General features: G+C 40.7%; 1 protein-coding gene and 1 pseudogene across 2 annotated transcripts; both read left to right on the forward strand.

The window, feature by feature from the left end:
- Positions 1-799: 799 nt before the first annotated feature.
- Positions 800-31,372, forward strand: LOC104666749 (sulfotransferase 1C2-like). The gene is made up of 7 exons (XM_010368880.2): positions 800-990; positions 6,125-6,247; positions 8,247-8,344; positions 11,027-11,153; positions 15,346-15,440; positions 29,436-29,610; positions 31,026-31,372. Exons 1-7 carry the CDS (start codon positions 801-803, stop codon positions 31,136-31,138), a joined length of 921 nt encoding a protein of 306 aa, XP_010367182.1. The 5' UTR covers position 800; the 3' UTR covers positions 31,139-31,372.
- Positions 31,373-67,305: 35,933 nt separating this feature from the next.
- Positions 67,306-67,826, forward strand: LOC104666554 (annotated as a pseudogene). The gene has a single exon (XR_004054467.1). The product of XR_004054467.1 is annotated as a peptidyl-prolyl cis-trans isomerase NIMA-interacting 1 pseudogene (transcript).
- Positions 67,827-72,089: the final 4,263 nt, after the last annotated feature.

Consider the following 72,089-nt stretch of genomic DNA (forward strand, 5'->3'; position numbering starts at 1 on the left):
GGTGGTTATGTGGGTGCATATAGAAGTATAAATTCATCAAGACATAAACTTACACTTTGTGGGTTTGTCTGTATGTAAACTGTGCCTCAATATAAAAAAACTCGTTGCAATAATGGTCCTCAAATATTGCAGTCTAACCTCTCACAGAACAGAAACAGACCTGAGATTTAGGTAACTCTCTAAGTCAGTCTTGGAAGCTTGGGATGGAATTCCCAGCTGGACTGTCCCAGCTGGCAACATGTGCACCTAACATGGGCACCTAGCATGTGATATGTCAATAGAAGCATAAGTCTCCTCGGGTCTGGGGAAGGTGTTTCTCCAAATCTCCATAGATAACCAAACCCAGAAGAGAGAATCACTTTCCTTTCTGTAGGGAGAGTAACTCCAGGTGAAGAGAAGGAAGAAGGAAAGGAATTCCTGGAGACTTGCTCTAGGCATTCCTTCAATATTTCCTCTCAATTCCCCATCTCCATGGGCATCCACAGGACCAGGAAGTGACCTCCTGGACTTGGGCAGACCCCTGGACTGGTGCCCCACTGCTGTTCTTCCTCCTGGCAGTACGGAGGTGCAACCCTGCCAGAAACTCACTGGTAGAAAGAGTAAGGCTTATTCTAGCACAATGCTGAAGATTTTGTTCCAGTTCTACCCAGGAGCCATGCAAATTGTCTCTTTGTTTGCCTGAGCATATTTTACCTGTAATGAATGACCACAGCTCTGTGCCTAAAACACTGAATACATAAAGCCCGAGTGAATCTCGACTTTCATTTACTTTTTACTTTCCCCTGCTGGTGCCCAAGACCATGGCAGAAGGAATAGCTAAGGATAAGGTGGAGGAGACAAGTGAGTTAGAATGGGGCTTGTTACCCCCAGAAGAATTTTCCCAAGTGAATGGAATCATTCTTCAAAAGAAAGCATGCGATTCCTGGGAAAAGATCTGGAACTTCCAAGCCAAGCCTGATGACCTGCTCATTGCTTCTTACCCCAAAGCAGGTATGTACATGGACATGAGAGGAGGGAAATAGAAGTTGGAGCATGTATCAGCACCTTATAGGGTCATGTAGTAAAGTCAAAGAGCAGAGGAAGGAAGTGTCCTTGTCTATAAATCAGACAGAATGGCAAAAGAGCTAAGATTTTTCTATAAAACCATAGGGATTTTTTAGAGATAGAGTAGTTGGTTTATCAAAAATATGTAACTAGTCAAAGCCGATTTTTCAGGTTAAAAAAACCATGTTATTCATTTTTTTCTTTCAGTTAACAATCACGTATCAAGAATCTTCTAAATGCCAGAGACTGGCACCGAGCATAGTGATGGGTAAATGTTCGTTATCTTTGCCTTGCAGGGATTTACAGTACAGTCGAGAGAAGAACATTAAATCATTAAACACATCATTTCACAGATCTGTGATTACCTGTGATAAGACCTTAGAAAGAAATGTAGAGGGTATAATGAGAGAACACTGCAGGTCCTCATTTGGATTAAGGAAGTAGTACTCTGAAATTCTGAGCCACTGTGATTATTACAAAGGGAATGTATTATCAGTTTGCTATGGCTATGAAACAAAGTACCACTCGCTCAGTGGCTTAAACAATGATATTTATTGTCTCACAGTTTGGGAGGCCAGAAGTCCAAAATCAAGATACCCGCAGGCTTGGTTTCTTTCGAGGGCTGTGAGGAAAGGCACTGTTCCAGGCCTCTATCTTTGGGAGGTATATGGCATCTTCACATTCACATTGCACTCTCCATGTGTGCACATCTACCTCCAAATTCTGCCTTTCTGTATAGACATCAGTCATAGTGGGTTAGAGCCATCCTAATAACATCATTTCTATTTGATTACCTCTATAAAGATTCTATCTCCATAAGGTCACATTCTGTGGTACTGTGGGTTAGAACTTCAACATATGAATTTGGGGAGCACACAAGTTAGCCGGTAACAGGGAGCATGGAGAGGAAGTGTTTGCATATGCAGACAGGAGCAGTAGGACTTACTGATAGATGATAAATGGGGGGTGAGGGAAAGAGAGGAGACAAGATTTGGGGCTAGAATGATGAGGTGGATGCCAGTGCCAAGCAGTGAGTCAGGAAAGTCCAGAGAGGAACAGTGCTGAGAGGGGCCAGGGCATCTATTAGGCAGTTGAATGGATTGGAGGGGGTCAAAAATGGACTGGGGAACACAATATGTGTGTGTTGCCATTTCCAGATGAGAAAGAAAGTAGCTTGGACTAAGGGGGCAAGAGTGCAAATGGAGAGTGAGAAAAAAAATTGAGATGTATTTTGGAGGTAAAATTACTTGAGATCCGAGAGGAAGGGATGACTCCTGGGTGACTCTCTTCTGGCTCTATCAATTGAGTGGCCCCTTGGGCTGGGATGGGAAAGCCTGGGGGAGGGAGAGGCATGGAGCCTGTGCAGGAGGTGGGCAGGTTAAACTACAGCTCAGTTTGGGACATGTTAAGTTTGAGATGACCTTTATACCACGAAGTGTTGATGTCAGGGGGGCTGTCAGATATAGAGCACAGAGGGAAGCCCACTCTGGCTGGAGATATAACTGGAGTTGCTGTAGATAGTGAAATCTCAGGTTAAATGCCCTAAGGCAGAGCCTGAGGCAAGGATTCAGGTACACATGATTTATTGGAAGGGTGCTCTTTAGGGGAAAGAAAAAAAAAAACCAGTAAGGGTATGTACAGGATAGGGAAGGAGAAGGGGCCAAGCAAAGATGTGGCATTGAGTAAAGCCTTGCCCTGATGTGGTTAGGGCAGGAGGGGAAGGAGTGGAAGGATGGTCACTTTCTCCATTAGGAGCCCCGCTTCAGAGGAGGACACTTCTCTAGCAAAGCAGGGAGCTGAGAGCCATGAGCGGCCAACGCTCACAGCAGTGGAGGAGATGGGGGTGCAAGAGGCTGGTACGGAAGATCCGATGAAGTCACCAAAAGTGTCTACTAAAGATGATGTTTAAAGCAGTGGGAATGAATGGAATCACATGGGAAGAAAGCATAGAGGAAAAAGAGGGCACAGGACCAAACCCCAAGAAGCTTCCTCACTTAGACATTGGACAGAGAAGAAGCCAGAAGTGAGTGGTGTCCTGGTGGCCAGTGGAGTGAATCTTCGAGCCAGAAAGATCTGAACGGAGTGCCTGTTGTGATCGAATTAATCACGTGGCTGTCAGATGGGCACTGCACTTGGTGCCTGTAAACAGCCCCAGCCACAGCCTGGAATGACTACTGGGTTTTCTTTCCTCAAGTTGTCAGTTCTATCAACACGGATTCTACTTGAATCTCCTAGTGGCAAGATTATGCCCTGAAAACTTAAACTGCCTTTTTTACAAAGCAAGTCAAGTTATCCAGGGTCACACTCTTAGTAACTTCCCTCTAGGATAACACTTATCAGTGTGGAACAAGAAATACTGTGCTACAAGTGGGAAATAATTATGAAAAGAGAACTTCATTTGAATGAGAATTTTATCTCCCTGGGACTCATGAGAACTGAGCATTTTCCCAGCTCAAATCTGGAAAATGAGAAAGAACATTTTTTCTGAGACTAGCTACAGGGCATGACAGATACTTGAGACATGCAGGAAACAGCTGACCTTATGCTGTAGTGACTTCATCATTTATCCTCCAAACTAAGTCATCTGAGATAGAAAGAGACACTGTTGATAATTAATCTGGGACAACAGAATCAACCTGTATAGACCTGGGCAAGTTGGAAGGTTACAGTAACCCTATAAATCACAACCCATCCCAGATGCTAGGTTCCAGGTCCCATCTACTACTCACCTAAGTCAGTGTGTCCTGACCTGAAATCATGATCCTCACTCCCAAACCAGCCCCTTTTCTTCCCAGGAAGCAGATACTGAGTTGAAGATAAGTATGTGAGATGTTTATTAGGGAGTGCTCCTGGGATCACTCCCCCTGGAAGTGAAGGGAAGAAAGTAGGATTGTCTAGAGGGAGAAGTTGAGCTTCAACTCAGTCCCAGCAAAAAGCCTCATATGGGACGATCTGAAGCTGGGATGGCCCTGCAAAGTTGGTTCCATCCCAGTTGAAGAGAGGGGAACAGAGTGTCAGTCAGTCCCTGGATGGAAGATGTCCCAGGAAAGGGACCTGGAGAGGGCTGAATAGCTGGGGGCCATCTGCCAGCAGCATCCCCAGCAGCTGGTGGAATAAACAATTCCATTCAGAAGCAAAATCTGGGCTGTGTATCCGGCACCTTTTACAATCTCCATGAATAGCTGTAGAGCACAGCCCTTGCCACAGCTTGCCTGAGCTATGCCATGGCTTGCTGAGTTGCCATTCAGGTCAACATCTGTGCCTGGAATTGCCACCTTGTAGGTGGAGTCCATGGAAAAGCAGACATCAGCACGTGCTGGAAACCAGGCCATAGTGGTGACTGAGAAGCACAATCTAGTGGAACTCAGCTCCCCAGGGGAAGAGGGGAACAGTTACTGGTGAGTACGAGTCATAATGCAAGGTGCCCTGTCTGCAGGCTGAGTTGGAAGCAAGTCTGGAATATGAGGCAAGGAGGTCTGACAGAAGCCCTTGCATAGTGTGGACCAACCACACAGGAATAGGGTCAGGGGCCACTGAGGGAGCCCAGGTTTCCTGAGATGCTCACAGCATCTACGACAGCTAAGTCAAGTACAAAGGTGGAGTCTGGAGGTAGAGGCACCCATGACTTCCTCTGAGAGGCTGCCGGCAACAAGGCCCAAATTCCATGCTCAGAGTTGAGGGGGAAAAGCAGAGCTAGCCTATGTGGAGAAGGGGGAGAAGGGCTCTCTGGAACTGTCAAAGTAGCCTGGATTCGGAATTAGGACAGCACATCATCAGGAGACAACAAGCTTTGAAGACGAAGCCAGTGCTGACCCCAGAAGGGCAGAAAGAGAAATTGGTTTTAGTGCAGAGTAGGAACTGGCAGGAGCTGAGCAGCTGGCACAAGGGCACAGTCTACAGGAGGAGCCAGAGCCATGGCACTGCACCCAGGTACCTCCATCAGACTACTAGGGAAAGGAGACCAAGATCACAGAAAATTGGCATGGGGGAGCCACAAGGAGAATGGCACCGTCTTCCCCAGGGCTTCCCCAAGCACGGTGGTCCCATCTACTCTAGCTCTGGCCCTCAGGATGTACACCAACACCATCGAAACATGAAGACACCTACTACTTCTTTAGTGCCTGCGACAAGCTGAATTCTGCCTATTTTCTCTTCCAACTTGTGAAACCACATGAGAATCATTAATGTGCATCAGGTTTACATAATTCATCCAAAACCACCCGGCTCATACATCATACATAGGAGTCGAGCCCATTTAATTCCACAGCCCCACACACATCAAATCCATGCTTCCCCCAGAAAAACAGGACCAGGTCAGCCAAGGGTCCCAGAAGCCAAACAAGGATGCACTTTCTGAGCACAGATACTGCAGAGACCAGCGCCCAGTCCAAGGAAGCCCCAGAATCAGGAAGGAGATCGCAGACAAGACCGTGAAGAAAAACAAATTTTACCCTCAAATGCAGCAAAGGTCATTTTTTCATTTATAAGGAGTTCACCTTTCTTGTAGAAGCCACTGTTTAACTTTTCTTTTTTTTTTTTGAAAGAGGAATTCATTCAATCTCATTTTTTCAGTTTGTGGATTATTTGAAATTCTTACTTTTCCTTCCTTTTCATATTATCGACATTGTGTCAGTTCATTGGTTCTAAAAAAAAAAAAAAAAATTTTTTTAAAGTAATCAAAGGAAGAGAAACTAGACTACTTATTAGCAGCCAGAACTTTTAATGGCAAAAGTTAGGGTTTGGGAATTTCTGTGATTTTCTTCAAATGGAAATATTTTAAATAATCCCTGTTGTTACAAACAATACAATAGTTATTTGTATTATCATTTTATAGAAATACCAATGCGTATTCAGATTTTTTAAGTACATCATTGGAGTACAAAAATAAAGAAGTCACATTTCTGTCCTTAACCTTTCTGGTGAGAAAAAGATAATCTTAATAGTTGGTTTTAAATCAATGTCATAGGCAACATAAGTGAGGTATTAACAGGCAAATTAATTTTTTATAGCATGTTTCTAAATTCTAAGTTGCAGAAAATCAATAATCAGTTCCTCAGATCTCTATTCTACTTTCTTTCAGGAACCACTTGGACACAGGAAATTGTAGATCTGATACAAAATGATGGAGATATTGAGAAAAGCAGGCGCGCTTCCATTCAACTTCGACACCCTTTCCTGGAATGGATACGAATGACACACTATGGTAAGTCTTCCATTTACAAACTCATAGTCCTCGTATAAAGATGAACAATTCAAGAGTAAACAGTCTGAAAGTTGAACATATTCTGGTGGGGAAAAACTCCCATTAATCCCTAATTCTAAGTACTGGATGAAAACCAACTTTTCTTGTGCATGTGCAAATCTAGATAGATCCTTTCGCCTAACGTAGTTCGCTTCAACACTTAACAATAGAGAGGTATGATCTCTCTATTAAACAAAGTGTTCAACCAGTTATAAGTGCCAAGCATTAGTTACACAGTTCTCACCCAACAGAGTCCCTGCTTGCTCCTGTAGCACCCCCGTGTCAGTGCCAAAGACATCTGGCACTAAGAACCACAGATTCAAATTTGGGATGCACCATACACTTCCCATGAAAAAATAGTAAGTGTCATAGTCATAGCTAAGACTTTCATAGTACACATCAGGTGCCAAGCATTATTCTTTTTATATATATATATACTTTAAGTTCTGGAGTACATGTGCAGAACGTGCAGGTTTGTTACATAGGTATACACGTGCCATGGTGATTTGCTGCACCCATCAACCCGTCATCTACATTAGGTATTTCTCCTAATGCTATCCCTCCCCTAGCCCCCCGACCCACTGACAGGCCCCAGTGTGTGATGTTCCCCTCCCTGTGTCTATATGTTCTCATTGTTCAACCCCCACTTATGAGAACATGCAGTGTTTTGTTTTCTGTTCTTGTGTTAGTTTGATGAGAATGATGGCTTCTAGCTTCATCCCTGTCCCTGCAAAGGACATAAAGTCATCCTTTTTATGGCTGCATGGTATTCCATGGTGTATATGTGCCACATTTTCTTTATGCAGTCTATCGTTGATGGGTATTTAAATGGCTGACATTATTCTAAAAACTTTTTGCATATTAACTCACTTATTCTTCACAACTTGTGAGGTAGCTGCTAGGTTATATGTGAAGAAATTGAGATACAGAGGGATTATGATTGCTCAAGGTCCACAATTAATAGGTAGTAGACCCAAGATTTGGACGTAGGAATTTTGTTTCCTAAGTCCATGCTCTCAACCACTAAGCTATGCAGTGTGCGTGAATGTGTGTGTGTCTCCTATGTGGACTCCAGGTATAGGTATCTGAGGGATAGAGTGGAATGAAATAGTCCATGTTGGACCAGCATTGGTACGTGGTCATCTTTAATTAGACTTTTTCTACAGAAATCTATTCTAGTTCCATCTGAACAACTGACTTGTGACCTCATCTTGGGAAATAAATGAACAAACTAATGGCCTAAAACCAAATCTTGCTCATTGTCTTCTCTCTCATTCCCTTTTTGTGGGAAGAGAGGTAGGGTGGGGGGAACTAGAAGAACATGTGCCAGTTTTCCCAAACCGCTCATTTGGTGTCATACCAGTGTGCTTGAGAAAAATCACCAAAATTAGGGTTAAACATAACGGGGAACAGGTTTTGAAAAGTGTTCTAGTCCATACTAAGTGATCTTGGTTTTACCCTGGAGGCCATCTGTGGACATATTTTTGAGAGTCCTCAAGACCTCTACAACAATTTCTTAATTACGATTTTATTTTCATGGTAATTAAAAAATAGAAAGTAAGCACATTCTAGGTCACCTGGATGATCACCATGTAACCAGAATTCCACCAATGTGGTCTCATTGTCCTCGTTTGCATTGATGCCAACAATCCCCTGTTGCCAAGTGGAACTGTGGTAATTTCTAAAGGCTAATGGGATGAGAAATGGAGAGGACACTTAACAGTAAATAATATACCAAATGAAGGCCAAGGTAGCAAAGAATCAGAGGTACAAAAGGACATACAAAGTGCTAAGCACTAAAAAAAAAATGGGGAGAAATGGTTTCTTATCATTTAGGAGTGAAGAAGGCAAAACATGGCACAAAACCCAGAAGCCATTAGGAAAAAAACTGATAAGCTCAACTGCATAAAAATTAAAACTTTTTAAAAAATTAAAGAATAAGCCAGGAAAATTTTTGCAGGGATTGACCACGCTAACGCAATGCCTTCTCCAAGGACCCTGAAAACTCATCTTCCTGTACAACTACTGCCTCCATCCTTCTGGAAGGAAAACTGTAAGGTAAGCTTAAAACAAAGTATTCAGAGACAAATTTTCCTCATGAGAACATAGGGAGCAGTTTATTGTGTCATAACCATTGTCCAGCCATCCCTACAGTGTGTCTGCCAGAAGCAGATTATAGAACCTACTATCATCTTCTATGTTCTTAATCTCTCATTGATAAGGATGTGCTTAGCATACACCTATATCAAGAAGAGGGAGAGGATAAACATATACTAGGCTCATTTCTTAGCATCTTAGCCCCTTAATAATGCTATAAGGTGGAGGTATCTGAGCCATTGTAGCTCAGAGGTGTTACATAACTTGTCCAATGACAAACACATGGAAGGTGGAAGAGATGGGCTGCAAATCCACCTCTTCATTACCCAACAGCCCATGCTCTTTCTGTTACTCTACACCACCTACTCTATGCCTCCTATAACCACAGAAGTCTTCCAAAGCTTCTATGTAGTTGGCCTCCCACCAGTCTTAAGGTAATGAGTATTTAAATGATCAGAAAGTGGCACTGAAGGAATCTTAAAAACTATATGCTCTACTGTCCTCTCACTTTATCTCACTTGTAGCTCAACGGTCTCTTGCAAACATCTAAAGGTGCCTACAAGCTGCAAGACCTAGTCATTCTGAGACCTGATGAAAGTCAAATTTTTGTAAACATCAAATTTATTTTCCATATTGAAGCCTACAGGGGTGCAGATGCATTTTCATGTATGTCTTAAATTGGTCACTAAGGAATTTTTTTAACTCTTTCAGAGCACCAAGAGACCATTTATTGCTTCCCTCTACAGGTAGGGTCTACAAATGGGCCTTGGCACTAAGCCAAAGCAGTCCCCACCTTCCCTTTCCATGTGGTGTTCTGTTCCGTCTGACAGCTTGTCAAGATCCACACCTTTACTGTCTCTGGTTCTCCAGAGTACATCCAGGGTCTTACTCTACCTTACTGACCCTATTGGATCTTCCTATGTAGATCTGGAGTTTGGGGGCAGGGGTGGCTGAATGACTGAAAGCAAATGGAAACATATTGTTAGCACAGATAGAGCCAGGTCTGGGCTAGGAATATCAGTAAAATAAAAATAACTATAACAGCAATCTAGCAAGTACCAAAAGCATGCTCAGGTACCTCCACCTTATCGCATTATTAAGAGGCTTAGAGGTTTAGAACTGAGCTTAGTAGATGTTGGTCCTCTTTTCTCAAAGTGGGTATATATTGAGCCCACCCTTATCAATGACAGCTTAAGAACCAGGAAAGGTGTCATGGGAGCAGTAAGTGGGGAGTACAAAACTTCTTGACAAGGAGGGTCAACAAAAGTGACAGAGGAGTCAGGGCATGAGGAACAGACATAAATTTGTTAAGTGATAAGAGAGGGAAGGACATTCCATGTTACTGAAAGAGCAGAAGCCAAGACTTAAGAAAATAGGTCCAAGGCCAGAAAAGAGGCATGAGAGGTGGAAAGGAGCCAGAGATGCCCTGTTGCACAGCTTTGCCTTCTAAGATGTTTGGACTTAACCTGTAGGCTACTTGGATCCCACTGAAGAATGTGAAGTGAACAAGAAGTGACATGATCTCATTTACATTTTAGAAAGCTCCCCTGGGGGATGTGGAGGGGTGAACAGAACTGAGGTAAGACTGAAAACAGGATATCAGTGAGGAGATGGTGGCAATAGTCCAGGAAAAGAATTTAAAAGGCTTGGGTTAAGGCAGAGGCAGTGAGAAAATGAATTCCAAATGTAACAACAGACAGAATTTACAACATCTCTCAAGGACTGGCTATAGAAGACATGGAAAAAGAAGCATCTCATATGATTTTGTCATTGTAACTGTTGATAGTGGTACCATTAATGGAAAGAGATCATAAAAGAGAAGCAGTTAGTTTGCGTGAAGATGGATTGAATTTTGAATTCATCGAGTCTAAAATGCATGCAGAACATTCAGGTAGGGATACAGATACATAAGTCTCTAGCTCAGGAGACAGACATGTACTAGAAACAAATTTGTGAGTCATAAACATATGAAATTTATCGCAATAGAAACAGATAGCAAAAAAAACGGAAAAAATAAATATAGTGAAAATAAAAGTATGCCCTAGGCAGAGCACTAAAGAAGGCCAACATTTAAAGATTTCAAACTTTTAGTGATCATAAGCTCCATCGAGAATCTACAGAAAGTTGTGACTCCACTCCTGACAAACTGCACATCTATAAAAAAAATTTTGCATACACTTTTAGAGAGAGGGACAGACCTCTTGAAGGTCATCATTTTAAGACACTCTGATTTAAGAGCAAAATGGCAGAGCAGGACACACTAAAGAAGGACAACCAGAAACACTGTAGGACAACCACGAAATCAGCACTACCACAGAAGAAGGGAAGGTAAGTGTGACTGGGGAAGAATGAGCAAAGGGAATCAGAGAGTGAGATTACACAGACCCTGACCACCAGGTTGAGAACTTTGAACTTAATCACAAGAACAATGTACAGAAATTGAGAAGTTTTGCACAAGGAAGCAACGTCCATCTGATTTGCATTTTTAAAAGATTATTCTGGCTGCTGGATGATGAGTGGAAGAGAACAAAGATGCATTCATGACCTTTAGGACATGGTTACCAGAACACATACGCTCTGCATACTGAATGCCCTATTTCTAACTTGTCCTATTGTTTATTTTGTTTCTTCTCATCACTTTAGATAATCTATGTGGCCAGAAATGCCAAGGATAATCTGGTGTCCTACTACCATTTTCAAAGGATGAACAAAGCACTCCCTGACCCCGGAAGCTGGGATGAGTACTTCGAAACATTCCTGGCAGGCAACGGTGAGCCAAGTGCATGAAACCAGCCTTCACCTATGTCTGCAGAGGATAAGCTTTCCCCATCAAATTCTCCTTCTTGGGAAACAAAATTCACCCATAGAAGAAGCTCAGATTTTCTTGGAGGGAAGGACTAGAGGCAACATCCTGAGAGATGTGGCATAGCCCTGGCTGTAATCTGTGGTCAGTGGATTTGCTTCCAATTGCAATATATCCTCTGAATGAAGTCAAACCAGTATTACAGGCAAGCCAGCTATAAGAGAAGGTCCCAACTCTAAGCCTATGTTAAATGTTTTACATGCATTAACTTGTTTAATCTTTAGAACAACCTCATAAGCTTGGTAAGAATATTCATCATTTGTAGGTGATGAAACTGAGGCTCAGTGAGTTTGAGTAACTTGCCTATGATTACCCTGTTAGCGAGAACAGTGGCTAGAATTTGAACATAGGCAGGTTTGGTTAAGCTCAAACCCTGTGTGCTTGGCAGTTGAAGTCTTGACTGGCTGGTAACCATGTCTAATTGCCTACATGTTCAACTGGAAAGAAAGAAAATGTTTAGTGTGCATGCAAGTTTTCCAATCACAACCATCATTTGAATTGGTGGTGCAGTGGTGGCCCCTGACACTGCAGGCTCACAAACTGTCACGTGCAAAAATGTATGATCTTTCAGTCATGCTTCCAGTGTCAAAACTGAGTCTTCACAAGTTTCTTGATGTTTTTCTAAGTCTCAAATGCTGCTATATCTTTTAATACATCAACTGTTCTCCGAAAGAAGCCTAAAGAGTACGAAAAGGTGATGAGATTATTGAAGCTGGATAATCGGTTCATGGAAATTCATTACACTATTTCCTCTACTCTTGCATATATTTGAATACTTTCATAATTAAAGGATTTCTCAAAAGTTTTCAAAAATGGTAATTTAAGGAAGCTTTACAAGGTTATACTTTTGGGGAAGTACAATATAAATATAACATCAAACTGGTTTGCACCATGAAGTTGAATTGACAGCTTTGCATGATTAAAACCTAAATATTTGCACCAAAGCACTTTTTATTATTCAAGTTCAAAATTTATAGCTGAAACACCTTTGCTAATTATTTATACAGTCCTATGGAGAAACAACTGCCTTGTCACCTACATTTTTTTCTCTAAAATAATTATAAATACATGTAATAAAGTAGTCCTTTCCATTAGTAACAAACCACCTGTAATGTAGGAAAATATGATACCTTTGATTGCCATTTGACTTTCATAATCTTAAATGACAAAAATTATTATTATTATTATTATTATAGTCTTCTCCTTATGAGATATACTTTGAAAATGATCCATTGTACCCCAGGGTAGTTTCACTGGTTGAATGTCTCCAGTAAATTTCCTTGTAGGTGTTCTAACAATGATGTCAGAATGTCTTTGGACAAAGAGTGATCCCTAAGAAAGTGACCTCATTGACAAGTTGAGACATTGGGCTTGTGCAGGGCCAGGACTGGGCTGATGTAGATGACTGTTCCTAAATCAGAGAGCTGAGAGGATAGTTCCAACTCCTTGCCCTGCATCAGGCAAGTTGCACACCAGAGAAGAGAAGCACTGACGTCAAGCACAGCCTTAGGGCTACTCCTCTACACACACACACACACACACACACACACACACACACACACACAGAGACAGAGAGACAGAGAGACAGAGAGAGACAGAGAGAGAGAAACTCCTGAAGAAGCATCTTCAGGGCCAATAGCATGGAACACGGGTAGAAGGAATCAAGAATAAGAAGTAGAACAATAGCAGCTCCCCCTATTTATGAGGGGCAGTGCCATGCTGAGGCATTTCACCCAGCTGGAGTAGCACAAGTGCTTTCTGCCAAAGTGCAGATATTCTGGCACTATGTCTCGGTCATCTACTCATACAGCTTGCCCTGACCTAAGCAGTTTCTTGCAGCTTAGGATTCTCAGTAATTAAACTGACATAGCCCTATACAGAATAGAATGTCTGGTCACCCTATGACTACATTGCATGCCAGAAGAGAGAAAGGGGTTGAACAGATACTCCCTAATGATTGGAAGCTATCACTGGGGGTGGGACCGAAGTGCTCCTAGACATCCTAGTATCAAAGAGACTTTTAGACACATCCTACCTAATCTTTACGCTGTGTGAATGAAACATAAGAAAGGCAAATTTTGGCAGAAGGGATAATATAATAGAAGAAAGGGGAAAATATTACTGAATTTTTTACTTAAATTTTCAAATGACTTTTGTTGAGTAGCTACTATGTGTCAGACACTTACTATTACACTGTGTCCTAGGCACTACCAGACTAACGCTTTTATATGTCTTAGCATTGGCCCATACTATTATTTCTCCCACCTTAAAATAAAATAACATTTAAAAACCACTCTGTTGACGCTACCTCCCCAATCCCAGTTACCTCCCCCATCTTTCCCTCCATTTACTGCAAACACCTTGTAGCACTGGCTTACACTATTATCCTCAGTTTCTCTCCCACCACCACCAAACCTGTCCTGCCAGGGTCACCATGACTTCCACATCACTAAACCCAATGATCAATATTCTGTCCTCATCTCATTTAATCCATCAACATCATCTAACACAATTGGTCACACTCTCTCTTCCTTGAAATGATTTCTTATTGGCTCCCAGGACCCCACCCTCCCCTAACATTCCTCCTACGTCTCTGTTCCTTCCCAGTCTCCTTTGCTGGTTTCTCTTTATCTCCCAGATGTCTACAGTTGGCTCCTTTCTCTCTTCTGCCTACATCATTCCTTGCTCAATATCACTCACTTTGCAGTTTCAGATGTCACCTATCTGCTGATGACTCCAAGATTTGCACTAGTTCTGGCCTTGGTCGTGGGCTCCAGGTGCATAGACCCAGCTGCCTTACCAACATCTCCACTGGGATGTTTACAGGGCATCTTAGACTTCATGTGTCCAAATCTTAACTCCTGCCTCTCCTCCAGAACCTGCTTTTCCTTCAGCCTCTCCTTCTTGTTAACTGTGACTCTGTCCCATAAATTACTCAGGCCCAAAATCTTGATCTTATCTTGAGCCTCTTTGTTTCTCATATACCCCATCCAGCCTCCGAAAGAAAAACCCCACGAGAAAATCTGTCAACGCTAAGTGTGATTAGATTGCACACTTCCAGAAGTGTGAGGATTGGTCAGATTCTGGACTTAGTTTGGGCCAAAGTATCATCAGATTTTCCCTGGATGAATGAAACAGCCTCTGCCCCCACTTTTGCCCTTGCCAACCTACACTCTACTCTCAACAGAGAAACCAGAGAGATTCTACTAAAAGGGAAGTCAGACCATGCAACTCCTCTATCGGAAGCCCACAACTGGCATCCCATCTCACTCAGGGTAAAGTCAGAGTACTCAGGGCACCACACAGGCCCACAGGGCCAGGCCTCACACTTCTTGCATCTCTCCCCACTCCACTGGCCTCACTCACTCTGTCCTGGTCCCCCAGGCACACCCAGAACCTCCTACCCAGTGCCTCCCCTGGCTGTACCCACTGCCCAGCAGGGATCCTCCTTTCCCTTTTTTTGGGGTTGTGCTCAATAATCCCTTCTTCTGACCAGCCTATCTGTCAGCCTCCTGGAATGTACTTTCAATGTTTTCCCTCTCCTTCCCTGGTTATTTGTTTTGTTATTTGGGTTATTTGTTTTGCTAAGCACACACTGTGTTCTAGCATTCTGCATATTTCACATCAATTTCATTTGTCTCCCCCATAAAATGTACTTCCAAAAGCAGGGCTTTCTGCCTATCTTGTGTGCACTGCTCTGTCTCTAATACCTAGGACAGTGCTGAGCACACAGTAGATGTTACAGAATATATTTATACAAACATTACCTTACAAGATAGTTACTATTACTAACCTCCTTTCAGAAGATTGTTTTTAAAAAGCACAGACTCGGAGAGGTTAAGTAACTTGCCCAGGGTCATGCAGCTCTAAGGGTCAAAGCTAAGATTCAAGCCTAACAGGTTCTGGAGACTAAGAGAGTAATCTTGCCAGCTTCCAAAAGGAGGAAAAGTTGTGCTGAAGCAGAGACAGGAAGTGTGATGAGAAAGTTCTCCTGATTACATCTTCCATTTGTATCTTATGGAAACAGCTTAGTTTTTTCCCCTGGGTTTTTCTACTCTCAGCTTCCCATGGCCCAAATATGTATGTGTCTTTCTTTCAGTGGTATGGGGGTCCTGGTTCGACCATGTGAAAGGCTGGTGGAAGAAGAAAGACAGCCACCCCATTCTTTATCTTTTCTATGAAGATATGATGAAAGTAAGAATAATATTTGAATTTTAATTTCACAGTATTTTGTCTCAGAGTTAGAGCTCCATGATAGAAGAGAAGGCAAGTCATACTTGGAAGTTTATCTATGCAAAATATTTTGCATGTCAACTCCAACTTCTCCAACCACCTTGCCATGTAGCATACAAAATTCCACACAAAATACCTTATATATGGTGTTCCATAGTAGGCAGCCTGCTTCCTCCTGCAGTCTCACTGCACTCTGGAGTCGATTCCTACCTCATCCAAAAGCATAGAAGACGTGTCCTTTCTGAGCCAGTTTTCTTCCTCTCTAGGTCTCTAGATTCCTCCTTCCAAAATCTCTACCTCCCACCATAACTTGCTCTGACTTCTGAGGAAAAGAATTAAGAACCCTAACAGGAAAGAACTAGTGAGGAAGAATATAGCGGATTTGATTTGTATGCTTTCTTAAAATACTAAAATTTTGTCATTTTAAACAAAAGATCCTCATCAGCAATATCTTTTGCATGTGCAATTCCTGATTCAAATCTATCTCATAAGTTTCTATGTAAAATAAATAATTATGGCACAGTGTTCCTGACTGGTCTCCAAGCCTTGATTTAGGACTGGGTTCAATAACCAACTTGTGTCCTTCACTGACCATGGCTTCTATTTCCTCTTTCCCCTCTGGTAGACAGAATCCTGGCTTCCTTCCTTCTATCTATTCAGGTATTTCTATTCAGGTAGTGTCAAAGTTCCTCCTTCTGTTTGTCCTTGCTCTATACAGCTTTGTAGGTGCTAGCACAGCCCTCACCTCCCCCAGCCCTGTGTCTGTGCCAGGAAGGAAAGGAGCAGCACGGGCTGGGCAAGCTAGGCAAGAAGGACAGACATGAGACAGAACTGCTAGTGAGGAGAGAGGAGGCCTGCAAGGCGAGCCTGGAGATCTCCAAACCAGGTGACTCTCACACCAAACTGAACCCCTCTTCTTCACTTCTGGATGAGGTGGGAACTTAGAGAGTAAGGGGCTTTTGTGAGGTCTATGTGCCAAGAGGTCTTCCCAGGAGGCCCACAGTCAGAAATAAGCTCAGATGTAGAGTCAGGAGACATCAAAAGCAGCAACAGAGACAAAAAGGCACCATGCTGCTTTTGTGCCATGCCAGAGCAGTGAGGATGCCATATATTTTTGTTTCCCCAATCAGAAGGAGGAAATACAGCTTGCTTATTTTGAAAGATATCCACCTCTTCTCCCAAGTACCTTCTTTTTTTATTTACTTATTACTATTATTATTTCAAAAGTTTTGGGGAAACATGTGTGTTCAGTTACATGGATAAGTTCTCTATGTGTGATTTGAGATTTTGGTGCACGCATCACCCAAGCAGGGTACACTGCACCCAATGTGTAATCTTCTATCCCTCACCTCCTCCCACACTTCTGCCCAACTCCCCATAGTCCTTTATATCATTCTTATGCCTTGGCATCCTCATAGTTTAGCTCCCACTTATAAGTGAGAACACACCATGCTTGGTTTTTCATTCCTGAGTTACTTCTAATGGTCTCCAGGCTGGGTGCAGTGGCTCACGCCTGTAATCCCAGCACTTTCAGAGGCTGAGGCGGGCAGATCACAAGGACAGGAGATTGAGACCATCCTGGCTAGCACTGTGAAACCTTGTCTCTATGAAAAACACCAAAAATTAGCTAGGCGTGGTGGTGGGCGCCTGTAGTCCCAGCTACTCAGGAAGCTGAGGCAGGAGAATGGTGTGAACCCCAGGAGGTGGAACTTGCAGCGAGCCAAAATTGCGCCACTGCACTCCAGCCTGGGCAACAGAGTGAGACTCTATCTCAAAAAACAAATAAATAAATAAATAAAAAGGAATAATGGTCTCCAACTACATCCAGGTTGCTGTGAATACCATTACTTCATTTCAGTTTATAGCTGAGTTGTATTCCATGATATATATATATATATCACATGTATCCACTCATTGGTTGATAAGCATTTAGGCCTTTTCCATATTTTTGCAGTTGCAAATTGTGCTGTTATAAACATGCATGTGCAAGTGTCTTTTTCATATAATGACTTCATTTCCTCTGGGTAGATATCCAGTAGAGTTTTACTAGTTTGCTGGATCAAGTGGTAGTTCTACTTTTAGTTCTTTAAGGACTCTCCATACTGTCTTCCATAGTGGTTGTACTAGTTTACATTCACACCAGCATTGTAAAACTATTTCCTTTTTGCCATATCCATGCCAACATCTATCATTTTTTAATTTTTTAATCATGGTCATTCTTGCAGGAATAAGCTGGTATCACATTGTGATTTTGATTTGCATTTCCCTGATAATTAGTGATGTGCATTTTCATATGTTGGCTGGCCATGTGTATATCTTATTTTGAGAATTGTCTATTGATGTCCTTAGACCACTTTTTGATGGGTTTGTTTCTTCTTGTTGATTTCTTTGAGTTCCTTGTAAATTCTGGATATTACTCCTGTATCAGATGCATAGTTTGTTAATATTTTCTCCCATGCTGTGGGTTGTCTGTTAACTCTGCTGATTATTTCTTTTGCTGTGCAGAAGCTTTTCAGTTTAATTAATTCCCATCTATTTATCTTTGTTTTTGTTGTGTTTGCTTCTGGGGTGTCTTGGCCATAAACTCTTTGCCTAGGCCAATGTCTAGAAGAGTTTTTCCAATGTTATCTTCTAGAATTTTTATGGTTTCAGGTCTTACATTTAAGTCTTTGATCCATCTTGAGTTGATTGTTGTGTAAGGTTAAAAATGAGAATTCAGTTTCATTCTTCTATATGTGGCTTGCCAATTATCCCAGCACCATTTGTTGAATAGGATGTCCTTTCCCCACTTTATATTTTTGTTTGCCTTGTCAAAGGCCAGTTGGCTGTAAGTATTTCAGTTTATTTCTGGGTTTTCTATTCTGTTCCATTGGTCTATGTGCCTGTTTTTATACAAGTACCATGCTGTTTTGGTAACTATAGCTTTGTAGTATAGTTTAAAGTTGGGTAATGAGATGCCTCCAGATATGTTCTTTTTGCTTAGGCTTGCTTTGGCTATGCAAGCTCCTTTTTTGTTCCATAAAAGTTTTACAATTGTTTTTTCTAGTTCTGTATAAAATAATGACAGTTGGGCACAGACACTCATGCCTATAATCCCAACACTTTGGGAGGCCGAGGCGGGTCAGGAGTTCAAGACCAACCTGGTCAACATGGTGAAACCCCATCTCTACTAAAAATACAAAATTAGCTGGCCATGGTGGCACATGCCTGTAATCCCAGCTACTTGAGAGGCTGAGGCAGGAGAATCACTTGAACCCGGGAGGTGGAGGTTGCAGTGAGCCAAGATCACGCCATTGCACTCCAGCCTAGACAAGAGAGAGACTCTGTCTCAAAAAAAAAAAAAAAAAAAAAAAAAAAAAAAAAAAAAAAAAAAAGATGGTATTTTGATGGGAATTGCATTGAATTTATAGATTGCTTTTGGCAGTATGATCATTTTCACAATATTGATCCTACCCATCCATCAGCATGGGGTGTGCTTCTATTTGTTTGTGTCATCTATGATGTCTTTCAGAAGTTTTTTGTAGTTTTCCTTGTAGAGGTATTTCACCTCTTTGATTAGGCATATTACTAAGTATTTTATTTTTTGCAGCTATTGTAAAGGGGGTTGAGTTCTTGATTTGATTCTCAGCTTGGTCACTGTTGGTGTATAGCAGTGCTACTAATTTGTGTACATTGATTTTGTATCCTGAAACTTTACTGAATTCATTTGTCAGATCTAGGAGCTTTTTGGATGAGTCTTTAGGGTTTTCTAGGTATGCAGTCATGTTACTGGAAAACAGCAACGTTTTGACTTCCTCTTTACCAACTTGGATGCCCTTTATTTCTTTCTCTTGTCTGGCTAGGACTTCCAGTACGATGTTGAATAGAAGTGGTGAAAGTGGGCAACCTTATCTTCTTCCAGTTCTCAGTAAAAATACTCTCATCTTTTCCTCTATTCAGTATAACGTTGGCTGTGGGCTTGTCCTAGATGGCTTTTACTATCTTAAGGTATGTCCCTTCAATGCCGATTTTGCTGAGGGTTTTGATCATAAAGGGGTACTGGATTTTGTCAAAGGCTTTTCCTGCATCTATTGAGATGATCGTATGATTTTTGTTTTTACTTCTGTTTATGTGGTGTATCACATTTATTCACTTGCATGTGCTAAACCAGCTCTGCCTCCCTGGTATGAACCCCACTTGATCATGGTGTATTATCTTTTGGATATGCTGTGGGATTCAGTTAGCTAGTATTTTGTTGAATATTTTTGCATCTATGTTCACCAGGGATATTAGTCTGTAATTTTTTTTGTTATGTCCTTTCCTGGTTTTTATATTAGGATAATACTGGCTTCACAGAATCATTTAGGGAGGACTGCCTCTATCTTTCGAATAGTTTCAATAAGATTGGTGCCAATTCTTCCTTAAATGTCTCATAGAATTCAGCTCTTAATTCATCTGTTCCTGGACTTTTTTGTTGGCAATTTTTTTATACTGTTTCAATGTCACTACTTGCTATTGGTCTGCTCAGAGTTTCCATTTCTTCCTGGTTTAATCTAGGAGAGTTATATACTTCCAGGAACTTATCCATCTCTTCTAGGTTTGCTAGTTTGTGTGCTTAAAGGTGTTCATAGTAGTCTTAAATGATCTTTTGTATTTTTGTGATATTGGTTGTAATATCTCCCATTTTCTAATTGAGCTTATTTTGATCTTCTCCCTTTTCTTGATTAATCTCACTAATGGTCTATTGATTTTATCTTTTCAAAGAATGAGCTTTTTGTTTCATTTATCTTTTTTGTTTTAATTTCATTTAGTTCTGCCCTGACCTTGGTCATTTCTTTTCTTCTCCTGGGTTTGGATTTGGTTTGTTCTGTTTTCTCTAGTTCCTTGAAGTGTGAGTTTACATTTTCTATTTGTGCTCTTTCAGACATTTTCATGTAGGCATTTAATACTATGAACTTTCCTCTTAGCTCCACTTTTGCTGTATCCCAGAGGTTTTGGTTGGTCGTGTCACTATTACCATTTTATTCAAATAATTTTTAAATTTCCATCTTGATTTCATTGTTGACCCAAGGATCATTCAAGAAAAGAGTATTTAATTTCCATGTATTCGTATAGCTTTGTGGATTCCTTTTGAAGTTAATTTCCAGTTTTATTCCACTATGGTCTGAGAGATTGATATGATTTCAGTTTTCTTAAATTTATTGAGGCTTATTTTGTGGCCTATTACAAGGTCTGTCTTGGAGAATGTTCGATGTGCTGATAAAAAGAATTTATATTCTGCAGTTGTTGCATAGAATGTCCTGTAAATGTCTGTTAAGTCCAGTTGTTCTAGGATATAGTTTAAATCCATTGTTTGTTTGTTGATTTTCTGTCTTGATGACCTGTCTAGTGCTGTCAGTGGAGTATTGAAGTGCCCCGCTACTATTGTGTTGCCATTTATCTCATTTCTCAGGTCCAGTAGTGATTGTTTTATAAAATTGGGAGCTCCAGTGTTAGGTGCATATATATTTAAGTTTGTGATATTTTCCTATTTGGCTAGTCCTTTTATGATTGTATACTGTCCCTTATGTCTTTTTTTATTATTATCATACTTTAACTTCTGGGTTACATATGCAGAACATGCAGTTTTGTTACATAGAAATACATGTGCCATGGTGGTTTGCTGCACCCATCAACCCATCACCTACATTAGGTATTTCTCCTGATGTTATCCCTTCCCAGCCCCCCACACCCACAGGCCCTGGTGTGTGATGATACCCTCCCTGTGTCTCATGTGTTCTCATTGTTCAACTCCCACTTATGACTGAGAACATGCAGTGTTTGGTTTTTTGATCTTGTGATAGTTTGTTGCGAATGATGGTTTCCAGCTTTATCCATGTCCCTGCAAAGGACATGAACTCATTCTTTTTTATGGCTGCATAGGATTCCATGGTGTATATGTGCCACATTTTCTTAATCCAGTCTGTCACTGATGGACATTTGGGTTGGTTCCATGTCTTTGCTATTGGAATAGTGCCACAATAAACGCATGTATGCATGTGTATTTATCATAGAATGATTTATAATCCTTTGGGTATATTCCCAGTAATGTGATTGCTAGTTCTAGATCCTTGAGGAATCGCCACACTGTTTTCCACAGTAGTTGAACTAATTTACATTTCCACCAACAGTGTAAAAGTGTTCTGTTTTTCCACAACCTCTCCAGCACCTGTTGTTTCCTGACTTTGTAATGATTGCCATTCTAACTGGCACGAGATGGTATCTCATTGTGGTTTTGATTTGCATTTCTCTAATGACCAGTGATGATGAGCACTTTTTCATATGTCTGTTGCCTGCATAAATGTCTTCTTTTGAGAAGTGTCTGTTCATATCCTTTGACCATTTTTTGATGGGGTTGTTTGCTTTTTTCTTATAAATTTTTTTTAAGTTATTTGTAGATTCTGGGTATTAGCCCTTTGTCAGATCAATAGATTGCAAAAATTTTCTCCCATTCTGTAGGTTGCCTGCTCACTCTGATGATAGTTTCTTTTGCTGTGCAGAAGCTCTTTAGTTTAATTAGATCCCACGTGCCAATTTTGGCTTTTGTTGTCATTGCTTTTGGTGTTTTAGATATGAAGGCTTTGTCCATGCCTATATTCTGAATGGTATTGGCCTGATTTTCTTCTAGGATTTTTATGGTCCTAGGTCTTATGTTTAAGTCTTTGATCCATCTTGAGTTGATTTTTGTATAAGGTGTAAGGAAGGGGTCTAGCTTCAGTTTTCTACATATGGCTAGCCAGTTTTCCCAACAGCATTTATTAAATAGGGAATCTTTTCCCCATTGCTTGTGTGTGTCAAGTTTGTCAAAGATCAGATGGTGGTAGATGTGTGATGTTATTTCTGAGCCCTCCGTTAGGTTCCATTGGTCTATATATCTATTTTGGTACCAGTACCATGATGTATTGGTTACTGTAGCCTTGTAGTATAGTTTGAAGTCAGGTAGCGTGATGCCTCCAGCTTTGTTCTTCTTGTGAAGGATTGTCTTGGCTATACAGACTCTTTTTTGGTTCCATATGAAGTTTAAAGTAGTTTTTTTCCAATCCTGTGAAGAAAGTCAGTGGTAGATTGATGGGGATAGCATTGAATCTATAAATTACTTTGGGCAGTAAGGCCATTTTCACGAGATTGGTTCTTCCTATCCATCAGCATGGAATGTTCTTCCATTTGTTTGTGTCCTCTTTTATTTCGTTGAGCAGTGGTTTGTAGTTTTCTTTGAAGAGGTCCTTCACATTCCTTGTAAGTTGTATTCCTAGGTATTTTATTCTCTTTGAAGCAATTGTGAATGGGAGTTCACTCATGATTTGGCTCTCTGTTTGTCTGTTATTGGTGTATAGGAATGCTTGTGATTTTTGCACATTGATTTTGTATCCTGAGACTTTGCTGAAGTTGCCTATCAGCCTGAAGAGATTTGGGGCTGAGATGATGGGGTCTTCTAAATATACAATCATGTCATCTGCAAATAGAGACAATTTAACTTCCTTTCTTCCTATTTGAATGCCATTTATTGCTTTCTCTTGCCCGATTGCCCTGGGCAGAACTTCCAACACTATGTTGAATAGGAGTGGTGAGAGAGGGCATCCCTGTCTTGTGCCAGTTTTCAAAGGCAATTTTTCCAGTTTTTGCCCATTCAGTATGATATTGGCTGTGGGTTTTTCATAAACAGCTCTTATTATGTTGATATGCATTCCATCAATACCTAGTTTATTGAGAGATTTTAGCACGAAAGGCTATTAAATTTTGCCAAAGGCCTTTTCTGCATCTATTGAGATAATCATGTGGTTTTTGTCTTTGGTTCTGTTTATGTGATGGATTACATTTATTGATTTGCGTATGTGGAACCAGCCTTGCATCCCAGGGATGAAGCCCACTTGATCATGGTGGATTAGCTTTTTGATGTGCTGTTGGATTTGGTTTGCCAGTATTTTATTGAGGATTTTTGCATCAATGTTCATCAGGGATATTGGCCTAAAATTCTCTTTTTTTGTTGTGTCTCTGCCAGGCTTTGGTATCAGGATGATGTTGGCCTCATAAAATGAGTTAGGGAGGATTCCCTCTTTTTCCATTGGTTGAATAGTTTCAGAAGGAATAGTGCCAGCTCCTCTTTGTACCTCTGGTAGAATTCAGCAGTGAATCCATCTGGTCCTGGACTTTTTTTGGTTGGTAGACTATTAATTATTGCCTCAATTTCAGAACCTGTTACTGGTGTATTCAGAGATTCACCTTCTTCCCGGTTTAGTCTTGGAAGAGTGTATGTATCCGGGAATTTGTCTATTTCTTCTAGATTTTCTAGTTTATTTGCGTAGTGGTGTTTATAGTATTCTCTGACGGTAGTTTGTATTTCTGTGGGATTGGTGGTGATATCCCCTTTATCATTTTTTATTGCGTCTATTTGATTCTTCTCTTTTTTCTTCTTTATTACTCTTGCAATTGGTCTTTCTGTTTTGTTGATCTTTTCAAAAAACCAGCTCCTGGATTCATTGATTTTTTTGAAGGGTTTTTTGTGCCTCTATCTCCTTCAGTTCCACTCTGATCTTAGTTATTTCTTGTCTTCTGTTAGCTTTTGAATTTGTTTGCTCTTGCTTCTCTAGTTCTTTTAATTGTGATGTTAGGGTGTCGAATTTATATCTCTCCAGCTTTATCTTATGGGCATTTAATGTACTATAAATTTCCCTCTACGCACTGCTTTAAATGTGTCCAAGATTCTGGTACATTGTGTTTTTGTTCTCATTGGTTTCAAAGAACATCTTTATTTTTACCTTTATTTTGTTATTTACCCAGTAGTCATTCAGGAGCAGGTTGTTCAGTTTCCATGTAGTTGTGCAGTTTTGAGTGAGTTTCTTAATCCTGAGTTCTAATTTGATTGCACTGTGGTCTAAGAGACAGTTTGTTGTGATTTCTGTTCTTTTACATTTGCTGAGGAATGTTTTACTTCCAATTATGTGCTCAAATTTAGAATAAGTGTGATATGATGCTGAGAAGAATGTATATTCTGCTGATTTGGGGTGGAGAGTTCTGTAGATGTCTCTTAGGTCTGCTTGGTCCAGAGCTGCGTTCAAGTCCTGGATATCCTTGTTAATTTTCTTTCTCGTTGATCTGTCCAATATTGACAGTGGGGTGTTAAAGTTTCCCATTATTATTGTGTGGGAGTGTAAGTCTCTTTGTAGGTCTGTAAGAACTTGCTTTATGAATCTGGGTGCTCCTGTATTGGGTGCATATATGTTTAGGATAGTTAGCTCTTCTTGTTGAATTGATCCATTTACCATTAGGTAATGGCCTTCTTTGTCTCTTTTGATCTTTGATGGCTTAAAGTCTGTTTTATCAGAGACCAGGATTGCAATGCCCTGTATTTTTTTTTGCTTTCCATTTGCTTGGTAAATATTCCTCCATCCCTTTATTTTGAGCCTATGTGTGTCTTTGCACATGAGATGGGTCTCCTGAATACAGCACACCAATGAGTCTTGACTCTTTATCCAATTTGCCAGTCTATGTCTTTTAACTGGGGCATTTAGCCCATTTACATTTAAGGTTCATATTTTTATGTGTGAATTTGATGCTGTCATTATAATGCTAGCTGATTATTTTGCCTGTTAATTGACGCAGTTTCTTCATAGCATCAATGATCTTTATAATGTGGCATGTTTTTTCAGTGGCTGGTACCGGCTGTTCCTATCCATGTTTAGTGCTTACTTCAGGAGCTCTTGTAAGGCCGGCCTAGTGGTGACAAAATCTCTCAGCATTTCCTTCTCTGTAAAGGATTTTATTTCTCCTTCACTGGGGAAGTTCTCCTGGATAATATCCCGAGGAGTGTTTTCTAACTTGGTTCCATTCTCCTGGTCACTTTCAGGTACACCAAGCAAACGTAGACTTGGTCTTTTCACATAGTCCCATATTTCTTGGAGGCTTTGTTCATTTCTTTTCACTCTTTTTTCTCTAATCTTGTCTTCTCACTTTATTTCATTTGATCTTCAATCACTGATATCCTTTCTTCCATTTGATCAAATTGGCTACTGAAGCTTGTGTATGCTTCACCAAGTTCTTGTACTGTGGTTTTCAGCTCTGTCAGGTCACTTAAGCTCTTTTCTGCACTGTTTATTCTAGTTAGCCATTCATCTAATCTTTTTTCAAGGTTTTTAGCTTCCTTGCAATGGGTTAGAACATGCTCCCTTAGCTTGGAGAAGTTTGTTATTGCCCACCTTCTGAAGCCTACTTCTGTCAACTCATCAAACTCATTCTCTGTCCAGTTTTCTTCCCTTGCTAGTGAGGAGCTGTGATACTTTGGAGGAGAAGAGGCCTTCTGGTTTTTGGAATTTTCTAACAGGCCTCTCAGCTGCAGGTCTGTTGAAGTTTGCTGGAGGTCTGCTCCAGACCCTGTTTGCCTAGCTATCACCAGTGGAGGCTGAAGGACAGCAAATATTGCTGCCTGATCCTTCTTCTGGAAGCTTCATCCCAGAGGGGCACCTGCCTATATAAGGTGTCTGTCAGCCCCTACTTGGAGGTTTCTCCCAGTCAGGCTACATGGGACTCAGGGACCCACTTGAGGAGGCAGTCTGTCCATTATTGGAGCTCGAACACCATGCTGGGAGAACTACTCCTCCTTCAGAGCTGTTAGACAGGATTGTTTAAGTCTGGAGAAGCTGTCTGCTGCCTTTTGTTCAGATATGCCCTACCCCCAGAGGTGGAATCTAGAGAGGTATTAGGCCTTGTTGAGCTGTGGTGGGCTCCACCCAGTTTGAGCTTCCCTGACACTTTGTTTACACTGTGAGCATGGAATTGCCTACTCAAGCCTCAGCAATGGTGGATGCCCCTCCCCCTACCAAGCTACCACGTCCCAGGTCAATCTCAGACTGCTGCGCTAGCAGCAAACACAGCTCCATGAGTGTGGGAGCTGCCAAGCCAGGCACAGGAGGGGATCTCCTGGTCTGCAGGTTGCAAATACAGTGGGAAAAGTGCAGTATTTGGGCAGGAGTGTACCGCTCCTCCAGGTACAGTCACTCATGGCTTCCCATGGCTAGGAAAGGGAAATTCCCTGACCCCTTGCACTTCCTGGGTGAGGTGACACCCTGCCCTGCTTCAGCTCACCCTCCGTGAGCTGCACCCACTGTCCAACCAGTCCCCATGAGATGAACCAGGTACCTCAGTTGGAAATGCAGAAATCACCCATCTTCTGCATTGATCTCAATGGGAGCTGTAGACCAGAGCTGTTCCTATTTGACCATCTTCCCTTTTGTCTTTTTTAACTGTTGTTGCTTTAAAGTCTGTTTTGTCCAATATAAGAATAGCTACTCCTGCTCACTTTTGGTTTCCATTTTCATGGATTATCTTTCACCACCCCCTTACCTTAAGTTTATGTGAGTCTTTATGTGTTAGGTGAGTCTCTTGAAGACAGGAGATACGTGGTTGGTGGATTTTTATCCATTCTGCCATTCTGTATCTTTCAAGTGGAGCCTGTAGGTCATTTACATTCAATGTCTGTAATGAGATTTGAGGTGCCGTTCTATTCATGATGCTAGTTGTTGCCCTGAATACTTTGTGCTTTTTTCATTGTGTTATTGTTTTATAGGTCCTGTGAGGTTTATGCCTTAAGGAGGTTCTATTTTGGTGTATTTTAAGGTTTTGTATCAAGATTTAGAACTCCTTTTGGCATGTCTTGCAGAACTTGCCAGGGCTCTGCAAGCGCTGAATTCCCTGAGCATTTGTTTGTCTGAAAAAGAGTTTATCTCTCCTTCATTACAAAGCTAGTTTTGTTAGATACAAAGTTCTTGGCTGTTAATTATATTGTTTAAGGAGGTTAAAGGTAGGACCCCAATCCCTTCTGGCTTGCAAGGTTTCTGCTGAGAAATCTGCATTAATCCAATAGTTTTTTCTATATAGGTTAACTGATGTTTTTGATTCACAGCTCTTAAGATTCTAGCCAAGCATGGTGGCTCATGCCTGTAATCCCAGCACTTTGGGAGGCCAAGGCAGGTGGATCACCTGAGGTTGGGAGTTCAAGATTAGCCTGACCAACATGGAGTAACCCCATCTCTACTAAAAATGCAAAAGTAGTGGGGCATGGTGGTGCATGCCTGTAATCCCAGCTACTTGGAAGGCTGAGGCAGGAAGGAGAATCGCTTGAACCTGGGAGGTGGAGGTTGCGATGACCCAAGATCATGCCATTCATTGCACTCTAGCCTGAGCGACAAGAGCAAAACACTGTATCAAAAAAGAAAGAAAAAAAAATTCGTTACTTTGTCTGGACTTTGAATAACCTGATGACTATGTACCTGGGTGAAGATCTTTTTTACGATGAATTTCCTGGGTATTCTTTGAGCTTCTTGTATTTAGATGTCCAGATCTCTAGCAAGACCAGGGAAATTTTTCTTGATTATTCTCTTAAATAACTTCCCCAAACTGTTAGATTTCTCTTCTTCCGGAACACCAATTATTCTTATTTTTGTTTAATATAATCCCAAATTTCTTGAAGGCTTTGTTCATTTTTTGGTTCTTTTTCGTCTCTGTTGAATTGGGTTAATTCAAAAGCCTTGCCTTCAAGTTCTGAATTACTTTTTTCTACTTGTTCAATTCTATTGTTGAAATTTGCCAGTGTATTTTCCATTTCTCTAAGTATGTCTTTCATTTCCAAAAGTTCTGATTGTCTTTTCCCTAAGATATCTACTTCTCTGGAGACTTTTTCATTCATATCCTCTAATATTTCAAATATCTTTAAATTGGTTTTTATCTTTCTCTGGTATCTTCTTGAGTAGCTTAATAATCAACCTTCTGAATTCTTTTTCTGGCAATTCAGAGATTTCTTCTTGGTTTGGATTCATTGCTGGAGAGCTAGTGTGATCTTTTAGGGGTGTTACAGAACCTTGTTTTGTCATACTACCAGAATTACTTTTCTGGTTCCTTCTCATTTGGGTAGACTCTTTCAGTGGAAAGATCTGGAATCCAAGGGCTGTTGTTCAGATTCTTTTGTCCCACAGGGTAACTCCTTGATGTGGTGCTCTCCCTGTTTTCCTCTAAGATTAGGGCTTTCTGAGAGCTATACTGCAGTGATTGTTATTGCCCTTCTGGGCCTAACCACTGAGTAGAGCTACCAGGCTATGGGCTGGCACTGGGGAGTGTCTACAGAGAGTCCTGTGATGTGATCCATCTTCAGGTGTCTCAGCCATGGATACCAGCACCTATTCTGATGGAGGTGGCAAGGGGGTGAAATGAACTCTGTGGGAGTCCTTGTTCGTAGTTTTGTTTAGTGCACTGGTTTTCTTGAATGCTGGTTATGCTAGCAATGAAGTTGTCACATGGACAGACTCAAGACCTCTGGTTAGCCAGGGTGATGCAGGCAGTGGAATTAGCTGTTGCTTTTTCTCCTTCTTTGGAGCAGGGTTGTTCTGTTATGAGTTGCTACAATGACTTGAGTTGCATGGCCTCCAGCCAGGAGGTAGAACTTTCAAGAGACCACCAGCTGCAGCAGTAGAAAGGCAATATAATTTTGTCCTACATCTTCCAGGATGAGTACTTGGGTTTCTCAGGTGATAGAGCTCCCAAGAGTTTGTGTCTTTTGTCTTCAGAGTTTTTCAACTGTCTTGTGATGTTTTTTCCCAAATAACTTCTTATCTGCTAACAATGAAAGTGAGTAAAATATTAAACTTCCCAGTAAAATATTAAACTTCCCAGATGAAACCATTCTCAGCATGTCCTCTTAACATCAGCTACAGCACAGGCACAAACACACTTGTTTGCATATCACTGCACTTTAAGATTGCCATATTTGTTGAATTGACATTTACAGATCTGCATATGTTAATAAGCAAAGCATTTCAAAATTACTTTTAAACATAAACTGACATTGTTTAAAAGATTTTAACCATTATTCCCATAATTTTTTAAGGTTTGACTGTTGTTATATTTTTTCCTTTGTTAGAGAACTCTCTTTTCTTCTATTCTCCCCAACAGGATCCAAAACGTGAAATCAGAAAGATAATGGAATTCCTTGGGAAGAACCTAAAAGAAGAGATTTTAGACAAAATTGTCTATAATACTTCATTTGATGTAATGAAAAAGAACCCCATGACCAACTACATAAATGAAATTAAAATGAATCATCATCTCTCTCCATTCTTGAGAAAAGGTGATGTATAGTTGCTTTCTCTTTCTTCTGACAACAGAATAAACAATATCAATTTATCAATGTCTTCTCACGTTCAAGCTAGTTGAAACCACTGTTTACAGTGTTTCCTGAAGTGAGTTGTTTAAAGCTTTATTCTGAGAGCATGTGCTTCACCATCAGAGAAGTGTGGGACACTACACACCTTGCCCTACACCCTTTGAAGCATATTATAGTTTCTGCAAGGAAACTGGTTTAACTCTGCATAACTCAGAGCTTCAAAAATGTATGTGACCAAAAACTCTTTCTCCAGTAAAGCCTATTAATCTCCATGAAACAAGTGTTCCTCTCAATACATTCTGGGAGACGGTGGCAAATATGGTTGGCCGTAGGAGTCAGAGGGTGGTGCTTCGAGTGTGACTCAGTCTGTGTCATCTCACAGAATGGCCAAGGTAGGACTATGAGTCATCATTGTCAGAGTCTAGCCAGACCAGGATTCAGCCTCCAGCCCATTGAGCACCCTTCACTATCCAATGGTTGGCTCCTTAAATGAAGAAAAATTTTGTTTCATTCTCTTTATTTTGGTAACTTTTTAAACAATTATCTAATACCTTTTTTAAAAAAAGTAAGCAAAAATCCAAGGCTTATTGGAGAAGTATCCACTCTAATTTAATCAATTAGCCTAGTTTTCTTTTAAACCAACTGGTAAGGGATATGATGGTATTACTCATAGACAATTAAGCAAATTTACATGGCACACATGAAAATTATGTTATACAGCTCAAAGTGCCTAAATAGATTCAATACTATGGGGCAAATAGAAGAAAAATAGCTTGCTGTCAGCTGTCTGAAAATTTTTGGCTATTGAAGCCAAAAAAAATTTGAATACTCTATTGCATAAGTATAAAACAAAGTTAGCCAATCCTACCATTCCTTCATATTCTATTACTTTAATTTAATGATATGTTTACAGCAATGAGAATTTAGATAGGAAAGGAGAATTCTCAGTTGTGTTCAACTGAGAATGTTGCCTGAACTAGAGGCACAGATGGAAGGAGCATATGATACTCTAAGAATGTGGTCATTCGGTGACCTCTGAAGACAGGGTAAGAAAATTAGGTCTCACTAACTTGAATAGAATGTTAGATGTATTGAGGTTTAAGAAAGTGCTGGTACAGTAGAGAAGTGCAGAAAATTAGGGAACCTGTGATCTAGAGTTCAGGCTTTACTGAAACACAAAACTTGCTATTTACAAATACCTCACCTATAAAATGGAGTAATCATACCTGTGACTTCTTTTCTCACTTCAATGTCAGCAGGACAATGTGTTAATATCTATATAAGCAATCTAAGTATTGAGAGGCATGAGATTATCTAAATCCAAAATGGTAAACGTTTATGAAAATATCATTGAATATGCTCTATATTACTCTTCACAGGAGTTGTGGGAGATTGGAAAAATCAGTTCACTGAAGCTCAGAACAAGCAATTTAATGAATACCATGAGAAAAATATGGCTGACACTTCACTGTCATTTTGCATGGGACTCTAATAAACACAGCAAGAGGATAAAACTTATTCTCTCCCTAGCCTCTGTAAAGTGAAAAGGAAATCTGTTTCCAAATACCACCAATGGTTTGTCTGACTCAGCGTAAGAGTTTTTAAACAAAGGCATGAACATTCTTTATCCTTGAATTTCTGATCTGCTTTTTGGATTACCACAATCTGACTTGTTATATAATTATTATGCTTTGTGTTTTTCTCCCTTCTCCACAGATTTTTAGGGTTTAGGTGAATTTCAATATCTCAACATGTAATATATATACAACATATTTAATCATTTCTGTTCCATTTATATATCCTCCTTCTGTATTTTATAATTTTATTTGAATTAAAACAATTATTTCATTACTTGCAAAAGTTCTATGCAATATAATCTTACTTAGCAAAAATTCCAGCCCCATTCATTTGAAAGCAGACATATTTTGAGCACCTTATTCATGCCAGGCAATGGGCAGCACCAAAAGATGATAAGAATAAGATCCTTACCCCTAAGAAAGGTACAGCCTAATAAAAGATCACAGCATGAGCACAGCCATTATTACCAGGTAAGCACTACACTAGACTGTTGGTGCAGAGGGATCAAAGAGGAGAATAAACAAAGTTGTATGGCATGGAGACCCAGGAAAGCAACAGTGGAAATTAAGATATGCAGCCTCAGATATTTTTCAACAGTCCATGCTCCAGCCTCAAAGCACACATTCCACATTCAGCACAGTCAACATTCATGTCTCCTCTTCCTCAAGAGTTCAGGTTTGCCCTACTTAATAGTTTACTTTTAAAAACCTTAGGGATACCCATTTCAGAGGTCTCTCCTGAGACCCAGAAATCCTTTAAGGCCCAATGAAGTAAGTCTCCAGTGACAAAACCCAAAGGCAGCAAGAAGCAGAGCAATATTTAGGAAAAATAGAATGAAGCTCTATCATCTCCCCCAACCCCTGTGTCAGAGGCGTGTAAACCAGGGCAACTGCATCTTGAATAGGGGCTGGGTAAAATGAGGCAGAGACCTGCTGAGGCATTCTGAGTCACAGGATGAGATAGGAGATTGGCACAAGATACAGGTCATAAAGTCCTTACTGATAAAACAGCTTGCAGTAAAGAAGCCGGCTGAAACCCACTGAAAGCAAGATGACCACGAGAGTGACCTCTGGTCGTCCTCACTACACTCCCACCAGCGCCTTAATACACTCCCACCAGCACCATGACAGTTTACAAATGCCATGGCAACATCAAGAAGTTACCCTATTGGTCTAAAAAGGGGAGGCATGAATAATCCACCCATTGTTTAGCATGTAATCAAGAAATAACCATAAAAATGGGCAACCAGCAGTTGTTGGCCCTGCTCTATGGAGTAGCCATTCTTTATTCCTTTGCTTTCTTAATAAACTTACTTTCATTTTATTCTATGGACTCGCCCTGAATTCTTTCTTGTGCAAGATCCAAGAACCCTCTCTGGGGATCTGGATCAATACCCCTTTCCTGTAACATCTTTCTGGCAACCATGGAAGCGACAATAGTGCCGAAACCACCAACTCAATGACTTAACTTTTGGTAAGTGATGGGCTCCAGTAAAATCTTTCTGGCTAACCTTAAAGGGATGATACTGTGAAGACCCCTCATATCTAAAGGAAATAGACTGCAGCACTGATTGGCCAACTTTGGATAAGTGGTGCGGTAGCTAGGTAAAGGATGGGATTGGGTTAGAGGCCCAACTTAGGGGAGTTACAGTCTCTCCTAAGACAGAGCGGGTTAGAGACTCTTCTTAATAAAAGACATGGACAATTGACTGACCTTGGGTTAGAGGTCCAACTTAGGGGTTTAGAGGGCCCTCTTGGTAAAGTCCCTTTCAGCTAAGAACAGGTTTGGCACTATGGGATGTTAACTGCTATTCTCATCGGATTAATCTGCCTTGCACTGCTTGCTAATGGTTATAGGTGACAGGATTAGGCGTGGACAGGACCATGGGACATGGAGAGCTTTTTCCTCCCTAAAAGACGAAACTTGAGAGCTAATGGGTGTCGCAGGAAGTCAGGGACCCCAAACGGAGGGACCGGCTGAAGCCACAGCAGAAGAACATGAATTGTTAAGATTTCATGGACATTTATTAGTTCCCCAAATTAATACTTTTATAATTGATTATGCCTGTATTTACTGCAATCTCTGAACATAAATTGTGAAGATTTCACGGACACTTAAGCTGAGGAGGATGAATGTCATTTCAGGACCCTGTGATGATTGTGTTAACTGCACAAATTTTTTGTAGAGCATGTGTGTTTGAACAACATGAAATCTGGGCATCTTGCAAAAAGAACAGGATAACAGCGATGTTCAGGAAACAAGAGAGGTAACTTTGAACTGGCCACCAGTGAGCCTGACTGGAACAGAGCTATATTTCTCCTCTTTCAAAAGCAAATAGGAGAAATACCACAGAATTCTTTTTCTCAGCAAAGAACATCCCTGAGAAAGAGAATGTGCCCTGAGGGTAGGCCTATGAACAGCCCCCTCAAGGTGTGCCATCTTTTATGGTCGAAGCTGAAGGGATGAAATAAGCCCCGGTCTCCTGTAGTGCTCCCAGGCTTATTAGGAAGAGGAAAATTCCCACCTAATAAATTTTGGTCAGACAGGTTGTCTGCTCTCAAACCCTGTTTCCTGATAAGATGTAATCAACAACAATGCATGCCCAAAACTTCATTAGCAATTTTAATTTCGCCCCATCCGGTGGTCCTGTGATCTTGGTCCTGTGATCTCGCCCTGCCTCCATTTGTTTTGTGATATTTTATTACTTTGTGAAGTATGTGATCTCTGTGACCCACACCCTATTCATGTACTCCCTCCCCTTTTGGAAATCGCTAATAAAAACTTGCTGGTTTTACAGCTAAGGGAGCTTCATGGATCCTGCCGATATGTAATGTCTCCCCCTGGACACCCAGCTTTAAATTTCTCTCTCTTATGCTCTTTCCCTTTATTTCTCAAACCAGCCAAGACACCTAGGAAATAGAAAAGAACCCACGTTAAACATTGGGAGCGGGATCTCCCAATAAATGGGACTGCTGGAAAAGATCCCTTTGCTACCGTACTGACAAGCAGCTGCCTGAACTTTTCAGCGTCAGCTGTAATGGATGGGTCTTTTCTCTGGCCTTCCTGAGTGCCTTGCCTTCCCCACTCTGCCTCAGGCAATGCTTTCCTCTTTCTCAGTATCTCTCTCTCTCTCTCTCTCTCTCTCTCTCTCTCTCTCTCTCTCTTTCTCTGTGCAAACTGGTTGAATAAATGGAAAAAAAAATCACTGGATATTTCCTGTAATGTTTTAATTAATGGGAAAAAGGACTTATGAAGCTAGTCTTAAGCTGCAGTGAATTTGGTGTGCTTTTTGTGTCTTTTTGTGTTCTGTAATGGAGAGGAGTACCTTGTGATAGAATGTGGGCTTAGGACACCTGTAAGCCCACTTTTCAAGATGGCCCAGCAAACTGATCAGTTACAAACTTTGCTGCAGATCCCTGAAAAAACTGTACGAGGTTTCCCTCTTGTCTTGTATGTCCTTGGGAGCTTGCCCTTGTAACCATGGGGCCATGCTTTCTCTTTTTACAATGGTAGCCCAGGTTCAGGGTACAATTCTTGGCTTAGAGGATGATCCTTTATCTTTTGTCTGTGTATTTATATGTATTATCTGTGTGATGTTTATATATGAAAGAGTTTTAATTAATTGCTTTATATAATAATAAGATTTTAAATGAAATATTTTGTCAGAAAAGTAAAAAGTGTAATGCCTTTTGGTCCATGTGACTTAAGTAATCTTTGGGAAATAAAGACAGTTTTAAAAATTATTGGTAAAATATAAATATCCTCAAAAATGTAAACATTTGGTCTAATTTTTTCAGGTCAAATATTAAGTTTATTAAATGCTTTCAGGTCATAAACTGCTTATTTGACTTTTTTTAAATTTTATTTATTTATTATTATTATTATACTTTAAGTTCTAGGGTACATGTGCATAACGTGCAGGTTTGTTACATATGTATACTTGTGCCACGTTGGTGTGCTGCACCCATCAACTCGTCAGCACCCATCAACTCGTCATTTACATCAGGTATAACTCCCAATGCAATCCCTCCCCCCTCCCCCCTCCCCATGATAGGCCCCGGTGTGTGATGTTCCCCTTCCTGAGTCCAAGTGATCTCACTTTTCAGTTCCCACCTATGAGTGAGAACATGCGGTGTTGGTTTTCTGTTCTTGTGATAGTTTGCTGAGAATGATGGTTTCCAGCTGCATCCATGTCCCTACAAAGGACACAAACTCATCCTTTTTTATGGCTGCATAGTATTCCATGGTGTATATGTGCCACATTTTCTTAATCCAGTCTGTCACTGATGGACATTTGGGTTGATTCCAAGTCTTTGCTATTGTGAATAGTGCTGCAATAAACATACGTGTGCATGTGTCTTTATAGCAGCAGGATTACTTGGTATATACCCAAAGGATTATAAATTATTTGACTTTTAAAACTTGTTCAATTTATTTGGGAGAATTGAAGTCTAGATAAGACCTTGGAACATGTGGATTATCCATGGCCCCTAGCTATGCAAAGAAAGTTATAAAGAAAAGAAATTTATTATTGGGGGAACCCACCCCCAATATTTCAACATAGGTTCTTTCTATTTTCCATAAGTGTTGGCCAGCTGAGAAAGACAGTACAAAGAAAGGAATTTTACAGCTGGGCCACCAGGGGTGACATCACATATTGGTAGGACTGTGATGCCCACCTGAGTCTCAGAACAGGATGTTTTTATTAAGGGTTTCGAAAGGGGAGGGGGTGTAAGAACAGGGAGTAGGTACAAAGATCACATGCTACAAAGGGCAAAAAGCAGAACCACTAATAAGGGTGTAACAAAGATCACATGCTTCTGAGGTAACAGGACAAAGGGAAAAAGCAGAACCACTGATAAGGGTCTATGTTCAGCAGTGCACGTATTGTCTTGATAAACATCTTAAACAACAGAAAACAGGGTTCGAGAGCAGAGAACTGGTCTGACCACAAATTTACCAGGGCAGAGTTTTTCCCCTCCCTAGTAAGCCTGAGAGTACTGGAGGAGACCAGGGCATATCTCAGTCCTTATCCCAACAGACTTTCCCAGAGCAGCCATTGATGGACCTCCCTCCAGGAATGCATTCCTTTTCCAGGGTATTAATATTAATATTCCTTGCTAGGAAAATAATTTAGTGATATCTCTCCTACTTGCACATCTGTTTATAGGCTCTCTGCAACAAGAAAAATATGGCTTTTTTTGCCCAACCCCTCAGGCAGTCAGACCTTATGGTTGTCTTCCCTTGTTCCCTAAAAATTGCTGTTATTCTGTTCTTTTTCAAGGTGCACTGATTTCATATTGTTCAAACACACATATTTTACAATCATTTGTACAGTTAACACAATTATCACAATGGTCCTGAGGTGACGTACATCCTCAGCTTCCGAAGATAACAGGATTAAGAGATTAAAGTAAAGACAGGCATAAGAAATTATAAAAGTATTATTTAGTACAAAAAATGAGCTGGGCGAGGTGGCAGGCGCCTGTAGTCCCAGCTACTCGGGAGGCTGAGGCTGGAGAATGGCATAAACCCAGGGGGCGGAGCTTGCAGTGAGCTGAGATCCGGCCACTGCACTCTAGCCCAGGTGACAGAGCTAGACTCCATCTCAAAAAAAAAAAAAAAAAAAAAAGTATTATTTGGGAACTGTTAAATGTCCATGAAATCTTCACAATTTATGTTCCTCTGCCACAGCTCCAGCCAGTCCCTCTGTTCAGGGTCCCTGACTTCCTGCAACAATTTATATAAGAAAAGATCTTGTATGGTAAATTCTTGTCCTAAAGTAAAATGACTGGTTGTTTAAAAAGAGGGATGTTTACACAAGTCAGAAAGTCTAAATATATCTTACATGGCCTGTGTAAGTCATAAAAGAATTTATGAAAGCGAATTTATGCAAAAATGCCCAATTTAATGATTAGGCTTCCTAAATGCTTCAAAAATGCCACTATGACTCTTAACAGTACAACTTGCATGCTTTACAGCTAGGTAAGGGACACGTGGAGTTAGATGCTGGAAAGAGAAGGCTTTGTCTGCACTTTTGCCTGGTGTGTCCTAGGCTAGACTCCACAGCCAGTACATGATTAAAATCCCAAACTTACCAAGGTTTCCACCAAAAGTAAAAGTTGCTAAGAGTTAATGTTGTAACATGTAACTCAGACTACTGAAGAAACAATCTATATGCAAGGCGTGTAAGGAAAGTAGAATATATTAATACTTTTGGTAGAAGATTATAAGAAGGCATAGGAATGTGGATTTTTTTTTTTTTTTTTTTTTTTTTTTGCCTAAAGGGTTAAAGGATTGTTTTAAGTCAAGATATAGCTAAAGGTTTAACGAAGTTGTGGAAGGTTTGTGAAAAATTAATCTTGTAAAACAAATTCTGTGTGTGAACATATTGGCTAAAGTTAAAGGGGTATTCTTCAGTTTTTCTGTAATTCAACATTGGAATAAAAGCATAACAGGTTTTTCTTAGAGCAAAAACCTAATTATGATATAGTCTTTAACAAAAAATTGTAAAAGATTATAAAGGATTATAAAAATCTTACCTTATGGTCAAATTAATTAAAATTGGATACTTTGGCTCTAAGGTTTTATTAAGAATTGAGTTAGACATCAATAATGCACTAATGTAACCATGACATTTAGCTTATTTTGTATAAAAATCATACAGGAAACACTGTCAAATATGAAATGGTGTTTGGCTTTCTTTGGGCTATATTTGCATAAATATGTTATTGGTATGTGCTCCAAAATTATAAGAAACACGTATAATTCTAATATGACAGCATAAGTTATAAATAATTGATGCATTAAATCATTGTATGCCACAGAGATAACCAAATTTCTTTGTCAATCGTGTTTTTGACTGTGGTTATTCTAAGATGTTTTGTCATCCACAGACAATTGTCTTGTTTCGATCATCTTTAAAAGGTGGTTTATAATCAGCTATGGGACTCTAACAAGTGTTCTTGAATGCAGGTGTCTGATAACTTTGAAGATTGTGACATTAGAATAGAGGAAAAACTTTCAAGACTCATGGAAAGCTCAAATGTTCATGAATATCAAGCAGAATAGGAGTTAACTGCATAAACTAAAGAAGTCTGAAATAATCTGTTTAACTTTGTTTAAAACTTTGCTAATCTCTTGTTTTGTTTTTCAGAGTCAATAAAACTTTTCTTTTGAGCTATTTATAGCTCATAGCAATTGAATAAAGTATATACCTGTGAAAAAAATTTGGAGCATATTTCTTTCTCTCCAACTAATTTCTCTAGAATTTGAAAACAATTTGTGAGTATTCTTAATTTATGGTAATATAGTTATTTACATAAGTGCAATAAGAATATGCTTTCATTTGTAACAGTACACAGTTAGTGAAATTGGTTATTTTACAAGGCTTTGACTAGAATTGTGTGCTTTCCATTAAGGAATCAAACTTGACTTGTAAAGCCAATAAAAGGTTTTTGAGAAACTGGCCTCATACCTTGCCTACACAGTACCTGTACAGGTTTTCTGACTGATAGTAAGTAAAGAATGTCACTTTCTAACAGGTCCAGAATGCCTAGGTTATCCTGAGACCTCAGAAGGAGAGGAATTTATTCAATTCATAGGTATTTGAGGGTACAAACCCATGGCAGGGCTCAGCTTTAAAGTATTATCTGAGATTCCGTCCATGGAACAGAGTTCCATCAAAGCCAATTTACAAAAAGCTTATGTAGAAAATAATTATTCTTGCTGCACTGTATGCAAATAATCAGGCCAAGTATAATAAATCAAATTGCTCTTGCTATGTCTTTGTAAAAATGGGAAACTAGAGAAAGAAATTATATTTCAAGAATTATGGAACACTTGTTATTAGATTCTAGTCTGATCAGTTGTTTTTAAAGTTGTTTCTGCAATTTAGGCTAACCCTGCCTATTCTTGTGAACCAACCATTGGTCTCTGACTGCTGCTCAGAAGAAACAAGAAGGATAGGTAATGCAAAAATCCAGATCAGTATTCTAATTCTGGGCACATTGCAATCAGCTAGCAATCCTGTATCAGTTTAGTCCCAACAGTTGCCCATTTCATTGAAAGCCTTCTAATTTAGTTTACTTGGGATAGTTTTGCTTATTTTGCTTTACTCCTGTGGAATATATTGCTGTTGTGCTCTTTGTATAGGAATGCAGGATAAGCTTCCTGAATGTTTTCTTTAATTGAATATTTCTTAATATTCCAGATATCACCTCTTGTCAGAACTCAAAGAGTCATGAATGGTACCTGCCATACTGATACTTTCTGACTGAGTTCCTCTCTACCCCGAATACAACAGACCCTAATGGTTAGGTAGGAAAATCATCACCTCTACTTAATCTGAAAAAGTTACAGAAGACTGCATCTTCATCCCTCTACAACCCTTAGGATTAAGGGTTCTCTTATAAAAGGGACAGGGAAAATATGTCAGAGGTATGTAAATCAGGACAACTCCATACTGAATAGGGGCTAGGTAAAATGAGGCAGACATCTGCTGGGCTTCATTCCCAGACAGCTAAGGCATTCTAAGTCACAGGATGAGATAGGAGGTCAGCAAAAGATAGGTCATAAACACCTTATTGATAAAACAGTTTGCGGTAAAGAAGCTGGCTAAAACTCACCAAACCCAAAATGGTGATGAGAGTGACCTCTGGTCATCCTCACTGCTGCACTCCCACCATCACCATGACAGTTTATAAATGTTATGGCAACATCAAGAAGTTATCCTATATGGTCTAAAAAGGGGAGGCGAAGATGGCCGAATAGGAACAGCTCCAGTCTCCATCTCCCAGTGCGAGCGACACAGAAGAGAGGTGATTTCTGCATTTTCAACTGAGGTACTGGGTACATCTCACTAGGGACTGCCAGACAATCGGTGCTGGTCAGCTGCTGCAGCCCGACCAGCAAGAGCTGAAGCGGGGCGAGGCATCGCCTCACATGGGAAGCCAAAGGGGGAAGGGAATCCCTTTTCCTAGACATGGGAACTGAGACACACAACACCTGGAAAATTGGGTAACTCCCACCCCAATACTGCGCTTTACCACGGGTCTTAGCAAACAGGCACACCAGGAGATTATATCCCAAACCTGGCCAGGAGGGTCCCACGCCCACGGAGCCTCCCTCATTGCTAGCACAGCAGTCTGCGATCTAACAGCAAGACAGCAGCGAGGCTGGGGGAGGGGCGCCCGCCATTGCTGAGGCTTAAGTAAGTAAACAAAGCCACTGGAAAGCTCGAACTGGGTGGAGGTCACAGCAGCTCAAACAGGCCTGCCTGTCTCTGTAGAGTCCACCTCTGGGGACAGGGCACAGCTAAACAACAACAACAAAAAAAGCAGCAGAAACCTCTGCAGATGCAAAAGACTCTGTCTGACAGCTTTGAAGAGAGCAGTGGATCTCCCAACATGGAGGTTGAGATCTGAGAACTGACAGACTGCCTGCTCAAGTGGGTCCCTGACCCCTGAGTAGCCTAACTGGGAGACATCCCCCTCTAGGGGCAGATCGACACCCCACACCTCACACGTGGAGTACACCCCTGAGAGGAAGCTTCCAAAGCAAGAATCAGACAGATATACTCGCTGTTCAGCAATATTCTATCTTCGGCAGCCTCTGCTGCTGACACCCAGGCAAACAGGGTCTGGAGTGGACCTCAAGCAATCTCCAACAGACCTACAGCTGAGGGTCCTGACTGTTAGAAGGAAAACTAATAAACAGGAAGGACACCCACACCGAAACCCCATCAGTACGTCACCATCATCAAAGACCAGAGGCAGATAAAACCACAAAGATGGGGAAGAAGCAGTGCAGAAAAGCTGGAAATTCAAAAAATAAGAGCACATCTCCCCCTGCAAAGGAGCGCAGCTCATCGCCAGCAACGGATCAAAGCTGGACGGAGAATGACTTTGATGAGATGAGAGAAGAAGGCTTCAGTCCATCAAACTTCTCAGAGCTAAAGGAGGAATTACGTACCCAGCGCAAAGAAACTAAAAATCTTGAAAAAAGAGTGGAAGAAATGATAACTAGAATAATTAATGCAGAGAAGGCCATAAACGAAATGACAGAGATGAAAACCATGACACGAGAAAGACGTGACAAATGCACAAGCTTCAGTAACCGACTCGATCAACTGGAAGAAAGAGTATCAGCGATTGAGGATCAAATGAATGAAATGAAGCAAGAAGAGAAACCTAAAGAAAAAAGAAGAAAAAGAAATGAACAAAGCCTGCAAGAAGTATGGGATTATGTAAAAAGACCAAATCTACGTCTGATTGGGGTGCCTGAAAGTGAGGGGGAAAATGGAACCAACTTGGAAAACACTCTTCAGGATATCATCCAGGAGAACTTCCCCAACCTAGTAGGGCAGGCCAACATTCAAATTCAGGAAATACAGAGAACACCACAAAGATACTCCTCCAGAAGAGCAACTCCAAGACACATAATTGCTAGATTCACCAAAGTTGAAATGAAGGAAAAAATGTTAAGGGCAGCCAGAGAGAAAGGTCAGGTTACCCACAAAGGGAAGCCCATCAGGCTAACAGCAGTTCTCTCGGCAGAAACTCTACAAGCCAGAAGAGAGTGGGGACCAATATTCAACATTCTTAAAGAAAAGAATTTTCAACCCAGAATTTCATATCCAGCCAAATTAAGGTTCATAAGTGAAGGAGAGATAAAATCCTTTACAGATAAGCATATGCTTAGAGATTTTGTCACCACCAGGCCTGCCTTACAGGAGACCCTGAAGGAAGCACTAAACATGGAAAGGAACAACCAGTACCAGTCATTGCAAAAACATGCCAAAAGGTAAAGACCATCGAGGCTAGGAAGAAACTGCATCAACTAACGAGCAAAATAACCAGTTAATATCATAATGGCAGGATCAAGTTCACACATAACAATATTAACCTTAAATGTTAATGGACTAAATGCTCCAATTAAAAGACACAGACTGGCAAACTGGATAAAGAGTCAAGACCCATCAGTCTGCTGTATTCAGGAGACCCATCTCACATGCAGAGACATACATAGGCTCAAAATAAAGGGATGGAGGAAGATCTACCAAGCAAATGGAGAACAAAAAAAAGCAGGGGTTGCAATACTAGTGTCTGATAAAACAGACATTAAACCATCAAAGATCAAAAGAGACAAAGAAGGCCATTACATAATGGTAAAGGGATCAATTCAACAGGAAGAGCTAACTCTCCTAAATATATATGCCTCCAATACAGGAGCACCCAGATTCATAAAGCAAGTCCTTAGAGACTCACAATAAGACTTAGACTCCCATACAATAATAATGGGAGACTTCAACACTCCACTGTCAACATTAGACAGATCAACGAGACAGAAAGTTAACAAGGATATCCAGGAATTGAACTCATCTCTGCAGCAAGTAGACCTAATAGACATCTACAGAACTCTCCACCCCAAATCAATAGAATATACATTCTTCTCAGCACCACATCTCACTTATTCCAAAATTGACCACATAATTGGAAATAAAGCACTCCTCAGCAAATGTACAAGAACAGAAATTATAACAAACTGTCTCTCAGACCACAGTGCAATCAAACTAGAACTCAGGACTAAGAAACTCAATCAAAACCGCTCAACTACATGGAAACTGAACAACTTGCTCCTGAATGACTACTGGGTACATAACAAAATGAAGGCAGAAATAAAGATGTTCTTTGAAACCAATGAGAACAAAGATACAACATACCAGAATCTCTGGGACACATTGAAAGCAGTGTGTAGAGGGAAATTTATAGCACTAAATGCCCAAAAGAGAAAGCAGGAAAGATCTAAAATTGACACTCTAACATCACAATTAAAAGAACTAGAGAAGCAAGAGCAAACACATTCAAAAGGTAGCAGAAGGCAAGAAATAACTAAGATCAGAGCAGAACTGAAGGAGATAGAGATACAAAAAACCCTGCAAAAAATCAATGAATCCAGGAGTTGGTTTTTTGAAAAGATCAACAAAATTGATCAACCGCTAGCAAGACTAATAAAGAAGAAAAGAGAGAAGAATCAAATAGACGCAATAAAAAATGATAAAGGGGATAAAAATGATAAAGACGCAATAAAAAATGATAAAAGGTGCTGATGAGTTGATGGGTGCTGATGAGTTGATGGTTGCTGACGAGTAGATGGGTGCAGCACACCAACATGGCACAAGTATACATATGTAACAAACCTGCACGTTATGCACATGTACCCTAGAACTTAAAAGTATAATAATAATAAAATAAAATAAAATAAAATAAAAAATTATCAATGTCAACTTAAAAAAAAAAAAGCGGGTGGAGGCATGAATAATCCACCCCTAGTTTAGCATATAACTAAGAAATAACCATAAAAATGGGCAACCAGCAGCCCTTGGGGCTGCTCTATGGAGTAGGCACTCTTCATTCCTTTACTTTCTTATTAAATTTGCTTTCACTTTCCCTGAATTCTTTCCTGCATGAAATCTAAGAACCCTCTCTGGAAGTCTGAATCAAGACCCCTTTCCTGCAACACCTGCACCTACTCTGTGGCCAAAATGTCAGAGACTCTTTCCACAACAGATACTAGTTAATTCTGAATGAATAAAACTGAGACATTGATCCCTAATACTATTAAAATTGGGGATTCAAAGACTTGTTGACAAAAGAGTCAAACTCCGTAAAATATTTTGAAGAGATTTATTCTGAACTAGAATAAATCAGCCCCCAGGAGGTCCTCTGAACGTGTTCTCAAGGCCGCCGGGGTGTAGCTTGGTTTTATACATTTCAGGGAAGAATGAGATATCAATCAAATACATTTAAGAAATACATTGGTTTGGTTCAGAAAGGTGGGACAAGTCAAAAGGCAGGGGATCTTCAAGGATGTGGGTAAATTTAAACATTCTCTGGTGAACAACTGGTTGAGTTTAAGACCTGAGATCAATAGAAAGGAAATGTTCAGGTTAAAAGACTGTGAAAACCAAGGTTCTTTTGAAGTCTTATATGGCTGCCCTTAGAGAGAATAGATGACAAGTGTTTCCCATTCATACCTTTAAAAGGTGTCAGACTCTTAGTTAATCTCTTCAGGACTGGGAGAGCCTGAAAGAAAAGCTATAGCTATGTTAATAGAGATTCTTTACAGATGCAAATTTTCCCCCACAAAGGATAGCTTTGCAGGCCATTTCAAAATATGGCAAAGAAACATGTTTTGGGGTAAAATATTTTGACCTTCTTCTTTGTCACATAATGTTATGTCAGAGTCAGATTGGAAAGTAAGTCACAATATATAGGATTAAATAAAACCCATCGATGAGCATTTATGGTTTGTATGGCATGACTCTCCAGATCTCTTAGATAGGAATTTGGGCAAGAAAAAAAAAAAAAAAAAAAATCCGAGCTTAGTCCTCAGGCTCTTGCTAATACTTTGACTTAGAAGGAAAGACATAAATAGGAGGAACAATATAGTTTCCTCTGAAGTATCCATTTTTTCTTTCAAGAGGTAGTCACACCAGTGTCTCCAGTAGGTGCCCAAGAAGCAGAACCTGAGACAGAGATTCATAGGCACTGTGGTTAACTGAGGCAATCCAGGACAGGGAAGAGAAAGGAACGGCAAGAATAGGATTTCAGAGAAAATGGGGGTCGGGGGCTGCAGAAGCTGTCATGATTTGAGGCAAGAAGACTTCTGTACAACCAACGCAAGGAGGGAGGATTTCCTACTTTAACTTCCAGGCATCTTGAGGCAAAGTAGCAAAAGGGTGAGATCTGAACCAGGAGCTGAAGCACCTGAAGCAGCTGCAAAAGGGGCACAGCACCCGAACCCAGAAGCAGGAGCCTAGGGGATCTTGCAGGGCAGCCTCTGCTATGATCAGATATTCCTAAAGAAAATAAAGTATAAGGAAGAATTGTGATCAGAAAGGGAAAAGTACATCAGCAAAAAGGAAAATAAAGTGAACCCTGAAAGCTTTCTGAATAGGTACACAATGAACCCCATGCAGAGAAATGGAAACAGACTCTGAATGAGCCATGTGTGAGAGTGTATAAGCTTGATGGTTCAAATGCTGCCAGCCCTAGATTGCAAAGGTGGGCCATAAATAGTCATTAGCAGCTTTCAACTATGGGCATGTCTGCCTTAGCTGACCTTAACCACAATGAATTACAGGAGGAATGCTCTCTAGTGTATCAAGAAAACTTTCTGTTATTACTGTCATATTTCTTCATCTCTCCCACTAAAGCCATCCCTTTGGCAAGTCCTGCCAGCTTCCTGTGGGTACATTTTCCTCATCAACCCCATAACCCCATAACCCACACTCTTCCCTAATGCATATGCCTATGTGATGTCCAAAACCCACATAGGAGTAATTGTTTGCACAATATTATTGTGTGTTTCAATAAAAGCTCAAAATTCATATTGTGAAGCAGGAAATATAATCACACAAAGCAAAGGCTAAGAATAGTTCATGTGATTGGTCAAATCTAGCTCTGGGCTTATGGAAATCAAGGCAAAAAGGGAAATAAGTGTCCAGGGACTTTTGAACAAATAGGAACTCTAGGTCACTAAGGGAGACAAGGCTTTTTGATCCATTTTGTCCTGTTTCACTTTCTGGTTGTTGTTTTGGCATAGAACACTCATAGGAGTCTAATATGCACACATTACAGACTTTGGCCAATTTCATAGGCATGTGAACTGGTGAACATAACCCACTTCCATTTTCTCTGGCCACCTATGGGCTTAGGATTGGGATGAGGATAAAGGGAGTTAGAGTCGGATCCCAGGAGAAATCAGGCACCCCTTTACGGCAGTGGACTCACCCTGCCATGCATTAGAATCATCTGAGATGGGGCCTGGATATAGATGCACTTCTAAAGCTCGCCAGATGAGTTTTGTTTTGTTTTTTTTTTAAGTTCCAGGATACATGTGCAGAATGTGCAGGTTTGTTACATAGGTAAACACATGCTATGGTGGTTTGCTGTACCTGTCAACCCATCACCTAGGTATTAAGCCCAGCATGCATTAGCTGTTATTCCCGATGCTCTCCCTCCATGCCCTGCCAACAGGCCCCAGTGTGTGTTGTTCTCATTCCTGTGTCCATGTGTTCTCATCAATCAGCTCCCACTTATAAGTGAGAACATGCAGTGTTTGGTTTTCTTTCCCACATTAGTTTGCTGAGGATAACGGCTTCCAGCTCCATCCATGAGCCTGCAAAGCACATGATCTTGTTCCGTTTTATGGCTGCAAAGTATTCCATTGTGTATATGTACCACATTTTCTTTCTCCAGTCTATCATTGATGTGCATTTGGGTTGATTCCCTGTCTTTGTTATTGTGAATAGTGTTGCAATGAACATATGCAAGAATGTATCTTTATAATAGAATGATTTATATTCCTTTGGGCATATAACCAGTAATAGAATTGCTGGGTCAAATAATATTTCTGATTCTAGGTCTTTAAGGAATCACCACACTGTCGTTCACAATGGTTGAACTAATTTATATTCTCACCAGTGGTGTAAAAGTGTTCCTATTTCTCCACAGCCTTGCACCTTCTGTTGTTTCTTGACTTTTTAACAATTGCCATTCTGACACGAGATGGCATCTAATTGTGGTTTTGATTTGCTTTTTTGTAATGATCAGTGATGTTGAGCTTTCTCGCATGTTTGTTGGCTGCATAAATGTCTTCTTTTGAGAAATGTCTGTTCTTGTTCTTTGCCCACTTTTTAATGGGGTTGTTTTTTTCCTGCAAATTTGTTTCAGTTCCTTGTAAATTCTGGATATTAGGCCACTGTCAGATGGATATATTGCAAAAATTCTCCCCCATTCTGTAGGTAGTCTGTTCACTCTGATGATAGTTTCTTGATCCCATATGTCAATTTTTGCTTTTGTTGCAATTGCTTTTGATGTTTTTATCACGGTATCTTTGCCTGTGCCTATGTCCTCAATGGCATTGCCTAGATTTTCTTCTTTGTACCAGTATCATGCTGTTCTGGTTAAGATAGACTTAAAGTATAGTTTGAAGTCAGGTAGCACTATGCCTTCAGCTTTGTTCTCTTTGCTTAGGATTGCCTTGGCTATTAGGGCTCTTTTTTGGTTCCATGTGAATTTTTAAACACTTTTTTTTTTTCAAATTCTGTGAAGAATGTCAATGGTAGTTTAATGGGAATAACATTGAATGTATAAATTGCTTTGGGCAGTATGGCCATTTTCACAATATTGATTCTTCCTAGTCATGAACATGGAAAGTTTTTCCATTTGTTTGTGTCCTCTCTGATTTCCTTGAGAAGTGGTTTGCAGGTCTCCTTGAAGAGGTCATTCACTTCCCTTGTTAGTTGTATTTCTAGGTATTTTACTCTCTTTGTAGCAATTGTGAACAGGGTTTCGATCGTGATTTGGCTATCTGCTTGTCTATTGTTGGTATATAGGAATGTTAGTAATTTTTGCACATTGATTTTGTATCCTGACACTTTGCTCAGTTGCTTATCAGCTTAAGAAGCTTTTGGGTTGAGACAATGGGGTTTTCTAGATAAAGGATCATGTCCTCTGCAAATAGAGACAGTTTGACTCCCTTTCCTCCTATTTGAATACCTTTTATTTCTTTATCTTGCCTGATCGCCCTGACCAGAACTCCAGAACTTCCAATACTCTGTTAAATGGGAGTGGTGAGAGAGGGCCTCCTCGTCTTGTGCCAGTTTTCAACTGGAATGGTTCCAGCTTTTGCCCATTTAGTATGATATTGGCTGTGGGTTAGTCATAAATGGTTGTTTTTATTTTGAGGTATGTTTTATCAATACCTAGTTTATTGAGAGTTTTTGACATGAAGGGATATTGAATTTTATCAAAGGTCTTTTCTGTGTCTATTCAGAAAATCATGTAGTTTTTGTCTTTAGTTCTGTTTATGTGATGAATTATGTTTATTGATTTGCATATGTTGAGCCAGCTTTGCATCTCAAGGATGAAGTAGATTTGATCGTGGTGGATACACTTTTTGACATGCTGCTGGGTTTGGTTTGCCAGTATTTTATTGAGGATTTGTGCATCAATGTTCATCATGAATGTTGGCCTGAAGTTTTCTTTTTTTCTTGTATCTCTTCCAGGTTTTTGTATCAGGATGATGCAGGCCTCATAAAATGAGTTAGGGAGGAGTCCCTCCTTTTCAACTGTTTGGAATAGTTTCAGAAGAAATAGTATCAGCTCCTCTTTGTACCTCTAGTAGAATTCACCTGTAAATCCATCTGGTCCTCGGCTTTTTTTGGTTTGCAGGCTATTAATTACTGCCTCAAATTCAGAACCTATTTTTTTTTTTTAACTTGTGAAATCTTTATTTTTTAATCTCATACTGAAAATGCAGCCAGGCGCAGTGGCTCAAGCCTGTAATTCCAGCACTTTGGGAGGCCAAGACGGGCAGATCACGAGGTCAGGAGATAGAGACCATCCTGGCTAACATGGTGAAACCCCGTCTCTACTAAAAAATATACAAAAAGCTAGCCAGGCGAGGTGGCAGGCACCTATAGTCCCAGCTACTCGGGAGGCTGAGGCAGGAGAATGGCGTAAACCCGGGAGGTGGAGCTTGCAGTGAGCTGAGATCCGGCCACGGCGTTCCAGCCCTGGGCGACAGAGCGAGACTCCGTCTCAAAAAAAAAAAAAAAGAAAAGAAAATGCAGCTTTTTTTTTTTTTTTTTTTTTTTTTTTTTTTTTTGCTGTCTCTGGTTTTGCAGGTATTTTATTTTATTTACTTATTTATTTATTTTTATTATACTTTTAAGTTCTAGGGTACATGTGTACAACGTGTAGGTTTGTTACGTATGCATAAATGTGCCATGTTGGTGTGCTGCACACATTTAACTCGTCATTTATATTAGGTATATCTCCTAATGCTATCCCTCCCCCCTACCCCCTCCCCACAATAGGACCCAGTGTGTGATGTTCCCCTTCCTGTGTCCAAGTGATCTCATTGTTCAATTCAGACCTATGAGTGAGAACATGCAGTGTTTGGTTTTCTGTTCTTGCGATAGTTTGCTGAGAATGATGGTTTCCAGCTGCATCCATGTCCCTACAAAGGACACGAACTCATCCTTTTTTATGGCTACATAATATTCCATGGCGTATATGTGCCATATTTTCTTAACCCAGTCTGTCACTGATGGACATTTGGGTTGATTCCAAGTCTTTGCTATTGTGAATAGTGCCACAGTAAACATACGTGTCCATGTTTCTTTATAGCAGCATGACTTATAATCCTTTGGGTATATACCCAGTAATTATTATTCTATTCAGGAATGAATTACTGCCCCAAATTCAGAACTTGTTATTATTTTATTCAGAGATTCAACTTCTTCCTGGTTCAGTCTTGGAAGGGTGTATGTGTCCAGGAATTTATCCATTTCTTCTAGATTTTCTAGTTTATTTGCATAGAGGTGTTTACAGTATTCTGATGGTTGTGTGTATTTCTGGATATTTCTTTATCTTTTTTTATTGTGTCTATTTGATTCTTCTCTCTTTTCTTCTTTATAAGTCTAGCTAGCAGTCTATCTATTTAATTAATTTTTTCAAAAAAACAGCTCTTGGATTTATTGATTTTAATAGTTTTTCATATCTCTTATCTCCTTCAGTTCTGCTCTGATCTTGATTGTTTATCTTCTGCCAGCTTTGGGATTTGTTTGCTCTTGGTTCTCTAGTTCTTTCAGTTGTGATGTTATGGTGTCGATTTGAGATATTTCTAGCTGTTTGATGTGGGCATTTACTGCTACAAATTTCCCTCTTAACACTGCTTAGCTGTGACCCAGAGATTCTGGTACATTGTCTCTTTGTTCTCATTGGTTTCAAAGAACTTCTTGATATCTGCCTTAATTTCATTATTTACCCAGGAGTCATTCAGGAGCAGGTTGTTCAATTTCCATGTAGTTGGGTGGTTTTGAGTGAGTTTCTTAATCTTGAGTTCTAATTTTATTGCACTGTGGTCTGAGAGACTGTTATGATTCATCCTAATTTTGCATTTGCTGAGGAATGGTTTACTTCTGATTATGTGAAGTATTATTGATTTTAGAGTAAGTGACAGGTCGTGCTGAGAAGAATGTGTTATATATTCTGTTGTTTTGGGGTGGAGAGTTCTGTAGATATTTATTAGGTCCACTTGAACCAGAGCTGATTTCAAGTCTGGAATATCTTTGTTAATTTTCCATCTCAATGACCTGTCTAATATTGACAGTGGGGTGTTAAAATCTCCCACTACTGTTGTGTTGGAGTCTAAGTCTCTTTGTAGGTCTCTAAGAACTTGCTTTATGAATTTGGGTGCTCCTTTACTGGGTGCACATTTTTTGGATAGTTAGTTCTTCTTAAATTGAACCCTTTACCATTGTGTAATGCCCTTCTTTGTCTTTTTTGATCTTTGTTGGTTTAAAGTCTGTTTTGTCAGAAACTAGGATCACAATCCCTGTTTGTTTTCTGCTTTCCATTTGCTTAGTAAATTTTCCTCTGTCCCTTTATTTTGAGCCTATGTGTGCCTTTGCATGTGAGATGGGTCTCTTGAGTACAGCACATCTATGGGTCTTGATTCTTTATCCAGAGTCCCATTCTGTGTCTTTTAATTGGGGGCATTTAGTGCATTTACATTTAAGGTTAATTTTATTATGTGTGAATTTGATTCTGTCATCATGATGCTAACTAGTTATTTTGGAGGCTTGTGATGTAGTTGTTTTATAGTGTCATGGGTCTTTGTATTTCAGTGTGTTTCTGTAGTGGCTGGTAATGGTTTTTCCTTTCTATATTTAGTGCTTCCTTTAGGAGCTCTTTCAAGGCAGGCCTGGTGGTGAATTCCCTCAGCATTTTATTGTCTGAAAAGGATTTTATTTCTCCTTTGCTTATGAAGTTTAGTTTAACCAGATATGAAATTCCGGGTTGGAAATTCTTTTCTTTCAGAATGTTGAATATTGGGCCCCAATCTCTTCTGGCTTATAGGGTGTTTCTGCTGAGGGGTGTGCTGCTAAGTCTGATGGGCTTTCCTTTGTAGGTGTCCTGGACTTTCTCTCTGGCTGCCCTTAACAATTTTTTCTTCATTTCAACCTCAGAGAATCTGATGATTATGTGTCTTGAGGTTGATCTTCTCATGGAGTACTTCCTGGGGTTCTCTGAATTTCCTGAATTTGAATGTTGGCCTATTTCACCAGATTGGGGAAGTTCTCCTGGAGAATATCCTAAAATATGTTTTCCAACTTGGTTCCATTCTCCCTGTCTCCTTCAGGTACCCCAATCAGTCATATGTTTGGCCTTTTTACTTTATCCCATCATTCTCAGAAGTTTTGTTCAATCCTTTTCATTCTCTTTTCTCTAATCTTGTCTGCCTGTCTTATTCAAGTAAGATAGTCTTCAGGCTCTGAAATTCTTCCCTCCACTTGGTCTATTCTGCTATTTATACTTATGGTTGCATTGTGAAGTTCTCATGTTGTGTTTCTCAGCTCCATTAAGTCATTTATGTCCCTCTCTAAACTGGTTATTCTGGTTAACAGCTCTTCTAATGTTTTATCATGAATCTTAGTTTCTTTGCATTGGGTTAGATCATGCTCTTTTAGCTCAGTGACTTTCATTACTACCCACCTTCTGAAGCCTACTTCTGTCAGTTCATCCATCTCAGCCTCAGTCCACTCTGTGCCCTACCTGGAGAGGTGTTGCAATCATTAGGAGAAGAAAAGAAAGACACTCTGGCTTTTTGAGTTTTCAATGTTTTTTTCATTGATTCTTTCTCATCTTCATGAGTTTATCTAACTTTGATCTCTGAGGTTGCTGATCTTTGGATGGGGTTTTTGTGGGAACTTTTTTGTTGATGCTGTTGTTTTTATTGCTTTCTATTTGTTTTTCATATAACAGTCAGATTCCTCTTCCATAGGGCTGCTGTGGTTTTCTAGGGGTCCACTCCAGACCCTATTTTCCTGGGTCCCTCCTGCACTTGGAGGTGTCACCAGCAGAGGTTGCAGAGCAGTAAAGATGGCTGCCTGCTCATTCCTCTAGGAGCTCCATCCCTGAGTCTGAGTGGCACCAACCTGATACCAGTGGGAACACTCCTGTAAGAGGTAACTGGTGAACCCTGTTTGGGGGTTTCACCCAGTCAGGAGGCACAGGATCAGGGACCCACTTAATGAAGTACTCTGGCTGCCCCTTGGCAAAGGGGGTGCACTGTGCTGGGTGGAATGCCACTCATCTGAACTGTCCAGATTCCTCAGAGCCAGCAGGGGGAAAGATTAAGTCTGCTGATACACTGAGATCACAGCCACCCCTCCCCTGAGGGACTCTCTCCCAGGGAGATCAGAGTTCAGTCTGTAAACCTCTGGCTGAAGTTGCTGAAATTTCCACAGGGCGGCCCTGCCTGGTGAGGAGAGATGGGTCCGGGTCCATCCTAAAGAGGTAGTCTGGCCATGATGTGCCACAGACACTGTGCTGCACTGTGGGGAATTCCTCCTGGGTTCAAATTGCCCAGTCTCCCAGGCACCAGCAGGGGAAAATGGCAGACTGGACCTGCAGCGGTGGCCGCTGCCCCTCCTTGCAGGAACTCGGTAGCCTCAGGCAGTCTCCAGCCCAGTGGCTGCAGAGAAATCTGCATAGATCTGTGCTTGGGTCCCAGGGCCCTGGTAGCGTGGGCTCATGAGAAGATCTCCTGATCCGCGGGTTGCACAAATCCATGGAAAAACTGGTTTCCCAGGCAGGGTAGCACAATCTCTTTACCACCTCCCTTGGCTGGGGGTGGGGGCTCCCCTTGTACCATGCAGCTCCCAGGTGGACCATTGCTCAACCCCGCTTATCCTCATTTTCTGTGGGTCACGCCAACTGCCTAGTCAGTTTCGATGAGAGAACCTGGCTACCTCAGTTGCCAGTGCAGGATTCACTCACCAGTTTTGTTCTTCTCAGTGGGAGCCTCTGACCACAGCTGTTTCTAGTCAGCCATCTTGGCCCCTCCTCCACCAGATGGTTTTAACAAGAAGCCAGAGTTGAGAAAGTGGTATTCATAGTAATGAGGAAAGAGAGAGACCCTCTCATATCGTTTTACATTGTTTTATATTCAGTATCTCTTTTAAGAAAAAAACAAGGAAGTAAAACCAAAGACAGGCAGCCCGATGCCAGGCCCAGAACCAGGCCTGGGTCTGCCTGGCCTAAACCCAGTAGTTAAAAATCAACTCATGACTTAGAAACCGATGTTCCTGACATTGTATAGAAGAACACTGTGAAACTCGCTGCCCTGTTCTCTTTCTCTCTGACTACCAGTGCATGAAACCCCTGTCACGTATCCCCTAGATTGCTTAATCAATCACAAGCCTTTCCTATGAAATCTTTAGTGTTGTGAGCCCTTAAAAGGGACAGAAATTGTGCACTCGGGGAGCTCGGATTTTAAGGCAGTAGCTTTCCAATGCTCGTAGCTGAATAAAGCCCTTCCTTCTACAACTCGGTGTCTGAGAGATTTTGTCTGCGGCTTGTCCTGCTACAGTAATATTTCCTGACTCTTTCCTTTTGGGAAAGAGAGGACATAACATCTGTGGTCACAGAAGAGGAAGAAAAAGAGAGGAAAGAGGAGCGTGTTCCTTAGGTCCTTTCACCTCAACTTAGAAGACATGGAGACACAGCTTCACACTTCAGCTAACAAGGATTCTGCTTAGTAGATCCAGGGAAAAAAAAGCCACCAGTGAGGACCACAAACCCATCACAAATATAAGAGGAAGTCCACATAGAGATGTTGTTTTGAAATGGAACTACTGGTTTCAGTACAAACTAAAATACTATGTTGGTACTGGTTAACCTTATAAAACTATAAACCACAACAAAGATTTTTTTTAAACAAATGAGTGTTCAACCATTTCCTTATTCAAGTGCACATTTTACACTGGCATCCTGCCCACCTGTCTACCAGTGTGACCACTGGATTATTCCTCTGAACAAAGGCCAAAGCCAGAATACCAGAGCTGTAGGATCAACATGTGGACAGGCTAGGTAGACTCCTAGTGATAAAATGCTCCAAAAATGAAAGCAAAGGGTTTACATCTGGGTCACAGGTTTGGTTCCCCTTTGGCATATTAGGCTAAAAACTCAGGGAAGCAGGCTTGGTTTCTAGAGAGAATAGGCAGAGATGAAGAGAGAGATGGTGGCGGCACCAGGCAGAAGGGCAGGAGAGGAAGTGGAAATCTGGAGAATCAAGATGTTAAGGACTTGGCAAGATGTGCATGGACAAAAGAGGTAGCTGAGGACAATGAGAATCAGGAAGATCCAGGAGAGAGTCAAACCAATAAGCAAGCAAAAGAAGTCAGGAGGAAACATTTAGCCAGAACAAGCAAATAAAGCACTGTTGAACAGCCATCAGGAAAACACCTTGGTGAGCAGTTGTGGTGGAGGAGGGACAGGAGGTTGAGGGGAGTAACAGGGGAGTCCTGTTAAGACTTGGTGCATTCTATACTCCCATATTCCTCTGTGCGTGCAACTATGGAAAAAGCAGAAAATAAATAGTCACAACTCAAAAGAAGAAGGAAGTCTAGAGGAAGTGAGCAGAACAAGATTTGGGACTCCAGCTTCCCAAATTGAGAAAGGAAACCACTGCTCTAAGGCCAATGCTGGAGTAAGAGAAGAAACCTCAGACCACATAGAAAACGTCGGGGAGGAGGTAGATGGGCACTAAAGAATGAGGTCAAGGATCCTAAGCAGGACCCAAGATTAATACAATGAACAACAGACCCACCTCACAGATAATGGCTTCACTCATTCTGCCTCTTTTGCATCTCAGTCATCTGTCTAAAGGGAGTGTCTCACATGGAAGAATTAGATACCTAGAACAGACCAATAACAATCAGCAAGATTGAAATGGTAATTTAAAAATTAACAATAAAAAACAGTCCAGGACCAGATGCAGTCACAGAAGAATTCTACCAGACATTCAAAGAATAATTGGTACCTTTTCTATTGAGCCTATTCCATAAGATAGAGAAAGAAGGAACCCTCCCTAATTCATTCTATGAAGCCAGCATTGCCCTAATAACAAAACCAGGAAAGGACATAACCAAAGAAGAAAACTACAGACCAATATCCTTGATGAACATAGACGTTAAAATCCTTAACAAAATATTAGCTAACCAAATCCAACAACATATCAAAAAGATAATCCACCATGATCAAGTGGGTTTCACACACACCAGGGATGCAGGGATGGTTTCACATATGCAAGTCAATAAATGTGATGCACCACATAAACAGAATTATAAACAAAAATCACATTATCATCTTGATGAATGCAGAAAAAGCATCCAATAAAATCCATCATCCCTTCATGATTAAAACTTTCAGCAAAATTGGCATAGAAAGGACATATTTCAATGTAATTAAAGCCATCTATGACAAATCCACAGCCAACGTAACACTGAATGGAAAAAAAGTTGAAAGCATCCTCTTGAAAATGGGAATGAGACAAGGATGCCCACTCTTACCACTCCTCTTCAACATAGTACTGGTAGTCCTAGCCAGAGCAATCAGACAAGAGAAAGAAACAAAGGGCATCCAAATTGGTGAAGAGGAAATCAAACTGTCACTGTTTGCTGACGATACGATTGTTTACCTTGAAAACCCTTAAGACTCCTCCAGAAAGCTCCTAGAACTAATAAAAGAATTCAGCAAAGTTTCCGGATACAAGATTAACGTATACAAATCAGCAGCTCTTCCGTACACCAACAGAAACCAAGTGGAGAATCAAATCAAGAACTCAACCTCTTTTACAATAGATGTAAAAAATAGTAATAATAAAATACTTAGGAAAATACCTAACCAAGGAGTCGAAAGACTTCTACAAGGAAAACTACTAAACACTGCTGAAAGAAATAACAGATGACACAAACAGATAGAAACACATCCCATGCTCATGGATGGGTAGAACCAATATTGTAAAAATGACCATATGAAAAAAGCAATCTACAAATTCAATGCAATCCCTATCAAAATATGACTATCATTCTTCACAGAATTAAAAAAAGACGATTTTAAAATTCATATGGAACCAAAAAAGAGACCACATAGCCAAAGCAAGACAAAGCAAAAAGAAGAAATCTGAAGGCATCACACTACCTGATTTCAAACTATACTATGAGGCTACAGGCACCAAAACAACGTAGTACTGGTATAAAAATAGGCACATAGACCAATGGAACAAAATAGAGAACCCAGAAATAAACCCAAATACTTACAGCCATCTAATCTTCAACAAAGCAAACAAAAACATAAAGTGGGGAAAGGACACCCTTTTCAACAAATGGTGCTGGGATACTTGGCCAGCCACATGCAGGAGAATGAAACTGGATCCTCATTTCTCTCCTTACACAAAAATCAACTCAAGATGGATTAAGGACTTAAATCTAAGCCCTAAAACTATAAAAATTCTAGAACATAACATTGGAAAAACCCTTCTAGACACTGGCTTAGGCAAGGATTTCATGATCCAGAAACCAAAAGCAAATGCAATAAAAACAAAGAGAAATAACTGGGACCTAATTAAACTAAGAGCTTTTGTATGGCAAAAGGAAGAGTCAGCAGAGTAAACAGACAATCCACAGAGTGGGAGAAAATCTTCACAATCTATACACCTGACAAAGGACTAATATCCAGAATCTACAACAAACTCAAATCAGTAAGAAACAAACAAAAAAACCCATCAAAAAGTGAGCTAAGGACATGAATAGATAATTCTCAAAAGAAGATATACAAATGGACAACAGACATGAAAAAAATGCTCAACATTACTAATGATCTAATGATCAGGGAAATGCAAATCAAAACCACAATCTGAATCTGATACCACCTCACTCCTGCAAGAATGGCCATAATCAAAAAAAACAGTAGATGTTGGCATGGATGCGGTGATCAGGAAATACTTCTACACTGCTGGTGGGAATGTCAACTAGTACAAGCCACTGTGGAAAGCAGTGTGGGGATTCCTTTAACAACTAAAAGTAGAACTGCCATTTGATCCAGCAACCCCACTATTGGGTACCTACCCAGAGGAAAAGAAGTCATACGAAAATGATACTTGCACATGCATGTTTATAGCAGCCCAATTCACAATTGCAAAATCGTGGAACCAACAACTCAAATGCCTATCAATGAGTGTGTAAACGAACTATGATATACATAGATATATATATCTATATATATGACGGAATACTACTCAGCCATAAAAAGGAATGAATTAACAGCATTTGCAGCGATCTGAATGAAATTGGAGACTATTATTCTAAGTGAAGTAACGCAGGAATGGAAAACCAAACCTAGTCTTGAGAGGTGACAGCATGCTGGCAGCCCTTGCTTGCTCTCCGTGCCTCCTCGGCCTGGGCACCCACTCTGGCCATGCTTGAGTAGCCCTTCAGACCGCTGCTGCACTGTGGGAGCCCCTCTCTGGGCTGGCAGAGGCCAGAGCCGGCTCCTTCTGCTTGCGGGGAGGTGTGGAGCGAGAGGAGTGGGCAGGAATGGAGGCTATGCAAGGTGCCGGCAGGCCAATGCGAATTCCTGGTGGGTGCAGGCTCCGCGGGCCCCACACTCAGAGCGCCCACCAGAGCCACTGGCCCCAGGCAGTGAGGGGCTTAGCACCTGGGCCAGCAACTGTGGAGGGTGCACCAGGTTCCCCAGCAGTGCTGCCCTGCCGGCGCTGTGCTCAAATAATCCCCAGGCCTCAGCTGCCTCCCCACGGAGCAGAGCTCTGGACCTGCAGCCAGCCATGCCTGAGTCCCCCCCTGTGGGATCCCACAGAGACTGGCAGGCAGCTCTGCCCACAGCCTGGAGGCAGGATCCACTAGGCAAAGCCAGCTGGGCTCTTGAGTTGGGTGGGGACTTGGAGAACTTTTATGTCTAGCTAAAGGATTTTAAATGCACCAATCAGCACTCTGTGTCTAGCTCAAGGTTTGTAAATGTACCAATCAGTGCTCTGTATCTAGATAATCTAGTGGGGGCTTGGAGAACTTTTGTTTCTAGCTAAAGGATTGTAAATGCACCAATCAGCACTCTGTGTCTAGCTCAGAGACTGTAAACGCACCAATCAGCACTCTGTCAAAACAGACCAATCAGCTCTCTGTAAAATGGGCCAATCAGCAGGATGTGGGTGGAGTCAGATAAGGGAATAAAAGCAGGTTGCCAGAGCCAGCAGCAGCAACCTGCTGGGGTCCCCTTCCACACTGTAGATGCTTTGTTCTTTTGCTCTTTTCAATAAATCTTCCTGCTGCGCACTCTTTGGGTCTGCACTACCTTTATGAGTGGTAACACTCACCGTGAAGGTCTGCAGCTTCACTCCTGAAGCCAGTGAGACCACGAACCCACCAGAAGGAAGAAACTCCAAACACGTCTGAACATCAGAAGAAACAAACTCTGGACACACCACCTTTAAGAACGGTAACACTCACTGTGAGGGGCTGCAGTTTCATTCTTGAAGTCAGTGAGACCAAAAACCCATCAATTACGGACACAGTATGTTCTCACTGATATGTGGGAGCTAAGCTATAAGGATGAGAAGGCATAAGAATGACACAGTGGACTTTGGGGACTTGGAGGAAAGAGTGGGGGGGCAAGGGATAAGAGACTACAAATACGGTGCAGTGCATACTGTTCCGGTGATGGATGCACCAAAACCTCACAAATTACCACTAAAGAACTTACTCATGAAACCAATACCACCAGTACCCCAATAACTTATGGAAAAATAAAAAAATTAAAATAATAAATCTCAAGTGACTACATAAATTCAACTTATAAACCTGAGCTATGATCATTATGAAGTTAGTTTAACAACTATGCTCATAGGTTTTCTTGCTACTATGAAATTATTTACTATTTATGTTTAAAAATTATGGAAATAGTATTTTTCATAAAACTGAAAAATAAAGACTTACTTGGCACTTCAGAATAAATTAGATCTTGACCTGCCAGGGTGTGTCCAGAGGAAGGTAACTGAAATGAGAGGGATCTTAAAATTATGTAGCGTAAGAAACATTTAAAGCATCTTGGAAAAAAAGTAGACTTGGGGAAGATATAATTCTTCAACTGTTTAAAAAGTTTTCATGAAAAGCAGAATGAGTTTATTCTGTATGGCTCCAATGAACAAAAGTTGGACAATGGATGGATGCTACAGTGAAGAGTTTAACTCAGGATAAGAAAAAAAAGTTCTAAAAATAGAGCTGATAAAAATGGAATAGACAACCTGTTAGGTGGTGATAACTAGGCTGAAAAAGTATAATAGCAACTGTAGAGATGTGGTAGAGGAGATTCTTACACCATCTGGGAAGCAGGACTAGGATTAGAACACTTGCAACGTCCTTTCCAACTCTAAGGTTCCAGATTCTGGACTCTGGCTCCCATCTTCCCCTACTCCAAGGTTTTTTTGTTTGGTTGGTTGGTTTTTTCACTATAGTTAAGATGATCTGTCTAAATCAGAACTCTGATTTTCTCACTTTTCCACTTAAATCCCTTCAGTAGCTTGTCATTTTCCTTAGGATGAAGTTAATATGCTTCAGCATGACCCTACTCCTTCAGTCTATTCCTCTTCCTTCTCACCTACCACCACCACTGGCGGATCACCTCTGCATCATTATGTACCTTTCTCCCACCTCAAGAAAATAGAAAAATAACAGTATACCAAACCTAAAGCAAGAAGAAGGGAGAAAATAGTAAAGATTAATGTGGAGATAAAGGAAATAGAACATAGAAAAACAATTGAATCAATGACCCCAAAAGTTGATTCTTTGAAAATAACAACAAAATTAACAAATCTTTAGTGAGACTGACCAAGAAAAGTAGACAGAAGATTCACCTTACTAAAGCCAGAGATGAAAGAGACCCCACCTCTTTCATACTACTGACTTCACAGAAATAAAAGGAATAGAATACTATGAACAAATTTATACCAAGCTAGATAACCCAGATGAAACGGCGAAATTGCTAGACATACACATGCTACTGAAACTGACTCATGAAAAAATAAAAAACCTAAATAAATCTATAATAAGTAAAGAAAATTTCAGTAGTAACACAACTTCCAATAAAGAAAAACTCATGTTCAGAGGGCTTCACTAGTGAATTACACCAAATATTCACAGAATGAACACCAATTCTTCTCAAACTCTTTCAAAATTAGGGCCGGGCTCAGTGACTCACGCCTATAATCCCAGCACTTTGGAAGGCCAAGGCGGGCACATCACCTGAGGTCAAGAGTTCGAGACCAGCCTGGCCAACTTAGTGAAACCCCATCTCTACTAAAAATAAAAAAAATTAGCTGGGTGTGGTGGTGGGCGCCTGTAGTCCCAGTTGCTCAGGAGGCTGAGGCAGGAGAATCCCTTGAAACCAGGAGGTGGAGGCTGGAGTGAGCCGAGATTGTGCCACTGCACTCCAGCCTAGGTGACAGAGCAAGACTCCATGCCAGGAAAAAAAAAAAAAGAACAGGACCTATCTCTGGATGGGTCAGCTGGTAATGACTCAGAGAAGGCAGAGTTTACTTTCAGCTTCTCTAGATGGCTGGACTCCTGTTTTTGCTCTGAATTTAAGTGGGACAGATGGCTAGGCTCTGCTGTCTGACAAAACTTACTGGCTGAGCTCTGCCATCAGGCCGAGCTGCACAATTGGCACCACAATGGCTTCTGATCAGGCAGGACCATAGGGTGTATTCCCTGGTCAGACAGTACTGATATTTGAGTTCAGCAGCTAAACAGTGTTGCAGGAGGGACCATGAGGTTAGGTGGAGTCATTGACTGGGATGGATAGAACCAGCTGCTATGCTTAATAGCAATGGATGGTTGCGGTTTGCTGCCCTGCCTAAGTGAGTCCTTGGGTAGGCTTTCAGGTTGGGCTGAGAACTATTTAAACTCCTGCGTGTGGAAGATATAGCCTTGGCTCTTTGCCAAAGTTTGCTGCAGCAGTTGTCCCCCTCTGTGGGTGGGGTTTGGGGATGGGCTTTGAAGATGCTTCAAATGCTGTTTGAACTTCTGGGTGTGGCAGAACTAGTCCCTACCCTTTGCTGAAATTTGCTGCAGTGATCATCTTCCTCCTTGAGTGGAATCCCTGGGTAGGGTCTAAGGCAGGTCATGGAGGCTGACCATCTAGAGACCCAAGCTAAGTAGAGCATTACATCACATCTGTTAGCTGGTACCTCTGATTGGGCGCCACCGCTGACAGGTACACTGAGTTACCACCAACACTGCTTTGTTACCACCTCCTTGCTTTGTTTCTACCTAACCCCAAGTGGTCTAGCCGTGCTGTTTCCTGCTGTATTTCCCATGAAGTAAAACTGGAAAGGGCTTTCTGGGAAGCATCTCAGAAGCCTAGGGAAGTTGGATGTCCTCCTTTGGCTCTATTTCTCACTGTAAAAATCATAGGTCCTGGGGAAATCCCTCTGTGTGGCACTGTGCCAATTAGCGGGAGTGGAAAGGGTGACGTGGTTAAAGTGAGACTATTTCTGTTATCCTTTTAACGTCATTTTTATTCAGTTCTGGGGACAATGGAGGCAACTTCAGCTCATACCCAAAGTTTGGAACTTTTACCAAGGTGTTTTTTGTTGTTAGTTGAGCTTTCTGTTGGGGGTAGTGAAGCCTGTCGGACCTCCTATTCTGCCATTTTGCTGATACCACCTACCTGCAGCTTTTAAAGTGTTTCACTACAGTTTCTTGAAAACCACTTCTACTTTGGTCTTCATGATATTTTCATTGCCTTGGCTTTCAAAGCTTCATGCTAGCTTCTCCTTTTTTCCTTCTTTCATGCAGCTGGCTTCTAAATCAGCTCTGTTAGCAACATCTACTTTTCTTTCTACAGTCAGTCAGTCATAAAATCCTGTCTGTTTTTCTTGTGTCCTGTCTTTTGAATCTCTCTTTCCTTTCAATTCCATTGTCAAAAGTCAAATCCAGGCCCTCACTGACTGGTGCCTTAACAATTGTCCTCTCACTGGCTATCCTTCCCCCAAGGTGTTTCTCCAATTCTTTGAAAAGCTTATTGGCTTAAGCACTGCCTTGTTGCCTTTTTCCTGCCCAGAAATCTTTAATATTCAGGCACTCAAGAGTGTCTGATGTTATACAGTGCCTTTTGCTTCCCACCTTTATTTACTTTTTTTTTTCCATTTTTATATAGGTAAAATTTTTAAAGTTTATTTTTTAAAATGTTTGTAGTGTACGATCAAGTGGTTTATATTCACAAAGCTGTGCAACCACCACTATCTAATTTTTATTACATCACTTCTCCCCACAAACCCAGGAGCAGCCACTTCTCACTCCCCTCTCTTTTGGCATCCTTTTCCATTCCCTGGCAACCACTCATCTTCTTTCTGTCTCTGTATTTGCTTATTCTGGACATTTCATATGAATGCAGACATATAATATGTGGCCTTTTATGTATGTCTCTTTTCACTTAGCATAATAATTTCAGGGTTCATCCATATTGTATCATACATCAGTACTTTATTACTTTTATGGCTGAATCATATCCCATTATAAGAATACACCACGTTTTGTTATCCATTCATCAGTTGATGGGCATTTGGGTCATTTTCACCTTTTGGTTGTTGTGAATAGTGCCACTATGAACATTTGTGTACAAGTTTTTGTGGACATATGTTTTTCAGTCCTCTTGGTTATATACCTAGGAGTGGAATTGCCAGATCATATGGTAAATACATGTTTAACTTTTTGAGGAATAGCCTAACTCTTTAACAAAGCAGTTGCACTGTGGTTCTACTTACTTTGACAGGATAATTCTTTTTTTTTTTTTTTTTTAGACAGTCTTGCTCTGTAACCCAGGCTGGAGTGCAGTGGTGCAATCTCAGCTCACTGCAACCTCTGCCTCCCAGGTCCCAGTTAAAGCAATTCCCCTGCCTCAGCCTCTCAAGTTGCTGGGATTACAGGCATACTCCACCATGCCCAGCTAATTTTTTGTATTTTTAGTAGAGACGGGGTTTCACCATGTTGGCCAGGCTAGTCTTGAACTCCTGACCTCAGGCAATCTGCCAACCTCGGCTTCCCAAAGTGCTGGGATCACAGGCGTGAGCCACTGCACCTGGCCAACAGGATAATTCTTAATCATTTTCTTTATATAGACTGTTTTTCAATATGCCTTCCATTTTTACGCTTCCATATACCTCTCTAGAATTATCTTCCCTTTCTCTATGACTTAAAGTCCTAGGCATCTCACGAACATTTTCCCCATCGTCACAGTCTTTGGTGACTGGATGACTTAGTACTTAGAACATTCTTTTAGTTCTTTAATTCAGTAAATATTTATTGAGTCATTCCTGTGTTTTAGGAGATGAGAATACCATAATGAATAAGACAGGGTACCGTCTGTAAAATAGTTCTGTGAGTGTACGTGTACGTGTATGTGTGTGTGTGTGTGTGTGTGTGTGTGTGTGTTAAGATGTCCAAGGTAAGCTTCATGGAAATCACAAAGCAAAATCTATCATAGATGCATAAAATAAAAATATAAAGGATTCAAAGCAAACTGCTACAGAAAATCATCCAATCACAAAGAAAGATAGCAAGAGAGGAAGAAAGAAAGTATCTATAAAACAACCAGAGAGTAATAAAGTAACAGTAGTAGGTACTTACCTATCTATCATTACTGAATGTAAATGAATTTAATTCTCCAAAGAGAGTGACTGAATGGACATTTTAAAGAGACTCAACTACATGCTGTCTAAATGAGATTGACCTCACTTTTAAGGATACACATGAACTGAAAGTGAAGGGATGGAAAAATGTATTTCATACAAATGAAAATCAAAAGAGAGCATGGATAACTATACTTACATCAGACAAAATAGACTTTAATCAAAAACTATAAAAAGAGACAAAGAAGGACATTCTGTAATGATAAAGGAGATATAACAATATATCCCAGCATCAGAGCACCTAAATATATAAAACAAATATTAAAGAATCGAACAGAAGCAACAGATCTCAATACAATAATAGTAGGAAACTTCATTACCCCACTTTCAATAAGGGACAGATTATCCAGACATAAAATTAATAAAGAAACACTGGACTTGAAGAACACCTTTAGACCAAATGAACCTAACATATGTAAAGAACATTACACCCAAACACACACAAAACATTCTCCTGGATAAATCATATATTCACCCACAACACAAGTCAGCACATTTAAGAAGCCCGAAATCATATCAAGTAGCTTTTCCAATCACAATAGTATGAAACCAGACATCAATAACTGGAGGACTTTTAGAAAATTCACAAACACATAGAAATTAAACACTATGCTCCTGAACAACTTATGTCAATAAATAAATTAAAAAGAAAACAATATCTAAAAATATCATGAGACAAACAGAAATGGAAACAATACACCACAACTTATGGGATGCAGCAAAAACAATTCTAAAAGGAAATTTTATAGCAATAAATGATTACATCAGAAAAGAAGAAAGATCTCAGCCAAGCACAGTGGCTCACGCCTGTAATCCCAGCACTTTGAGAGGCCGAGGCGGGTGGATCACGAGGTCAGGAGATCAAGACCATCCTGGCTAACATGGTGAAATCCCGTCTCTACTAAAAATCCAAAAAAAATTAGCGGGCGTGGTGGTGGGCACCTGTAGTCCCAGCTACTTGGGAGGCTGAGGTAGGAGAATGGTATGAACCCAGGAGGTGGAGCTTGCAGTGAGCCAAGATCGCACCACTGCACTCCAGCCTGGGCCACAGAAGGAGGCTCCATCTCAAAAAAAAAAAAAAAAAAAAAAAAAAGAAGAAGAAGAAGAAAGATCTCAAATAAACAACTTAATGTTACACCCCAAGGAACCAAGGAAATAGAGAAAGAACAAAGTAAACCAATGTTCACAGAAGAACAGAAATAAATAATAGACCATAAATAAATGTGAGGCTAGAAAAACAATATAAAATATCAACAGAACTAAGAGTTTGGTGTTTTGAAAGGATAAACAAAGTTGGCAAACCTTTGGCAGACTAAAAAAAATAGAGGACTCAAATTAATAAAATCAGAAAGTGGAGACATTACAACTGATGCCACAGAAATACAAACGATCATAAGAGACTATTACGAACAACTCTATGTTCATATTAACTGTTAACGTTAGTTTAGCAGCTCATAGTTTATAAAAAATTGGACGAACTAGAAGAAATTAATGAATTACTAGACATATAAACCTACTAAGACTGAACTATCAAAAATAGAAAATTTGAAAAGGTCAATAGCAAGTAAGGAAATGTAATCAGTAATAATAAAAAACAAAATCTCCCATCAAAGAGAAGCCCAGGACCTGATTGCTTTACCGCTGATTTCTACCAAACATTTAAAGAAGAACTAATACCAACCCTTCACAAACTCTTCCAAAAAGTCAAAGAGGAGCTACTGCTTCCAGACTCTTTTTACAAGGCCAGCATTATCCGATGCTAGTGCCAGACAAGAACATCACACACACACACACACGAAAAAAAAAAAAATTACAGGCTATATTATTGATTAATATAGATGCAAAAATCCTCATCAAAATAGTAGCAATCCATATTCGACAACACATTAAATGAATTAATCCAACATATTAATGGATTACTTATTTGATCATAAATCCCACTTACAATTAAGTGGATTTTTATCCCTGAGATGTAAGAATGGTTCAACAAACACAAATCAATAAATGTGCCACATCACATTAACAGAATGAAGGACAAAAACCGTATGATCATCTAATTAGATTCAAACAAAAGCATTTGACAAAATTCAACATCCTTTTGTCATAAAAAAAAACTTCAAAAATTAGATATGGATGGAATGTACTTCAATGCAATAAAGGGCATAAATGATAAGCTGAAAGTTAACATTACATTCAATAGTGAAAAGCTGAAAACCTTTCCTCAAAGATCTGGAATAACACAAGGATGCTTACTTTTGCCATTTCTAGTCAACACAGTATTGGACATTCTTGCTGGAGCAGTAGGCAAGAGAAAGAAATAAAAGTCATCCAAATAGGAAAGAAAGAAATGAAATTGCCACTATTTGCCAATGAAATGATCTTATATATAGGAAACCCTAAAAATTCCACCACAAAACTGTTAGGACTAATAAACAAACACAGTCAAGTTGCAGGATACAACATCAACATACAAAAATCAGTAGAATTTCTAAACTCTAACAATGAGCTTTCTGAAAAAGAAATCAAGAAAGCAATTCCACTGATAATAGCTACAAAATAAAATAAAATAAAATTCTTAGGAATAAATTTAACCTAGTAGGTAAAAGACCTGTACCATAAAAACTACAAAAAACTGATAAAGGAAGCTAAAGAAGACACAGATTAATGATGTAATATCCCATGTTTATGGAACCAAATAATTAATATTGCTAAAATGTCTCTGAAGCAATCTACAGATTTAATGCAGCCTCTATCAGAATTCCAATGTCATTTTTCATAGAAATTTTAGAAATCTAAAATTCATATGGAACCACACCAAAAAAAATAGCAAAGGCAACCATGAGGAAAAACAACAAAGGTGTAGACATCACACAAGCTGATTTCAAGCTATATTACAAAGCAGTAGTAATTAAAGCAGCATGGTACTGGTATAAAAATAGACATACTGACCAATGGAACAGAATATGTGCCCAGAAATGAACATTTATATGTATGGTTGATTTTCAACAAAAATGCCAAGAATACACAATGAGAAAAGAACAAGCTCTTCAATAAATGGTGTTGGGGAAACTGAATATTCAGATGTAGAAAACTAAAACTGGACCCTTATCTCATGCCATATATGAAAATCAACTCAAAATGGATTAAAGACTTAAACATAAGACCTGAAACTGTAAAGCTACTAGAAGAAAATGTTAGAGGGAAACTATATGGCATTGTTCTGAGCAATGACTTTTTGAGATTTGATCCCAAAAGTGTAGGCAATGAAAGCAAAAATGAGATTACTACAAAATAAAAGACTGCTGCACAACAAAAGAAACAATTAACAGATTGAAAAGACAACCAAAAAATTGGGAGAAAATATGTGTGAGCCATACATCTATTAAGGGGATAGTCTCCAAAATATACAAAGAACACAAATAACTCCATACAATGAAAACAAAACAAATTTTAGAAATGATAAATATTTGAAGTAATAGAAATGTTGAGGGAAGATGGCGGACGAGGAGAAGCTGCCGCCGGGCTGGGAGAAGCGCATGAGCCGCAGCTCAGGCCGAGTATACTACTTCAACCACATCACTAACGCCAGCCAGTGGGAGCGGCCCAGGGGCAACAGCAGCAGTGGTGGCAAAAACGGGCTGAGGGAGCCCGCTAGGATCCACTGCTCACACCTGCTGGTGAAGCACAGCCAGTCAAGGCGGCCCTCGTCCTGGCGGCAGGAGATCACCTGGACCAAGGAGGAGGCCCTGGAGCTGATCAACGGCTACATCCAGAAGATCAAGTCGGGAGAGGAGGACTTTGAGTCTCTGGCCTCACAGTTCAGCGACTGCAGCTCAGCCAAGGCCAGGGGAGACCTGGGTGCCTTCAGCAGAGATCAGATGCAGAAGCCATTTGAAGACGCCTCGTTTGCGCTGCGGACAGGGGAGATGAGAGGGCCTGTGTTCACGGATTCCGGCATCCATATCATCCTCGGCACTGAGTGAGGGTGGGGAGCCCAGGCCTGGCCTGGGGGGGTGGGGGCAGGGCAGCTGGGCCCGCCAGCTCCCCTCTTGCCCACCAGCCAGTAACCGAACCCCCCACTCCCTGCCACCGTCACACAGTATTTGCTGTTCCCAAAATGGCTGGGAGGGGGCCCTTCCAGATTAGGGGCCCTGGGGTCCCCACTCCCTGTCCATCCCCAGTTGGGGCTGCCACTGCCAGATTCTCCCTTAAGGAATTGACTTCACCAGGGGTGGGAGGCTCCCAGACCCAGGGCAGTGTGGTGAGAAGGGTGTTCCAAAGAGAAGACCTAGTCAGCAGAGTTGCCCCGTGTTCCCCCAGGTCCTGGAGGCAGACTTGAGGACCGAGTTATTTCTAGTTAGGCCAGGCTCCTCTGTTCAGTCGCAAAAGCAAACACTTGGTGCGGCCCAGCTATGGGCCCTCTGAGCAACTGTGCAGCACCCTTTCACCCCCAATTAAACCCGGAACCACTAAAAAAAAAAAAAGAAAAGAAATGTTAATTAGCTGATATAATTGTTCCACATTGTATTCATAAATGATAACATCATTTTATATCACCAAAATATATATAAGTATCATTTATCAATTTACAATATAAATAAATAAGCTTCAGGAAGACAGAAGAGAATAGGGAACATTCTTGGATTCTTTTCCTCATATTCATAGTTCTTTAGTGATTCTGATAAAAGAACCTATAGAGAGAAAAAGTAAGCAACCGAAAACAACCAAAAGTTGTTTTCACTTAGAGGCTACCTCAGAATCCTAATCCTGTTATCCTTCATTATCTAATTTTTTAAAGTCTGCTTTTAACAAGAAAGATTTGCAAATTCTCATCCCCTAAAATGTTATTTTCCAATATATGCAATTTTTCTGACATGAATCACTTCTTTTCCCTTCGTTTGATCATGGCAGTAATCTAAAAGGGAGGACAGAGGAAGAAAAGCAAGGGGAATCTCAGATCTGTTTTACTATTTGCTAATATGTAGAAAATGAAATAAGTAGAGGTTCCTCTTCAAAGGGACTTTCCTCCCAGTCTAATTAAGAATAGATATTAACCTCTCTTAGAAGCAAAATTTACTCAAAGACCTGTGCTAATATTCTTAAATATCTGCTAGCTGTAATAAAGAAATCAATATACTCTGTGTTCTTAGCCCCCACATTTTAGCCTAGATATTTGCCCTGGCATGCCTGAACCAGTCCAAGCAAGCCTTAGGTCACAACCTATTTCTCTTCCTTATTTGGAAGTGTTTTTGCCTCTCTCAGCATTCCACAAGTTACTTCCTCTCTTCCTTTGTTCTCTCCTCTGCCTTTGCCTGTTTTGGGAAGTTCTAAGTTGCTAGCCAATCGAGTCAAGTACAGAATGTGAGGTCCTGTTCCAGCCAACAGAAACCAGACACAGCAGCAGGGTGGATGCGTCAGGTTATAAATGACCCTATCTTCTTTGTTCGTGTGTGCTCTGGTGGCAAGACTGCTAGTGAGCAGCACCCTTTCTGCAGAAAGTAAACTAGCCTTGCTGAGAGATCCTTTGTCTCAGTGTTAATTTTTGTGACACCAAGCACCCATTCCCAACATAATACAATCATTAAAATTAGACTTAACAGATTTTCTGCAAATTTCCAGAGTTATCTTTACTAGCTTTGCTCCTTTGCTCCTTATTCCCACTTATAACCTAGTTTTTCTGTTCATCTTTTGCTAAAATTGCCATTATAGATTTCACTTTTTACTATAGAAAGTTTCTCTAACTAATATTTTACAGATAATTAGCGTAAATCCATTTTCTTTTCTTAAATCCTATCAGGAATCATTAGGACATGAGATTATAGATATGACACAGAATAATGAAAATACTGGAAAAAGACAAGCTGCCATTCAATCTCAGCATTCAGTGCTTGAATGGGTAAGACGAGTCCACTTTGGTATCTGATGCAAGCAGTTTCCCATACAAAATCATCTGATGTATAAGTAACTCAGCCACAGGAACCAGCAAGGAAAACATTCACAACCAGAATCCATGCCCCAGTCAGAACCCCTAGAAATGACTGGCATCAATGCATTACTTGTTACCCCTCTTCAGTGAATGTAAAGCAGTAACTCATATATGGAAGTGGCTTATCAGCTGTAGATCCTAAGTTTAGCAACCAAGAGACTGGTATTTGTTGTTCATTTAATACATTTTCTGCCCCATTCCTTCCAAAAAGCAAAACAAGATATTAATCTCTAGCATTCAAAGTTGGGAGATAGAATACATCTGCCACAGAAACAGTTCCATGTTTGCAGCATTTGAAATGTTGGTATTTGCTAGTGTTTAGAAAGTAGGCATGAGTTAAATGAACATAAAGATAGATGATCAGGATCTTAGCTCTACCACTCAAGCTATGTAACCTTAGACAAATTTTAGACTCAATTTTAGCAATCCTCTTTACTAAGAAATAAATAAAACCAGGAATCGTGGTGCATGCCTGTATTCCAGCTACTCAGGAGACTGAAGTGGGAGGATTGCTTGAGTCCGGGAGTTTCAGACCAGCCTAGGCAACATAGTAAAACCCCATCTCTACAAAATAATAATAATAATAATAAAATAGAGAGGCATGGTAGCTCATGCCTGTAGTCCCAGCTACTCGAGAGGTGAGGCAAGAGAATGGCTTGAGCCCAGGAGTTTGAGACCAGCCTGGGCAACACAGCAAGACCCCATCTCAAAAGAAAAAAAAGGGGGGCACGCCCAAGATGGCCAAATAGGAACAGCTCCAGCCTCCAGCTTCCAGCATGAGTGACACAGAAGACAGGTGATTTCTGCATTTTCAACTAAGGTGCTAGGTTCATCTCACTGGGATGTGTCGCACAGTTGGCACTGGTCCGTGGGTGCAGCCCAACCAGCGAGAGCTGAAGCAGGATGAGGCACTGCCTCACCTGGGAAGGGCAAGGGGGAAGGGAATTCCTTTAACTAGCCAAAGGAAATTGAGACACACAACACCTGGAAAATCGGGTAACTCCCACCCTAATACTGTGCTTTCCCAAGGGTCTTAGCAAACAGCACACCAAGAGATTATATCCCACACCTGGCCCAGAGGGTCCCATGCCCACGGAGCCTCCCTCATTGCTAGCACACCAGTCTGAGACCTAACTGCAAGGTGGCAGCGAGGCTGGGGGAGGGGCACCCGCCATTGCTGAGGCTTAAGTAGGTAAACAAAGCCTCCGGGAAACTCCAATTGGGTGGAGCCCACCACAGCTCAAGGAGGCCTGACTGACTCTGTAGACTCCACCTCTGGGGACAGAGCACAGCTAAACAAAAAGCAGCAGAAACCTCAGCAGAGGTAAATGACCCTGTCTGACAGCTTTGAAGATAGCAGTGGATCTCCCAGCATGGAGGCTGAGATCTGAGAACAGACAGACTGCCTGCATAAGTGGGTGCCAGACCCCTGAGTAGCCTAACTGGGAGACATCCCCCAGTAGGTGCAGACCGACACCTCACACCTCACACAGCGGGGTACACTCCCGAGACAAAGCTTCCAGAGCAAGAATCAGACAGCAACACTCGCTGTTTAGCAATATTCTATCTTCTGCAGACTCCGCTACTGACACCCAGGCAATCAGGGTCTAGAGTGGACCTCAAGCAAACTCCAACAGACGTGCAGCTGAGGGTTCTGACTGTTAGAAGGAAAACTAACAAACAGAAAGGAAACCCACACCAAAACCCCATCAGTACGTCACCATCATCAAAGACCAAAGGCAGATAAAACCACAAAGATGAGGAAAAAGCAGTGCAGAAAAGTTGGAAATTCAAAAAATCAGAGCGCATCTCCTCCAAAGGAACGCAGCTCATCGCCAGCAACAGAACAAAGCTGGACTGAGAATCACTTTGACGAGTTGAGAAAAGAAGGCTTCAGTCGATCAAACTTCTCAGAGCTAAAGGAGGAACTACGTAACCAGCGCAAAGAAACTAAAAACCTTGAAAACAGATTCGACGAATGGCTAACTAGAATAATCAATGTAGAGAAGTCCTTAATAGAACTGATAGAGATGAAAACGATAACACGAGAACTACATGACAAATGCACAAGCTTCAGTAACTGACTCGATCAACTGGAAAAAAGAGTATCAGTGATTGAAGATCAAATGAATGAAATGAGCGAGAAGAGAAGTGTAGAGAAAAAAGAGTAAAAAGAAATGAACAAAGCCTCCAAGAAATATAGGATTATGTGAAAAGACCAAATCTACATCTGATTGGTGTGCCTGAAAGTGACGGGGAA

The sequence above is a fragment of the Rhinopithecus roxellana genome, chromosome 17 (genome assembly GCF_007565055.1).
Source record: "Rhinopithecus roxellana isolate Shanxi Qingling chromosome 17, ASM756505v1, whole genome shotgun sequence".
Lineage (NCBI taxonomy): Eukaryota > Metazoa > Chordata > Mammalia > Primates > Cercopithecidae > Rhinopithecus > Rhinopithecus roxellana.

Coding starts and splice junctions, on each gene's coding strand:
- LOC104666749 (XM_010368880.2), top strand. CDS start 801: ATGGCAGAAGGAATAGCTAAGGATAAGGTGGAGGAGACAAGTGAGTTA. Junction 11,154..15,345: donor AACATTCCTGGCAGGCAACG/GTGAGCCAAGTG, acceptor TCTTTCTTTCAG/TGGTATGGGGGTCCTGGTTC. Junction 29,611..31,025: donor CTCTCCATTCTTGAGAAAAG/GTGATGTATAGT, acceptor TACTCTTCACAG/GAGTTGTGGGAGATTGGAAA.